Below are 72,089 nucleotides of genomic sequence, written 5' to 3'. Positions count from 1 at the left end.
GCAATACCTCTGTAGCAACCGAGCCCTCAGGGTGCTACATTTCCATTTATCTTCAGCCTAGGTGACGTATTGTGATACACGGCCGTGATTTTGGCTATAAAAGGGTCCCCTAGACCCCTACCCCAAGCTTTTTAAGAGAATCATATATGGCGTGCCAGGGTACTCTATGGAATGCTTTCTCAGCATCCAACGAGAGTATCTAATTACAAATTTTTAACTGCATCTAGCCCAGGAAATACTTTGTGCCTAGTAGCAGTGTCTGCTAGTCAGCGGATTATCCCGGCTGTTAAGCAAGCTACACCACCAGTAGTTTGGACACTTAATTTTTTCAAAGGAAATGCTTCGGGACCACGGGATACTCAGTGAAGAGCATCAGGAGTCACCCCAAGGCATAGGGGCTGGGACTGGCAGTAGGATGCCTTGCGGTGGACAGCCGAGCTAGATCCTTATAAAAGCTTTCTAACTGCAGCAGCTTTAGTGGACGCTACTGGAGCTGGAATTACGCGGCTGCTGGCATGAGACTTGCCCTCCAATAGATCCTTGTAAATGGATTTAAAGTGTATTCATTCAAATTAGAGAGACAATTTAAATTAAAAAGCTTAGAGCTGCCTCCACCACAGGGGGGCTCGCTCGACCCACCAGCGGACAGGCACCAGTATTGGGAGAGGGGGCTGGCCGTCAGGGTTCACCGCGGCTCTGGCACAAACCCGGCGACACGGAGGTGGCACGGGCAGGAGCGGACTGAACGTGTCGGCTTCTCACTTTTTGGATTTTAGAAGGGCATGGCATGCCTATATCTGTGTCTCCCCCTCCTTTTACTCCTCCACCTTTTTTCTTTTTGCATGACTATATGTACTTGTCACTTTTCCATGTGTTAGTTGTGTCTTCTGAGCAGTTTGTCAGCTTTTGGACACCTTTGAAGGTGTTTTCTATGTGTTTCTATGTGTTTTTTGTTTGCCTGCCATTGGTTTTAACGGTGTTCGAAGGTGTTCGACGAACAGTTCGACGAACAGTTCGGCGAACACACGGGTGTTCGACGAACCGAACCGAACTCGAACACTACGGGGGTGGCTCAACACTATTAACAAGATGGTTTTAATGCCCCGTGGAAAAGTGGTGAAGGTCGCAGTAGCTTAACAAGATGGTTTTAATGCCCCTTACAAGAGCCATACAGTGCAGCATCTTAAAAATATTATACCCATTATTGGGGAGTGGGTCTCCCACAGTCTTTGCTTATGAACATAAAACAGCCGAAATGAGGAAGCGTATACCCGTGTGTGGGTTTGAAGCGGTGCATGGGAATACACCTTCCGAAAAAACACAGTGGATTTGATTTTATGTTACTCTATTGTCATTTGGTGGTGATGAGAAGTATGGCCCAATCCAGCCTTTATGCCTTCCAAGCAAAAGCTGCCAAAAATTAGGAGGAAATGCAATGCCCGTTCGAAGAGTCGTGGAGGTTAGAGTTAATTAAAAACAACATTTCAATGCCCTTTGGAAGAGCTGTGGAGATCAGAGTGGTTTAACAAGACGCTTTTAATTCCCCTCGGAAGAGACGTGGCGGTCCCAGTAGCTTAACAAGCTGGTTTTAATGCACCTTGGAAAAGTAGTGGAGGTCGCAGTAGCTTAACAAGACGGTTTTAATGCCCCTTGGAATAGGGGTGGAGGTCACAGTAGCTTAACAAGACGGTATTAATGTCCCTCGGAAGAGACGTGGAGGTCCCAGTAGCTGAACAAGACGGTTTTAATGCCCATTGGAAAAGTGGTGGCGGTCACAGTAGCTTAACAAGATGGTTTTAATGCCCCTCGGAAGAGACGTGGAGGTCCCAGTAGCTTAACAAGACGGTTTTAATGCCCCTTGGAAAAGTGGAGGAGGTCACAGTAGCTTAACAAGACGGTTTTAATGCCCCTTGGAAGAGTCGTGGAGGTCCCAGTAGCTTAACAAGATGGTTTTAATGCCCCTTGGAAAAGTGGTGTAGGTCACAGTAGCTTAACAAGACGGCTTTAATGCCCCTTGGAAAAGTGGTGGAGGTCACAGTAGCTTATCAAGATGGTTTTAATGCCCCTCGGAAGAGACGTGGAGGTCCCAGAAGCTTAACAAGACGGTTTTAATGCCCCTCGGAAGAGAAGTGGAGGTCCCAGTAGCTTAACAAGACAGTTTTAATGCCCCTTGGAAAAGTGGAGGATGTCACAGTAGCTTAACAAGATGATTTTAATGCCCCTCGGAAGAGACGTGGAGGTCACAGTAGCTTAACAAGACGGTTTTAATGCCCCTCAGAAGAGAAGTGGAGGTCCCAGTAGCTTAACAAGACGGTTTTAATGCCCCTTGGAAAAGTGGAGGAGGTCACAGAAGCTTAGCAAGACTTTTTTAATGCCCCTCGGAAGAGATGTGAAGGTCACACTAGCTTAACAAGACGGTTTTAGTGCCCCTCGGAAGAGACGTGGAGGTCCCAGTAGCTTAACAAGACGGTTTTAATGCCCCTTGGAAAAGTGGTGGAGGTCACAGTAGCTTAACAAGACGGTTTTAATGCCCCTCGGAAGAGACGTGGAGGTCCCAGTAGCTTAACAGACGTTTTTAATGCCCCTTGGAAAAGAGGTGGAGGTCACAGTAGCTTAACAAGATGGTTTTAATGCCCCTCGGAAGAGACGTGGAGGTCCCAGTAGGTTAACAAGATGGTTTTAATGCCCCGTGGAAAAGTGGTGAAGGTCGTAGTAGCTTAACAAGATGGTTTTAATGCCCCTTACAAGAGCCAAACAGTACAGCATCTTAAAGATATTATACCCATTATTGGGGAGTGGGTCTCCCACAGTCTTTGCTTATGCCTTCATAGCAAAAGTTGACAAAAATAAGGACGGAGGAACTTTCAATAATGGCAACACGGACCACGGTCACCCTGGTGGTAGAGTGGTGGTGGAGGCTGAGGATAAGGAGAAGAACATAAAACAGTCGAAATGAGGAAGCATATACCCATGTGTGGGTGTGAAGCAGTGCATGGGAATACACCTCCCGAAATAACACAGTGGATTTGACTTTATGTTACTCTGTTGTCATTTGGTGGTGATGAGAAGTCTGGCCCAATCCAGCCCTTATGCCTTCCAAGCAAAAGCTGCCAAAAATTAGGAGGAAATGCAATGCCCGTTTGAAGAGACGTGGATGTTAGAGTTAATTAAATACAACATTTCAATGCCCTTTGGAAGAGCTGTGGAGCTCAGAGTCGTTTAACAAGATGCTTTTAATGCCCCTTGGAAGAGACGTGGAGGTCCCAGCAGCTTAACAAGACGGTTTTAATGCCGCTTGGAAAAGTGGTGGAGGTCGCAGTAGCTTAACAAGATGGTTTTAATGCCACTTGGAAAAGTGGTGGAGGTCACGGTAGCTTAACAAAACGGTCTTAATGCCCCTTGGAAAAGTGGTGGAGGTCACAGTAGCTTAACAAGACGGTTTTAATGCCCCTCGGAAGAGACATGGAGGTCCCAGTAGCTTAACAAGACGGTTTTAATGCCCCTTGGAAAAGTGGTAGAGGTCACAGTAGCTTAACAAGATGGCTTTAATGCCCCTCGGAAGAGACGTGGAGGTCCCAGTAGCTTAACAAGACGGTTTTAATACCCCTTGGAAAAGTGGTGGAGGTCGCAGTAGCTTAACAAGACAGTTTTAATGCCCCTTTCAAGAGCCATACAGTACAGCATCTTAAAAATATTATTCCCATTATTGGGGAGTGGGTCTCCCACAGTCTTTCCTTATGCCTTCCAAGCAAAAGCTGACAAAAATAAGGACAAAGGAACTTTCATTAATGGCAACAAGGACCACTGTCACCCTGGTGGTATAGTGGTGATGAAGGCTGAGGATAAGGAGAAGAACATAAAACAGCCGAAATGAGGAAGCGTATACCCGTGTGTGGGTTTGAAGCGGTGCATGGGAATACACCTTCCGAAAAAACACAGTGGATTTGACTTTATGTTACTCTGTTGTCATTTGGTGGTGATGAGAAGTCTGGCCCAATCCAGCATTTATGCCTTCCAAGCAAAAGCTGCTAAAAATTAGGAGGAAATGCAATGCCCGTTCGAAGAGTCGTGGAGGTTAGAGTTAATTAAAAACAACATTTCAATGCCCTTTGGAAGAGCTGTGGAGATCAGAGTGGTTTAACAAGACTCTTTTAATTCCCCTCGGAAGAGACGTGGAGGTCTCAGTAGCTTAACAAGATGGTTTTAATGCACCTTGGAAGAGTGGTGGAGGTCGCAGTAGCTTAACAAGACAGTTTTAATGCCCCTTGGAAAAGTGGTGGAGGTCACTGTAGCTTAACAAGACGGTTTTAATGCCCCTTGGAATAGCGGTGGAGGTCACAGTAGCTTAACAAGACGGTTTTAATGTCCCTCGGAAGAGACGAGGAGGTCCCAGTAGCTTAACAAGACGGTTTTAATGCCCAATGGAAAAGTGGTGGCGGTCACAGTAGCTTAACAAGATGCCTTTAATGCCCCTCGGAAGAGACGTGGATGTCACAGTAGCTTAACAAGACGGTTTTAATGCCCCTCGGAAGAGAAGTGGAGGTCCCAGTAGCTTAACAAGACAGTTTTAATGCCCCTTGGAAAAGTGGAGGATGTCACAGTAGCTTAACAAGATGATTTTAATGCCCCTCGGAAGAGACGTGGAGGTCACAGTAGCTTAACAAGACCGTTTTAATGCCCCTCGGAAGAGAAGTGGACGTCCCAGTAGCTTAACAAGACGGTTTTAATGCCCCTTGGAAAAGTGGAGGAGGTCACAGAAGCTTAGCAAGACTTTTTTAATGCCCCTCGGAAGAGATGTGAAGGTCACACTAGCTTAACAAGACGGTTTTAGTGCCCCTCGGAAGAGACGTGGAGGTCCCAGTAGCTTAACAAGACGGTTTTAATGCCCCTTGGAAAAGTGGTGGAGGTCACAGTAGCTTAACAAGACGGTTTTAATGCCCCTCGGAAGAGACGTGGAGGTTCCAGTAGCTTAACAGACGTTTTTAATGCCCCTTGGAAAAGAGGTGGAGGTCACAGTAGCTTAACAAGATGGTTTTAATGCCCCTCGGAAGAGACGTGGAGGTCCCAGTAGGTTAACAAGATGGTTTTAATGCCCCGTGGAAAAGTGGTGAAGGTCGCAGTAGCTTAACAAGATGGTTTTAATGCCCCTTACAAGAGCCAAACAGTACAGCATATTAAAGATATTATACCCATTATTGGGGAGTGGGTCTCCCACAGTCTTTGCTTATGCCTTCATAGCAAAAGCTGACAAAAATAAGGACGGAGGAACTTTCAATAATGGCAACACGGACCACGGTCACCCTGGTGGTAGAGTGGTGGTGGAGGCTGAGGATAAGGAGAAGAACATAAAACAGTCGAAATGAGGAAGCATATACCCATGTGTGGGTGTGAAGCAGTGCATGGGAATACACCTCCCGAAATAACACAGTGGATTTGACTTTATGTTACTCTGTTGTCATTTGGTGGTGATGAGAAGTCTGGCCCAATCCAGCCCTTATGCCTTCCAAGCAAAAGCTGCCAAAAATTAGGAGGAAATGCAATGCCCGTTTGAAGAGACGTGGATGTTAGAGTTAATTAAATACAACATTTCAATGCCCTTTGGAAGAGCTGTGGAGCTCAGAGTCGTTTAACAAGATGCTTTTAATGCCCCTTGGAAGAGACGTGGAGGTCCCAGCAGCTTAACAAGACGGTTTTAATGCCGCTTGGAAAAGTGGTGGAGGTCGCAGTAGCTTAACAAGATGGTTTTAATGCCACTTGGAAAAGTGGAGGAGGTCACGGTAGCTTAAAAAAACGGTCTTAATGCCCCTTGGAAAAGTGGTGGAGGTCACAGTAGCTTAACAAGACGGTTTTAATGCCCCTCGGAAGAGACATGGAGGTCCCAGTAGCTTAACAAGATGGTTTTAATGCCACTTGGAAAAGTGGTAGAGGTCACAGTAGCTTAACAAGATGGCTTTAATGCCCCTCGGAAGAGACGTGGAGGTCCCAGTAGCTTAACAAGACGGTTTTAATACCCCTTGGAAAAGTGGTGGAGGTCGCAGTAGCTTAACAAGACAGTTTTAATGCCCCTTTCAAGAGCCATACAGTACAGCATCTTAAAAATATTATTCCCATTATTGGGGAGTGGGTCTCCCACAGTCTTTCCTTATGCCTTCCAAGCAAAAGCTGACAAAAATAAGGACAAAGGAACTTTCATTAATGGCAACAAGGACCACTGTCACCCTGGTGGTATAGTGGTGGTGAAGGCTGAGGATAAGGAGAAGAACATAAAACAGCCGAAATGAGGAAGCGTATACCCGTGTGTGGGTTTGAAGCGGTGCATGGGAATACACCTTCCGAAAAAACACAGTGGATTTGACTTTATGTTACTCTGTTGTCATTTGGTGGTGATGAGAAGTCTGGACAAATCCAGCCTTTATGCCTTCCAAGCAAAAGCTGCCAAAAATTAGGAGGAAATGCAATGCCCGTTCGAAGAGTCGTGGAGGTTAGAGTTAATTAAAAACAACATTTCAATGCCCTTTGGAAGAGCTGTGGAGATCAGAGTGGTTTAACAAGACGCTTTTAATTCCCCTCGGAAGAGACGTGGCGGTCCCAGTAGCTTAACAAGTTGGTTTTAATGCACCTTGGAAAAGTGGTGGAGGTCGCAGTAGCTTAACAAGACGGTTTTAATGCCCCTTGGAAAAGTGGTGGAGGTCACAGTAGCTTAACAAGACGGTTTTAATGCCCCTTGGAATAGGGGTGGAGGTCACAGTAGCTTAACAAGACGGTTTTAATGTCCCTCGGAAGAGACGTGGAGGTCCCAGTAGCTTAACAAGACGGTTTTAATGCCCATTGGAAAAGTGGTGGGGGTCACAGTAGCTTAACAAGATGGTTTTAATGCCCCTCGGAAGAGTCATGGAAGTCCCAGTTGCTTAACAAGATGGTTTTAATGCCCCTTGGAAAAGTGGTGGAGGTCACAGTAGCTTAACAAGACGGCTTTAATGCCCCTTGGAAAAGTGGTGGAGGTCACAGTAGCTTATCAAGATGGTTTTAATGCCCCTCGGAAAAGACGTGGAGGTCACAGTAGCTTAACAAGACGGTTTTAATGCCCCTCGGAAGAGACGTGGAGGTCCCAGTAGCTTAACAAGACGGTTTTAATGCCCCTTGGAAAAGTGGTGGAGGTTGCAGTAGCTTAACAAGACGGTTTTAATGCCCCTTACAAGAGCCATACAGTACAGCATCTTAAAAATGCTATTCAACTTATTGGGGATTGGGCCTCCCATAGTCTTTGCTTATGCCTTCCAAGCAAAAGCTGACAAAAATAAGGACAAAGGAACTTTCAATAATGGCAACACGGACCACGGTCACCCTGGTGGTAGAGTGGTGGTGGAGGCTGAGGATAAGGAGAAGAACATAAAACAGTCGAAATGAGGAAGCATATACCCATGTGTGGGTGTGAAGCGGTGCATGGGAATACACCTCCCGAAATAACACAGTGGATTTGACTTTATGTTACTCTGTTGTCATTTGGTGGTGATGAGAAGTCTTGCCCAATCCAGCCCTTATGCCTTCCAAGCAAAAGCTGCCAAAAATTAGGAGGAAATGCAATACCCGTTCGAAGAGACGTGGATGTTAGAGTTAATTAAATACAACATTTCAATCCCCTTTGGAAGAGCTGTGGAGCTCAGAGTGGTTTAACAAGATGCTTTTAATGCCCCTCGGAAGAGACGTGGAGGTCCCAGCAGCTTAACAAGACGGTTTTAATGCCCCTTGGAAAAGTGGTGGAGGTCACAGTAGCTTAACAAGATGGTCTTAATGCCCCTTGGAAAAGTGGTGGAGGTCACAGTAGCTTAACAAGACGGTTTTAATGCCCCTCGGAAGAGACATGGAGGTCCCAGTAGCTTAACAAGACGGTTTTAATGCCCCTTGGAAAAGTGGTGGAGGTCACAGTAGCTTAACAAGATGGTTTTAATGCCCCTCGGAAGAGACGTGGAGGTCCCAGTAGCTTAACAAGACGGTTTTAATTCCCCTTGGAAAAGTGGTGGAGGTCGCAGTAGCTTAACAAGACAGTTTTAATGCCCCTTACAAGAGCCATACAGTACAGCATCTTAAAAATATTATTCCCATTATTGGGGAGTGGGTCTCCCACAGTCTTTGCTTATGCCTTCCAAGCAAAAGCTGACAAAAATAAGGACAAAGGAACTTTCAATAATGGCAACAAGGACCACGGTCACCCTGGTGGTATAGTGGTGGTGGAGGCTCAGGATAAGGAGAAGAACATAAAACAGCCGAAATGAGCAAGCGTATACCCGTGTGTGGGTTTGAAGCGGTGCATGGGAATACACCTTCCGAAAAAACACAGTGAATTTGACTTTATGTTACTCTGTTGTCATTTGGTGGTGATGAGAATTCTGGCCCAATTCAGCCTTTATGCCTTCCAAGCAAAAGCTGCTAAAAATTAGGAGGAAATGCAATGCCCATTCGAAGAGTCGTGGAGGTTAGAGTTAATTAAAAACAACATTTCAATGCCCTTTGGAAGAGCTGTGGAGATCAGAGTGGTTTAACAAGACGCTTTTAATTCCCCTCGGAAGAGACGTGGAGGTCCCAGTAGCTTAACAAGATGGTTTTAATGCACCTTGGAAAAGTGGTGGAGGTCGCAGTAGCTTAACAAGACGGTTTTAATGCCCCTTGGAAAAGTGGTGGAGGTCACAGTATCTTAACAAGAAGGTTTTAATGCCCCTTGGAATAGGGGTGGAGGTCACAGTAGCTTAACAAGACGGTCTTAATGTCCCTCGGAAGAGACGAGGAGGTCCCAGTAGCTTAACAAGACATTTTTAATGCCCAATGGAAAAGTGGTGGCGGTCACAGTAGCTTAACAAGATGGCTTTAATGCCCCTCGGAAGTAACGTGGAGGTCCCAGTAGCTTAACAAGACGGTTTAAATGCCCCTTGGAAAAGAGGAGGAGGTCACAGTAGCTTAACAAGACGGTTTTAGTGCCCCTCGGAAGAGACGTGGAGGTCCCAGTAGATTAACAAGACGGTTTTAATGCCCCGTGAAAAAGTAATGGAGGTCACAGTAGATTAACAAGATGGTTTTAATGCCCCTCGGAAAAGACGTGGAGGTCACAGTAGCTTAAGAAGACGGTTTTAATGCCCCTCGGAAGAGAAGTGGAGGTCCCAGTAGCTTAACAAGACAGTTTTAATGCCCCTTGGAAAAGTGGAGGAGGTCACAGAAGCTTAGCAAGACTTTTTTAATGCCCCTCGGAAGAGATGTGGAGGTCACACTAGCTTAACAAGACGGTTTTAGTGCCCCTCGGAAGAGACATGGAGGTCCCAGTAGCTTAACAAGACGGTTTTAATGCCCCTTGGGAAAGTGGTGGAGGTCACATTAGCTTAACAAGACGGTTTTAATGCCTCTCGGAAGAGACGTGGAGGTCACAGTAGCTTAACAAGACGATCTTAATGCCCCTCGGAAGAGACGTGGAGGTCCCAGTAGCTTAACAGACGTTTTTAATGCCCCTTGGAAAAGAGGTGGAGGTCACAGTAGCTTAAGAAGATGGTTTTAATGCCCCTCGGAAGAGACGTGGAGGTCCCAGTAGGTTAACAAGATGGTTTTAATGACCCGTGGAAAAGTGGTGAAGGTCGCAGTAGCTTAACAAGATGGTTTTAATGCCCCTCGGAAGAGACGTGGAGGTCCCAGCAGCTTAACAAGACGGTTTTAATGCCCCTTGGAAAAGTGGTGGAGGTCGCAGTAGCTTAACAAGATGGTTTTAATGCCCCTTGGAAAAGTAGTGGAGGTCACAGTAGCTTAACAAGACGGTCTTAATACCCCTTGGAAAAGTGGAGGAGGTCACAGTAGCTTAACAAGACGTTTTAATGCCCCTCGGAAGAGACATGGAGGTCCCAGTAGCTTAACAAGATGGTTTTAATGCCCCTTGGAAAAGTGGTGGAGGTCACAGTAGCTTAACAAGATGGTTTTAATGCCCCTCGGAAGAGACGTGGAGGTCCCAGTAACTTAACAAGACGGTTTTAATACCCCTTGGAAAAGTGCTGGAGGTCGCAGTAGCTTAACAAGACAGTTTTAATGCCCCTTTCAAGAGCCATACAGTACAGCATCTTAAAAATATTATTCCCATTATTGGGGAGTGGGTCTCCCACAGTCTTTGCTTATGCCTTCCAAGCAAAAGCTGACAAAAATAAGGACAAAGGAACTTTCAATAATGGCAACAAGGACCACGGTCACCCTGGTGGTATAGTGGTGGTGGAGGCTCAGGATAAGGAGAAGAACATAAAACAGCCGAAATGAGCAAGCGTATACCCGTGTGTGGGTTTGAAGCGGTGCATGGGAATACACCTTCCGAAAAAACACAGTGAATTTGACTTTATGTTACTCTGTTGTCATTTGGTGGTGATGAGAATTCTGGCCCAATTCAGCCTTTATGCCTTCCAAGCAAAAGCTGCTAAAAATTAGGAGGAAATGCAATGCCCATTCGAAGAGTCGTGGAGGTTAGAGTTAATTAAAAACAACATTTCAATGCCCTTTGGAAGAGCTGTGGAGATCAGAGTGGTTTAACAAGACGCTTTTAATTCCCCTCGGAAGAGACGTGGAGGTCCCAGTAGCTTAACAAGATGGTTTTAATGCACCTTGGAAAAGTGGTGGAGGTCGCAGTAGCTTAACAAGACGGTTTTAATGCCCCTTGGAAAAGTGGTGGAGGTCACAGTATCTTAACAAGAAGGTGTTAATGCCCCTTGGAATAGGGGTGGAGGTCACAGTAGCTTAACAAGACGGTCTTAATGTCCCTCGGAAGAGACGAGGAGGTCCCAGTAGCTTAACAAGACATTTTTAATGCCCAATGGAAAAGTGGTGGCGGTCACAGTAGCTTAACAAGATGGCTTTAATGCCCCTCGGAAGTAACGTGGAGGTCCCAGTAGCTTAACAAGACGGTTTAAATGCCCCTTGGAAAAGAGGAGGAGGTCACAGTAGCTTAACAAGACGGTTTTAGTGCCCCTCGGAAGAGACGTGGAGGTCCCAGTAGATTAACAAGACGGTTTTAATGCCCCGTGAAAAAGTAATGGAGGTCACAGTAGATTAACAAGATGGTTTTAATGCCCCTCGGAAAAGACGTGGAGGTCACAGTATCTTAAGAAGACGGTTTTAATGCCCCTCGGAAGAGAAGTGGAGGTCCCAGTAGCTTAACAAGACAGTTTTAATGCCCCTTGGAAAAGTGGAGGAGGTCACAGAAGCTTAGCAAGACTTTTTTAATGCCCCTCGGAAGAGATGTGGAGGTCACACTAGCTTAACAAGACGGTTTTAGTGCCCCTCGGAAGAGACATGGAGGTCCCAGTAGCTTAACAAGACGGTTTTAATGCCCCTTGGAAAAGTGGTGGAGGTCACATTAGCTTAACAAGACGGTTTTAATGCCTCTCGGAAGAGACGTGGAGGTCACAGTAGCTTAACAAGACGATCTTAATGCCCCTCGGAAGAGACGTGGAGGTCCCAGTAGCTTAACAGACGTTTTTAATGCCCCTTGGAAAAGAGGTGGAGGTCACAGTAGCTTAAGAAGATGGTTTTAATGCCCCTCGGAAGAGACGTGGAGGTCCCAGTAGGTTAACAAGATGGTTTTAATGACCCGTGGAAAAGTGGTGAAGGTCGCAGTAGCTTAACAAGATGGTTTTAATGCCCCTCGGAAGAGACGTGGAGGTCCCAGCAGCTTAACAAGACGGTTTTAATGCCAATTGGAAAAGTGGTGGAGGTCGCAGTAGCTTAACAAGATGGTTTTAATGCCCCTTGGAAAAGTAGTGGAGGTCACAGTAGCTTAACAAGACGGTCTTAATACCCCTTGGAAAAGTGGAGGAGGTCACAGTAGCTTAACAAGACGTTTTAATGCCCCTCGGAAGAGACATGGAGGTCCCAGTAGCTTAACAAGATGGTTTTAATGCCCCTTGGAAAAGTGGTGGAGGTCACAGTAGCTTAACAAGATGGTTTTAATGCCCCTCGGAAGAGACGTGGAGGTCCCAGTAACTTTGCAAGACGGTTTTAATACCCCTTGGAAAAGTGCTGGAGGTCGCAGTAGCTTAACAAGACAGTTTTAATGCCCCTTTCAAGAGCCATACAGTACAGCATCTTAAAAATATTATTCCCATTATTGGGGAGTGGGTCTCCCACAGTCTTTGCTTATGCCTTCCAAGCAAAAGCTGACAAAAATAAGGACAAAGGAACTTTCAATAATGGCAACAAGGACCACGGTCACCCTGGTGGTATAGTGGTGGTGGAGGCTGAGGATAAGGAGAAGAACATAAAACAGCCGAAATGAGGAAGCGTATACCCGTGTGTGGGTTTGAAGCGATGCATGGGAATACAGCTTCCGAAAAAACACAGTGGATTTGACTTTATGTTACTCTGTTGTCATTTGGTGGTGATGAGAAGTTTGGCCCAATCCAGCCTTTATGCCTTCCAAGCAAAAGCTGCCAAAAATTAGGAGGAAATGCAATGCCCGTTCGAAGAGTCGTGGAGGTTAGAGTTAATTAAAAACAACATTTGAATGCCCTTTGGAAGAGCTGTGGAGATCAGAGTGGTTTAACAAGACGCTTTTAATTCCCCCCGGAAGAGACGTGGCGGTCCCAGTAGCTTAACAAGTTGGTTTTAATGCACCTTGGAAAAGTGGTGGAGGTCGCAGTAGCTTAACAAGACGGTTTTAATGCCCCTTGGAAAAGTGGTGGAGGTCACAGTAGCTTAACAAGACGGTTTAATGCCCCTTGGAATAGGGGTGGAGGTCACAGTAGCTTAACAAGACGGTTTTAATGTCCCTCGGAAGAGACGTGGAGGTCCCAGTAGCTTAACAAGACGGTTTTAATGCCCATTGGAAAAGTGGTGGGGGTCACCGTAGCTTAACAAGATGGTTTTAATGCCCCTCGGAAGAGACGTGGAGGTCCCAGTAGCTTAACAAGACGGTTTTAATGCCCCTTGGAAAAGTGGAGGAGGTCACAGTAGCTTAACAAGACGGTTTTAATGCCCCTCGGAAGAGTCATGGAAGTACCAGTTGCGTAACAAGATGGTTTTAATGCCCCTTGGAAAAGTGGTGGAGGTCACAGTAGCTTAACAAGACGGCTTTAATGCCCCTTGGAAAAGTGGTGGAGGTCACAGTAGCATATCAAGATGGTTTTAATGCCCCTCGGAAAAGACGTGGAGGTCACAGTAGCTTAACAAGACGGTTTAAATGCCCCTCGCAAGAGACGTGGAGGTCCCAGTAGCTTAACAAGACGGTTTTAATGCCCCTTGGAAAAGTGGTGGAGGTTGCAGTAGCTTAACAAGACGGTTTTAATGCCCCTTACAAGAGCCATACAGTTCAGCATCTTAAAAATGTTATTCAAGTTATTGGGGATTGGGCCTCCCAAAGTCTATGCTTATGCCTTCCAAGCAAAAGCTGACAAAAATAAGGACAAAGGAACTTTCAATAATGGCAACACGGACCACGGTCACCCTGATAGTAGAGTGGTGGTAGAGGCTGAGGATAAGGAGAAGAACATAAAACAGTCGAAATGAGGAAGCATATACCGATGTGTGGGTGTGAAGCGGTGCATGGGAATACACCTCCCGAAATAACACAGTGGATTTGACTTTATGTTACTCTGTTGTAATTTGGTGGTGATGAGAAGTCTGGCCCAATCCAGCCCTTATGCCTTCCAAGCAAAAGCTGCCAAAAATTAGGAGGAAATGCAATGACCGTACGAAGAGACGTGGATGTTAGAGTTAATTAAATACAACATTTCAATGCCCTTTGGAAGAGCTGTGGAGCTCAGAGTGGTTTAACAAGATGCTATTAATGCCCCTCGGAAGAGACGTGGAGGTCCCAGCAGCTTAACAAGACGGTTTTAATGCCCCTTGGAAAAGTGGTGGAGGTCGCAGTAGCTTAGCAAATGGTTTTAATGCCCCTTGGAAAAGTGGTGGAGGTCACAGTAGCTTAACAAGACGGTCTTAATGCCCCTTGGAAAAGTGGTGGAGGTCCCAGTAGCTTAACATGACGGTTTTAATGCCCCTCGGAAGAGACATGGAGGTCCCAGTAGCTTAACAAGACGGTTTTAATGCCCCTTGGAAAAGTGGTGGAGGTCACAGTAGCTTAACAAGATGGTTTTAATGCCCCTCGGAAGAGACGTGGAGGTCCCAGTAGCTTAACAAGACGGTTTTAATACCCCTTGGAAAAGTGGTGGAGGTCGCAGTAGCTTAACAAGACAGTTTTAATGCCCCTTACAAGAGCCATACAGTACAGCATCTTAAAAATATTATTCCCATTATTGGGGAGTGGGTCTCCCACAGTCTTTGCTTATGCCTTCCAAGCAAAAGCTGACAAAAATAAGGACAAAGGAACTTTCAATAATGGCAACAGGGACCACGGTCACCCTGGTGGTATAGTGGTGGTGGAGGCTGAGGATAAGGAGAAGAACATAAAACAGCCGAAATGAGGAAGCGTATACACGTGTGTGGGTTTGAAGCGGTGCATGGGAATACACCTTCCGAAAAAACACCGTGGATTTGAATTTATGTTACTCTGTTGTCATTTGGTGGTGATGAGAAGTCTGGCCCAATCCAGCCTTTATGCCTTCCAAGCAAAAGCTGCTAAAAATTAGGAGGAAATGCAATGCCCGTTCGAAGAGTCGTGTAGGTTAGAGTTAATTAAAAACAACATTTCAATGCCCTTTGGAAGAGCTGTGGAGCTCAGAGTGGTTTAACAAGATGCTTTTAATGCCCCTGGGAAGAGACGTGGAGGTCCCAACAGCTTAACAAGACGGTTTTAATGCCCCTTGGAAAAGTGGTGGAGGTCGCAGTAGCTTAACAAGATGGTTTTAATGCCCCTTGGAAAAGTGGTGCGGTCACAGTAGCTTAACAAGACGGTCTTAATGCCCCTTGGAAAAGTAGAGGAGGTCACAGTAGCTTAACAAGACGGTTTTAATGCCCCTCGGAAGAGACATGGAGGTCCCAGTAGATTAACAAGACGGTTTTAATGCCCCTTGGAAAAGTGGTGGAGGTCACAGTAGCTTAACAAGATGGTTTTAATGCCCCTCGGAAGAGACGTGGAGGTCCCAGTAGCTTAACAAGATGGTTTTAATACCCCTTGGAAAAGTGGTGGAGGTCGCAGTAGCTTAACAAGACAGTTTTAATGCCCCTTTCAAGAGCCATACAGTACAGCATCTTAAAAATATTATTCCCATTATTGGGGAGTGGGTCTCCCACAGTCTTTGCTTATGCCTTCCAAGCAAAAGCTGACAAAAATAAGGACAAAGGAACTTTCAATAATGGCAACAAGGACCACGGTCACCCTGGTGGTATAGTGGTGGTGGAGGCTGAGGATAAGGAGAAGAACATAAAACAGCAGAAATGAGGAAGCGTATACCCGTGTGTGGGTTTGAAGCGGTGCATGGGAATACACCTTCCGAAAAAACACAGTGGATTTGACTTTATGTTACTCTGTTGTCATTTGGTGGTGATGAGAAGTCTGGCCCAATCCAGCCTTTATGCCTTCCAAGCAAATGCTGCCAAAAATTAGGAGGAAATGCAATGCCCGTTCGAAGAGTCGTGGAGGTTAGAGTTAATTAAAAACAACATTTCAATGCCCTTTGGAAGAGCTGTGGAGATCAGAGTGGTTTATCAAGACGCTTTTAATTCCCCTTGGAAGAGACGTGGCGGTCCCCGTAGCTTAACAAGATGGTTTTAATGCACCTTGAAAAAGTGGTGGAGGTCGCAGTAGCTTAACAAGACGGTTTTAATGCCCCTTGGAAAAGTGGTGGAGGTCACAGTAGCTTAACAAGACGGTTTTAATGTCCCTTGGAAGAGACGAGGAGGTCCCAGTAGCTTAACAAGACGGTTTTAATGCCCAATGGAAAAGTGGTGGCGGTCACAGTAGCTTAACAAGATGGCTTTAATGCCCCTCGGAAGAGACGTGGAGGTCCCAGTAGCTTAACAAGACGGTTTTAATGCCCCTTGGAAAAGAGGAGGAGGTCACAGTAGCTTAACAAGACGGTTTTAATGCCCCTCGGAAGAGTGGTGGAGGTCAAAGTAGCTTAACAAGACGGTTTTAGTGCCCCTCGGAAGAGACGTGGAGGTCCCAGTAGATTAACAAGACGGTTTTAATGCCCCTTGGAAAAGTAATGGATGTCACAATACCTTAACAAGATGGTTTTAATGTCCCTCGGAAGAGACGTGGAGGTCACAGTAGCTTAACAAGACGGTTTTAATGCCCCTCGGAAGAGAAGTGGAGGTCCCAGTAGCTTAACAAGATGGTTTTAATGCCCCTTGGAAAAGTGGAGGAGGTCACAGAAGCTTAACAAGACTTTTTTAGTGCCACTCGGAAGAGATGTGGAGGTCCCAGTAGCTTAACAAGACGGTTTTAGTGCCCCTCGGAAGAGACGTGGAGGTCCCAGTAGCTTAACAAGACGGTTTTAATGCCCCTTGGAAAAGTGGTGGAGGTCACAGTAGCTTAACAAGACAGTTTTAATGCCCCTCGGAAGAGACTTGGAGGTCACAGTAGCTTAACAAGACGGTTTTAATGCCCCTCGGAAGATAAGTGGAGGTCCCAGTAGCTTAACAGACGTTTTTAATGCCCCTTGGAAAAGAGGTGGAGGTCACAGTAGCTTAACAAGATGGTTTTAATGCCCCTCGGAAGAGACGTGGAGGTCCCAGTAGGTTAACAAGATGGTTTTAATGCCCCGTGGAAAAGTGGTGAAGGTCGCAGTAGCTTAACAAGATGGTTTTAATGCCCCTTACAAGAGCCAAACAGTACAGCATCTTAAAAATATTATACCCATTATTGGGGAGTGGGTCTCCCACAGTCTTTGCTTATGCCTTCATAGCAAAAGCTGACAAAAATAAGGACGGAGGAACTTTCAATAATGGCAACACGGACCACGGTCACCCTGGTGGTAGAGTGGTGGTGGAGGCTGAGGATAAGGAGAAGAACATAAAAAAGTCGAAATGAGGAAGCATATACCCATGTGTCGGTGTGAAGCAGTGCATGGGAATACACCTCCCGAAATAACACAGTGGATTTGACTTTATGTTACTCTGTTGTCATTTGGTGGTGATGAGAAGTCTGGCCCAATCCAGCCCTTATGCTTTCCAAGCAAAAGCTGCCAAAAATTAGAAGGAAATGCAATACCCGTTCGAAGAGACGTGGATGTTAGAGTTAATTAAATACAACATTTCAATGCCCTTTGGAAGAGCTGTGGAGCTCAGAGTGGTTTAAAAAGATGCTTTTAATGCCCCTCGGAAGAGACGTGGAGGTCCCAGCAGCTTAACAAGACGGTTTTAATGCCCCTTGGAAAAGTGGTGGAGGTCGCAGTAGCTTAACAAGATGGTTTTAATGCCCCTTGGAAAAGTGGTGGAGGTCACAGTAGCTTAACAAGACGGTATTAATGCCCCTTGGAAAAGTGGTGGAGGTCACAGTAGCTTAACAAGACGGTTTTAATGCCCCTCGGAAGAGACATGGAGGTCCCAGTAGCTTAACAAGACGGTTTTAATGCCCCTTGGAAAAGTGGTGGAGGTCACAGTAGCTTAACAAGATGGTTTTAATGCCCCTCGGAAGAGACGTGGAGGTCCCAGTAGCTTAACAAGACGGTTTTAATAACCCTTGGAAAAGTGGTGGAGGTCGCAGTAGCTTAACAAGACAGTTTTAATGCCCCTTACAAGAGCCATACAGTACAGCATCTTAAAAATATTATTCCCATTATTGGGGAGTGGGTCTCCCACAGTCTTTGCTTATGCCTTCCAAGCAAAAGCTGACAAAAATAAGGACAAAGGAACTTTCAATAATGGCAACAAGGACCACGGTCACCCTGGTGGTATAGTGGTGGTGGAGGCTGAGGATAAGGAGAAGAACATAAAACAGCCGAAATGAGGAAGCGTATACCCGTGTGTGGGTTTGAAGCGATGCATGGGAATACAGCTTCCGAAAAAACACAGTGGATTTGACTTTATGTTACTCTGTTGTCATTTGGTGGTGATGAGAAGTCTGGCCCAATCCAGCCTTTATGCCTTCCAAGCAAAAGCTGCCAAAAATTAGGAGGAAATGCAATGCCCGTTCGAAGAGTCGTGGAGGTTAGAGTTAATTAAAAACAACATTTGAATGCCCTTTGGAAGAGCTGTGGAGATCAGAGTGGTTTAACAAGACGCTTTTAATTCCCCCCGGATGAGACGTGGCGGTCCCAGTAGCTTAACAAGTTGGTTTTAATGCACCTTGGAAAAGTGGTGGAGGTCGCAGTAGCTTAACAAGACGGTTTTAATGCCCCTTGGAAAAGTGGTGGAGGTCACAGTAGCTTAACAAGACGGTTTAATGCCCCTTGGAATAGGGGTGGAGGTCACAGTAGCTTAACAAAACGGTTTTAATGTCCCTCGGAAGAGACGTGGAGGTCCCAGTAGCTTAACAAGACGGTTTTAATGCCCATTGGAAAAGTGGTGGGGGTCACAGTAGCTTAACAAGATGGTTTTAATGCCCCTCGGAAGAGACGTGGAGGTCCCAGTAGCTTAACAAGACGGTTTTAATGCCCCTTGGAAAAGTGGAGGAGGTCACAGTAGCTTAACAAGACGGTTTTAATGCCCCTCGGAAGAGTCATGGAAGTACCAGTTGCGTAACAAGATGGTTTTAATGCCCCTTGGAAAAGTGGTGGAGGTCACAGTAGCTTAACAAGACGGCTTTAATGCCCCTTGGAAAAGTGGTGGAGGTCACAGTAGCATATCAAGATGGTATAATGCCCCTCGGAAAAGACGTGGAGGTCACAGTAGCTTAACAAGACGGTTTTAATGCCCCTCGCAAGAGACGTGGAGGTCCCAGTAGCTTAACAAGACGGTTTTAATGCCCCTTGGAAAAGTGGTGGAGGTTGCAGTAGCTTAACAAGACGGTTTTAATGCCCCTTACAAGAGCCATACAGTTCAGCATCTTAAAAATGTTATTCAAGTTATTGGGGATTGGGCCTCCCAGAGTCTATGCTTATGCCTTCCAAGCAAAAGCTGACAAAAATAAGGACAAAGGAACTTTCAATAATGGCAACACGGACCACGGTCACCCTGATAGTAGAGTGGTGGTAGAGGCTGAGGATAAGGAGAAGAACATAAAACAGTCGAAATGAGGAAGCATATACCGATGTGTGGGTGTGAAGCGGTGCATGGGAATACACCTCCCAAAATAACACAGTGGATTTGACTTTATGTTACTCTGTTGTAATTTGGTGGTGATGAGAAGTCTGGCCCAATCCAGCCCTTATGCCTTCCAAGCAAAAGCTGCCAAAAATTAGGAGGAAATGCAATGACCGTACGAAGAGACGTGTATGTTAGAGTTAATTAAATACAACATTTCAATGCCCTTTGGAAGAGCTGTGGAGCTCAGAGTGGTTTAACAAGATGCTATTAATGCCCCTCGGAAGAGACGTGGAGGTCCCAGCAGCTTAACAAGACGGTTTTAATGCCCCTTGGAAAAGTGGTGGAGGTCGCAGTAGATTAGCAAATGGTTTTAATGCCCCTTGGAAAAGTGGTGGAGGTCACAGTAGCTTAACAAGACGGTCTTAATGCCCCTTGGAAAAGTGGTGGAGGTCCCAGTAGCTTAACATGACGGTTTTAATGCCCCTCGGAAGAGACATGGAGGTCCCAGTAGCTTAACAAGACGGTTTTAATGCCCCTTGGAAAAGTGGTGGAGGTCACAGTAGCTTAACAAGATGGTTTTAATGCCCCTCGGAAGAGACGTGGAGGTCCCAGTAGCTTAACAAGACGGTTTTAATACCCCTTGGAAAAGTAGTGGAGGTCGCAGTAGCTTAACAAGACAGTTTTAATGCCCCTTACAAGAGCCATACAGTACAGCATCTTAAAAATATTATTCCCATTATTGGGGAGTGGGTCTCCCACAGTCTTTGATAATGCCTTCCAAGCAAAAGCTGACAAAAATAAGGACAAAGGAACTTTCAATAATGGCAACAGGGACCACGGTCACCCTGGTGGTATAGTGGTGGTGGAGGCTGAGGATAAGGAGAAGAACATAAAACAGCCGAAATGAGGAAGCGTATACACGTGTGTGGGTTTGAAGCGGTGCATGGGAATACACCTTCCGAAAAAACACCGTGGATTTGAATTTATGTTACTCTGTTGTCATTTGGTGGTGATGAGAAGTCTGGCCCAATCCAGCCTTTATGCCTTCCAAGCAAAAGCTGCTAAAAATTAGGAGGAAATGCAATGCCCGTTCGAAGAGTCGTGGAGGTTAGAGTTAATTAAAAACAACATTTCAATGCCCTTTGGAAGAGCTGTGGAGCTCAGAGTGGTTTAACAAGATGCTTTTAATGCCCCTCGGAAGAGACGTGGAGGTCCCAACAGCTTAACAAGACGGTTTTAATGCCCCTTGGAAAAGTGGTGGAGGTCGCAGTAGCTTAACAAGATGGTTTTAATGCCCCTTGGAAAAGTGGTGCGGTCACAGTAGCTTAACAAGACGGTCTTAATGCCCCTTGGAAAAGTGGAGGAGGTCACAGTAGCTTAACAAGACGGTTTTAATGCCCCTCGGAAGAGACATGGAGGTCCCAGTAGCTTAACAAGACGGTTTTAATGCCCCTTGGAAAAGTGGTGGAGGTCACAGTAGCTTAACAAGATGGTTTTAATGCCCCTCGGAAGAGACGTGGAGGTCCCAGTAGCTTAACAAGACGGTTTTAATACCCCTTGGAAAAGTGGTGGAGGTCGCAGTAGCTTAACAAGACAGTTTTAATGCCCCTTTCAAGAGCCATACAGTACAGCATCTTAAAAATATTATTCCCATTATTGGGGAGTGGGTCTCCCACAGTCTTTGCTTATGCCTTCCAAGCAAAAGCTGACAAAAATAAGGACAAAGGAACTTTCAATTATGGCAACAAGGACCACGGTCACCCTGGTGGTATAGTGGTGGTGGAGGCTGAGGATAAGGAGAAGAACATAAAACAGCAGAAATGAGGAAGCGTATACCCGTGTGTGGGTTTGAAGCGGTGCATGGGAATACACCTTCCGAAAAAACACAGTGGATTTGACTTTATGTTACTCTGTTGTCATTTGGTGGTGATGAGAAGTCTGGCCCAATCCAGCCTTTATGCCTTCCAAGCAAATGCTGCCAAAAATTAGGAGGAAATGCAATGCCCGTTCGAAGAGTCGTGGAGGTTAGAGTTAATTAAAAACAACATTTCAATGCCCTTTGGAAGAGCTGTGGAGATCAGAGTGGTTTATCAAGACGCTTTTAATTCCCCTTGGAAGAGACGTGGCGGTCCCCGTAGCTTAACAAGATGGTTTTAATGCACCTTGAAAAAGTGGTGGAGGTCGCAGTAGCTTAACAAGACGGTTTTAATGCCCCTTGGAAAAGTGGTGGAGGTCACAGTAGCTTAACAAGACGGTTTTAATGTCCCTTGGAAGAGACGAGGAGGTCCCAGTAGCTTAACAAGACGGTTTTAATGCCCAATTGAAAAGTGGTGGCGGTCACAGTAGCTTAACAAGATGGCTTTAATGCCCCTCGGAAGAGACGTGGAGGTCCCAGTAGCTTAACAAGACGGTTTTAATGCCCCTTGGAAAAGAGGAGGAGGTCACAGTAGCTTAACAAGACGGTTTTAATGCCCCTCGGAAGAGTGGTGGAGGTCAAAGTAGCTTAACAAGACGGTTTTAGTGCCCCTCGGAAGAGACGTGGAGGTCCCAGTAGATTAACAAGACGGTTTTAATGCCCCTTGGAAAAGTAATGGATGTCACAATACCTTAACAAGATGGTTTTAATGTCCCTCGGAAGAGACGTGGAGGTCACAGTAGCTTAACAAGACGGTTTTAATGCCCCTCGGAAGAGAAGTGGAGGTCCCAGTAGCTTAACAAGATGGTTTTAATGCCCCTTGGAAAAGTGGAGGAGGTCACAGAAGCTTAACAAGACTTTTTTAGTGCCACTCGGAAGAGATGTGGAGGTCCCAGTAGCTTAACAAGACGGTTTTAGTGCCCCTCGGAAGAGACGTGGAGGTCCCAGTAGCTTAACAAGACGGTTTTAATGCCCCTTGGAAAAGTGGTGGAGGTCACAGTAGCTTAACAAGACAGTTTTAATGCCCCTCGGAAGAGACTTGGAGGTCACAGTAGCTTAACAAGACGGTTTTAATGCCCCTCGGAAGATAAGTGGAGGTCCCAGTAGCTTAACAGACGTTTTTAATGCCCCTTGGAAAAGAGGTGGAGGTCACAGTAGCTTAACAAGATGGTTTTAATGCCCCTCGGAAGAGACGTGGAGGTCCCAGTAGGTTAACAAGATGGTTTTAATGCCCCGTGGAAAAGTGGTGAAGGTCCCAGTAGCTTAACAAGACGGTTTTAATACCCCTTGGAAAAGTAGTGGAGGTCGCAGTAGCTTAACAAGACAGTTTTAATGCCCCTTACAAGAGCCATACAGTACAGCATCTTAAAAATATTATTCCCATTATTGGGGAGTGGGTCTCCCACAGTCTTTGCTTATGCCTTCCAAGCAAAAGCTGACAAAAATAAGGACAAAGGAACTTTCAATAATGGCAACAGGGACCACGGTCACCCTGGTGGTATAGTGGTGGTGGAGGCTGAGGATAAGGAGAAGAACATAAAACAGCCGAAATGAGGAAGCGTATACACGTGTGTGGGTTTGAAGCGGTGCATGGGAATACACCTTCCGAAAAAACACCGTGGATTTGAATTTATGTTACTCTGTTGTCATTTGGTGGTGATGAGAAGTCTGGCCCAATCCAGCCTTTATGCCTTCCAAGCAAAAGCTGCTAAAAATTAGGAGGAAATGCAATGCCCGTTCGAAGAGTCGTGGAGGTTAGAGTTAATTAAAAACAACATTTCAATGCCCTTTGGAAGAGCTGTGGAGCTCAGAGTGGTTTAACAAGATGCTTTTAATGCCCCTCGGAAGAGACGTGGAGGTCCCAACAGCTTAACAAGACGGTTTTAATGCCCCTTGGAAAAGTGGTGGAGGTCGCAGTAGCTTAACAAGATGGTTTTAATGCCCCTTGGAAAAGTGGTGCGGTCACAGTAGCTTAACAAGACGGTCTTAATGCCCCTTGGAAAAGTGGAGGAGGTCACAGTAGCTTAACAAGACGGTTTTAATGCCCCTCGGAAGAGACATGGAGGTCCCAGTAGCTTAACAAGACGGTTTTAATGCCCCTTGGAAAAGTGGTGGAGGTCACAGTAGCTTAACAAGATGGTTTTAATGCCCCTCGGAAGAGACGTGGAGGTCCCAGTAGCTTAACAAGACGGTTTTAATACCCCTTGGAAAAGTGGTGGAGGTCGCAGTAGCTTAACAAGACAGTTTTAATGCCCCTTTCAAGAGCCATACAGTACAGCATCTTAAAAATATTATTCCCATTATTGGGGAGTGGGTCTCCCACAGTCTTTGCTTATGCCTTCCAAGCAAAAGCTGACAAAAATAAGGACAAAGGAACTTTCAATAATGGCAACAAGGACCACGGTCACCCTGGTGGTATAGTGGTGGTGGAGGCTGAGGATAAGGAGAAGAACATAAAACAGCAGAAATGAGGAAGCGTATACCCGTGTGTGGGTTTGAAGCGGTGCATGGGAATACACCTTCCGAAAAAACACAGTGGATTTGACTTTATGTTACTCTGTTGTCATTTGGTGGTGATGAGAAGTCTGGCCCAATCCAGCCTTTATGCCTTCCAAGCAAATGCTGCCAAAAATTAGGAGGAAATGCAATGCCCGTTCGAAGAGTCGTGGAGGTTAGAGTTAATTAAAAACAACATTTCAATGCCCTTTGGAAGAGCTGTGGAGATCAGAGTGGTTTATCAAGACGCTTTTAATTCCCCTTGGAAGAGACGTGGCGGTCCCCGTAGCTTAACAAGATGGTTTTAATGCACCTTGAAAAAGTGGTGGAGGTCGCAGTAGCTTAACAAGACGGTTTTAATGCCCCTTGGAAAAGTGGTGGAGGTCACAGTAGCTTAACAAGACGGTTTTAATGTCCCTTGGAAGAGACGAGGAGGTCCCAGTAGCTTAACAAGACGGTTTTAATGCCCAATTGAAAAGTGGTGGCGGTCACAGTAGCTTAACAAGATGGCTTTAATGCCCCTCGGAAGAGACGTGGAGGTCCCAGTAGCTTAACAAGACGGTTTTAATGCCCCTTGGAAAAGAGGAGGAGGTCACAGTAGCTTAACAAGACGGTTTTAATGCCCCTCGGAAGAGTGGTGGAGGTCAAAGTAGCTTAACAAGACGGTTTTAGTGCCCCTCGGAAGAGACGTGGAGGTCCCAGTAGATTAACAAGACGGTTTTAATGCCCCTTGGAAAAGTAATGGATGTCACAATACCTTAACAAGATGGTTTTAATGTCCCTCGGAAGAGACGTGGAGGTCACAGTAGCTTAACAAGACGGTTTTAATGCCCCTCGGAAGAGAAGTGGAGGTCCCAGTAGCTTAACAAGATGGTTTTAATGCCCCTTGGAAAAGTGGAGGAGGTCACAGAAGCTTAACAAGACTTTTTTAGTGCCACTCGGAAGAGATGTGGAGGTCCCAGTAGCTTAACAAGACGGTTTTAGTGCCCCTCGGAAGAGACGTGGAGGTCCCAGTAGCTTAACAAGACGGTTTTAATGCCCCTTGGAAAAGTGGTGGAGGTCACAGTAGCTTAACAAGACAGTTTTAATGCCCCTCGGAAGAGACTTGGAGGTCACAGTAGCTTAACAAGACGGTTTTAATGCCCCTCGGAAGATAAGTGGAGGTCCCAGTAGCTTAACAGACGTTTTTAATGCCCCTTGGAAAAGAGGTGGAGGTCACAGTAGCTTAACAAGATGGTTTTAATGCCCCTCGGAAGAGACGTGGAGGTCCCAGTAGGTTAACAAGATGGTTTTAATGCCCCGTGGAAAAGTGGTGAAGGTCGCAGTAGCTTAACAAGATGGTTTTAATGCCCCTTACAAGAGCCAAACAGTACAGCATCTTAAAAATATTATACCCATTATTGGGGAGTGGGTCTCCCACAGTCTTTGCTTATGCCTTCATAGCAAAAGCTGACAAAAATAAGGACGGAGGAACTTTCAATAATGGCAACACGGACCACGGTCACCCTGGTGGTAGAGTGGTGGTGGAGGCTAAGGATAAGGAGAAGAACATAAAAAAGTCGAAATGAGGAAGCATATACCCATGTGTCGGTGTGAAGCAGTGCATGGGAATACACCTCCCGAAATAACACAGTGGATTTGACTTTATGTTACTCTGTTGTCATTTGGTGGTGATGAGAAGTCTGGCCCAATCCAGCCCTTATGCTTTCCAAGCAAAAGCTGCCAAAAATTAGAAGGAAATGCAATACCCGTTCGAAGAGACGTGGATGTTAGAGTTAATTAAATACAACATTTCAATGCCCTTTGGAAGAGCTGTGGAGCTCAGAGTGGTTTAAAAAGATGCTTTTAATGCCCCTCGGAAGAGACGTGGAGGTCCCAGCAGCTTAACAAGATGGTTTTAATGCCCCTTGGAAAAGTGGTGGAGGTCGCAGTAGCTTAACAAGATGGTTTTAATGCCCCTTGGAAAAGTGGTGGAGGTCACAGTAGCTTAACAAGACGGTATTAATGCCCCTCGGAAAAGTGGTGGAGGTCACAGTAGCTTAACAAGACGGTTTTAATGCCCCTCGGAAGAGACATGGAGGTCCCAGTAGCTTAACAAGACGGTTTTAATGCCCCTTGGAAAAGTGGTGGAGGTCACAGTAGCTTAACAAGATGGTTTTAATGCCCCTCGGAAGAGACGTGGAGGTCCCAGTAGCTTAACAAGACGGTTTTAATAACCCTTGGAAAAGTGGTGGAGGTCGCAGTAGCTTAACAAGACAGTTTTAATGCCCCTTACAAGAGCCATACAGTACAGCATCTTAAAAATATTATTCCCATTATTGGGGAGTGGGTCTCCCACAGTCTTTGCTTATGCCTTCCAAGCAAAAGCTGACAAAAATAAGGACAAAGGAACTTTCAATAATGGCAACAAGGACCACGGTCACCCTGGTGGTATAGTGGTGGTGGAGGCTGAGGATAAGGAGAAGAACATAAAACAGCCGAAATGAGGAAGCGTATACCCGTGTGTGGGTTTGAAGCGGTGCATGGGAATACACCTTCCAAAAAAACACAGTGGATTTGACTTTATGTTACTCTGTTGTCATTTGGTGGTGATGAGAAGTCTGGCCCAATCCAGCCTTTATGCCTTCCAAGCAAAAGCTGCTAAAAATTAGGAGGAAATGCAATGCCCGTTCGAAGAGTCATGGAGGTTAAAGTTAATTAAAAACAACATTTCAATGCCCTTTGGAAGAGCTGTGGAGATCAGAGTGGTTTAAAAAGACGCTTTTAATTCCCCTCGGAAGAGACGTGGAGGTCCCAGTAGCTTAAAAAGATGGTTTTAATGCACCTTGGAAAAGTGTTGGAGGTCGCAGCAGCTTAACAAGACGGTTTTAATGCCCCTTGGAAAAGTGGTGGAGGTCACAGTAGCTTAACAAGACGGTTTTAATGCCCCTTTGAATAGGGGTGGAGGTCACAGTAGCTTAACAAGACGGTTTTCATGTCCCTCGGAAGAGACGAGGAGGTCCCAGTAGCTTAACAAGACGGTTTTAGTGCCCAATGGAAAAGTGGTGGCGGTCACAGTAGCTTAACAAGATGGCTTTAATGTCCCTCGGAAAAGTGGAGGAGGTCACAGTTGCTTAACAAGACGGTTTTAATGCCCCTCGGAAGAGTCGTGGAGGTCACAGTAGCTTAACAAGACGGTTTTAGTGCCCCTCGGAAGAGACGTGGAGGTCCCAGTAGATTAACAAGACGGTTTTAATGCCCCTTGGAAAAGTAATGGAGGTCACAGTAGCTTAACAAGATGGTTTTAATGCCACTCGGAAGAGACGTGGAGGTCACAGTAGCTTAACAAGACGGTTTTAATGCCCCTCGGAAGAGAAGTGGAGGTCCCAGTAGCTTAACAAGATGGTTTTAATGCCCCTTGGAAAAGTGGATTAGGTCACAGAAGCTTAGCAAGACTTTTTTCATGCCCCTCGGAAGAGATGTGGAGGTCACACTAGCATAACAAGACACTTTTAATTCCCCTCGGAAGAGACGTGGAGGTCCCAGTAGCTTAACAAGATGGTTTTAATGCACCTTGGAAAAGTGGTGGAGGTCGCAGTAGCTTAACAAGACGGTTTTAATGCCCCTTGGAAAAGTGGTGGAGGTCACAGTAGCTTAATAAGACGGTTTTAATGCCCCTTGGAATAGGGGTGGAGGTCATAGTAGCTTAACAAGACGGTTTTAATGCCCCTCGGAAGAGACGAGGAGGTCCCAGTAGCTTAACAAGACGGTTTTAATGCCCAATGGAAAAGTGGTGGCGGTCACAGTACCTTAACAAGATGGCTTTAATACCCCTCGGAAGAGACGTGGAGGTCCCAGTAGCTTAACAAGACAGTTTTAATGCCCCTTGGAAAAGTAATAGAGGTCACAGTAGCTTAACAAGATTGTTTTAGTGACCCTCGGAAGAGATGTGGAGGTCACACTAGCTTAACAAGACGGTTTTAGTGCCCCTCGGAAGAGACGTGGAGGTCACAGTAGCTTAACAAGACGGTTTTAATGCCCCTTGGAAAAGAGGTGGAGGTCACAGTAGCTTAACAAGACGGTTTTAATGCCCCTCGGAAGAGACGTGGAGGTCACAGTAGCTTAACAAGACGGCTTTAATGCCCCTCGGAAGAGACGTGGAGGTCCCAGTAGCTTAACAGATGTTTTTAATGCCCCTTGGAAAAGAGGTGGAGGTCACAGTAGCTTAACAAGATGGTTTTAATGCCCCTCGGAAGAGACGTGGAGGTCCCAGTAGGTTAACAAGATGGTTTTAATGCCCCGTGGAAAAGTGGTGAAGGTCGCAGTAGCTTAACAAGATGGTTTTAATGCTCCTTACAAGAGCCAAACAGTACAGCATCTTAAAAATATTATACCCATTATTGGAGAGTGGGTCTCCCACAGTCTTTGCTTATGCCTTCATAGCAAAAGCTGACAAAAATAAGGACGGAGGAACTTTCAATAATGGCAACACGGACCACGGTCACCCTGGTGGTATAATGGTGGTGGAGGCTGAGGATAAAGAGATGAACATAAAACATCCGAAATGAGGAAGCGTATACCCATGTGTGGGTGTGAAGCAGTGCATGGGAATACACCTCCCGAAAAAACACAGTGGATTTGACTTTATGTTACTCTGCTGTCATTTGGTGGTGATGAGAAGTCTGGCCCAATCCAACCCTTGTTCATTTTGATAAGAGTCAGCTTGTCAGCATTGTCAGTTGACAGGCGAGTGCGCTTATCAGTTATAACTCCCCCAGCGGCACTAAAAACACACTCCGATAACATGCTAGCGGCAGGGCAGGCGAGGACCTCCAAGGCATACAGAGCGAGTTCATTCCAAGTGTCCAGCTTGGATACCCAATAATTAAATGGCACAGAGGAATCACGGAGTACACTGGTACGGTCGGCAAGGCACTCCCTCACCATCTTTTGAAACTTTCTACTCCTTGTGAGAGTACACCTCGCCTCAGTGTCTGTCCGAAGGGAGGGTCTGAGAAAACTGTACAAGAACGTTGACAGTGTTCCCCTGCCTCTGCTGGATTGGAGTTGAGTCTCTCTCGCATGTACGCCTTGGTTGGGCAACGAACTGTGACCTCTGCCGCTAGCGTGTTCAGATGGGAATTTTTTTAACAGTTCTGCAGCAAGGGCCTTCTGGTACTGCCCCATTTTTGCAGACCTCTCCATCTCAGGAATAAGAGAGTGAAAGTTTTCCTTGTAGCGGGGGTCTAAAAGTGTTACCAACCAGTAATTACTGTCACCCAACATTTTGACAACGCGAGGGTCACGGTTAAGGCAGCGCAACATAAAGTCAGCCATGCGTGCCAGACTGGTAATTGGCAAAACTTCCATGTCCTCACCAAGATGACGACTGACCATGCTCTCCTCCTCCTCCTCCTCCCTTTCCTCAGGCCACCCACGCTGAACCGACGCTATGACAGTTGAACTGGTACTACCGTCTACAGCGCATGATACAAGCTCCTGTTCTTCCTCCTCCTCCTCCTCTCCCTCATTGTCCCCCAATGCACGTTGGGATGAGATGAGGCTGTGCTGTGTGTAATAGACCGCTATGGCTTCTTGACCCATCTCATCATACTCTGGCTGCAATGCCTCCTCTTTAATTCTCTGCAGAGAGCGTTGCAAAAGACAGACAAGTTGAATGCTGGCACTAATGATGGCGTCATCGCCACCCACCATCTTGGTGGACTCCTCAAAGTTTGTCAAGATGGTACATATGTCAGACATCCAGGTCCACTCCTGAGGTCTTATGCGTGGAGTCTGACCTGAATATCGACGGCCTTGTTGCAGCTGGTACTCCACAACTGCTCTCTTCTGTTCACAAATCCTTTGCAGCATGTGGAGGGTAGAGTTCCAACGTGTGGGGACATCACACACCAGTCAGTGTGACGGAAGCTGCAAACGCTGCTGCAACACAGCAATGGCGTCGGAAGCTGTAGCCAACTTGAGAAAATGAGCTGACAGGTGGCGTACTTTGAAGAGCAGATCTGGCAACTCGGGGTACGATTTAAGAAACCGCTGAACCACGAGGTTAAGCACATGAGCCAGGCATGGTACGTGTGTGATCTCGCGGTCTCAGCCACAGATCTGCTTGCTCTTTCACAGCTGTCCACAACTCACAAGCAGTGTGAGGTTTCTCACCTAAGCTTATGAGTTTCAGCACAGCCTGTTGCCGCTTGGCGGAGGCAGTACTGAAGTCCTTCCAGCTTGTAAATGATGTGGTGATATCTGAGATGGAGGCTGAACATGAGGAGAAGGAGGATGATGCGCAGGAGCTGTACACTGTGGGGGCAACTCTGACTGACATAGGGCCCGCAATCCTCGGTGTGGGGAGGATGTGTTCAATCCCAAGGTCTGACTGGATCCTGGCTTCCACTATATTTACCCAGTGTGCCCTCAGGGAGATGTACCGTCCCTGGCCACAAGCACTTGTCCATGTGTCCGTTGTCAGGTGGACTCTCCCAGTAACTGCGTTGTTGAGGGCACGGCAGATGTTTTGGGACACGTGCTTGTGTATTGCGGGGTTGGCACACTGGGCAAAATAGTGTCGGCTGGGGACCGAGTACCGAGAGACGGCCACCGCCATAAGGTTGCAGAAGGATTCCATCTCCACCAGCCTAAAAGGCAGCATTTCCAGCGCAAGCAGTCGTGAAATGTGCGTATTTAGGACTGCAGCCTGTGGAGCGTTGGCTGCAAATTTCCGCTTTCATTCAAAGGTCAGGGATATGGACAATTGAATGCTGCGGTGGGACGTGGACGTGGACGTTGATGCTGTTTCTTGAGAAACTGCCATAACGAGTGAAGACTGAGAGGAGGGGGCATCTTTGCATGCAGTATGGACAGGGGATTGCCTTGCACACACAACAGGGGGTTTTATTGCACGCACAACAGTGGAAGAAGCAGTGGTGACACCCGCTGACACTGGTCGTGGACCCTGGGGTTCGCCCCACAAAGTCGGGTGCTTTGCTGACATGTGCCTGATCATGCTTTTGGTGGTCAGGCTGGTAGTTTTGTTACCCATGCTGGTGCTGGCATGGCAGGTGGTACAAATGGCCTTTTTGGGGTTATCAGCAGAGTCTTTAAAAAATTCCAGACTCTGGAAGACCTACAGGTTGTACTGGCAACGTCCCTCATGTTGGTGTTACGGGGAACTGTTGCCTGCCTTCTGTGTGCAGCCACCACACTGCTTCTTCCTGCCTGTTGGGGTACTCGGCCTCCCTCCCCTGTGTGCTGCTGGCCTCGCTCTGCATGTCCTCCTGCCACATTGGGTCAGTTACTAGATCATCCACCACCTCCTCCTCTTCCACTTGCACACCACGATCCTCCTCCTCACTTCCTGGCAATTGTGTCTCGTCATCGTCCACCTCTTGTGAAAAATTGCCAGCGTCGACTTCCTGTGGCCGTGGCTGTTCAAATATTTGGGCATCGCTACATGGGATCTCCTCTTCCACCACTTCAAGCGGAGAAGGCGAGGGGCACAAATCTGGAAATGGACCAGTGAACACCTCTTCAGAGTGTCCAAGTGTGGGATCAGTTGCTGTCTGACGACACTCGGCATGATGGGAGGAAGGAGCATCAGGGTGAGGAGGAGTATGCGGTCGAGACTCACGGCTACTAAGATTTGACCGTGTGGAAGACAGACCGGAGGTGGTGATGCCCAGGTAACTGGAAGCATTATCTGCTATCCAATTAATAACCTGTTCACACTGATCAGTTCACAATACTGGTGTTGTAGTGTGCTTCCCTAGTAATTCCGTCAAGAAGTGGGAGCGAGAAGATGTAGCTGTTGGTTGTGGCACATTTTCACCTTGGTCACGGCCCCGTCCTCTGCACGCACCATCACCTGAACGTCCAGTTACACGTCCCTTGCCACGCGCCTTGCCCATTGTAAAGGAAGTAAAATAGCTTACACTCGCACTATCAATGGAAAAAGGGTAATAAAAAGTAGATTAGAACCGTGGAAGAGGAAAACCACTCTTCTATTTCTCTGACCTACACACAACTCTTTTAAACAATCTGAACAATCAGGGAGAAATATTACTGTTTTTCTTTACTGAAAAAATAACAAAAGCAGGATAATAGAGATTTTTTACCGTGAAACGGCAAAACCACAGTTGTAATTTACTGGTGTATAACAGACTTATTTAAATATATATATATATGCGGCTAAACAGTGAGCGACATACTCTAACTGTTTTTTTTTACATACAAATGGCCCAAAATGGATAATACAGAGGTTTGAACCATGGAACTGCAAAAGCAAACTTCTGTTTCTCTGGCCTACACCAGACTATTTTCAACAGATATATTTGTGTCTGAAAAATCAGGAAGACACTATTAGTTTTTTTTTACGGCAAAAAATGCCAAAAGCAGGATAATAGAGATTTTTTACTGTGGAACAGCAAAACCACAGTTAGAATTTACTGGTGTATACCAGACTATTTTAAATATATATATTTGCGGCTGAACAGTGAGCGACACACTCAAACTGTTTTTTTTTACATACAAATGGCCCAAAAGTGGATAATACAGAGGTTTGAACCACGGAACTGCAAAAGCACACTTCTGTTTCTCTGGCCTACACCAGACTATTTTCAACAGATATATTTGTGTCTGAAATATCAGGGAGACACTATTAGTTTTTTTTTTACAGCAAAAAATGCCAAAAGCAGGATAATAGAGATTTTTACCATGGAACAGCAAAACCACAGTTATAATTTACTGGTGCATACCAGAATTTTTTAAATATATATATTTGCGGCTGAACAGTGAGTGACACACTCAAACTGTTTTTTTTTACATACAAATGGCCCAAAAGTGGATAATACAGAGGTTTGAACTGTGGAACTGCAAAACCACACTTCTGTTTCTCTGGCCTACACCAGACTATTTTCAACAGATATATTTGTGTCTGAAAAATCAGGGAGACACTATTAGTTTTTTTTTTACGGCAAAAAATGCCAAAAGCAGGATAATAGAGATTTTTTTACTGTGGAACAGCAAAACCATAGTTATAATTTACTGGTGTATACTAGAGATGAGTGGTGTTTGACTCGAACTGTTCGCCAATCTCAAATTCGAGCTGTTTTGGGCGGTGTTCAAGCCGTTCGACAAACCCGAACGATTTGCAAAAAATCCGGCTGTTCGAGGTTATGTTCGATAACTGTGCGTGCACCAAAACCGTAACTGGATTTTTTCACAGTAATACTGTTAATCAATGTTAATAGATAGTTTCAGTGTAGAGTGGGCGGGGGGAGGGGCAGGGGATGGATCTCTGCAGAAATAATGACGATCTCCATTTTTTTTTCTTTCCCGCATTTACAGTGGGGAGGTGCAGTCTGTCAGCCTATCAGCAGCGCACACGCAGCGAAGTGCTTTTTTTCACACAAGCAAGGGCTTGTGTCATTGGCTGTGTATGTCACTTGTCCTTGCTCTATAAGACCCAACCATTTTCCCCGTCACCACCATTTTCTCACTGCTGCCGCTGAGTGTTAGACGGCATCGCTGCTGCTGTGGGCGCTATACTTTGTAACTGTGTGAACTGCAAGCGAATTTGCTCTTAAATGGATAGGTTTAGGGAGTAGGGACTAGTTGTAATTGCAGCCCTTTTGAGGGCTAGGTTACAGCAGTTACTAGCACTTTTTGCCAGGCAGGTCTCTGCCAGTGCTGTGCAATTGATTTTCACAGCATTTGGCTAAATCTAGCTAAGCCAATTCTTTTGGGCCTCTAGCAGTGTGTGTTAGTCAGTGGTGTAGCCTATCTGTGTTGCAAGCAACACCACCTGTGTATCTAATAACAATTTTTTACTGCACCTAGTCAAGTAAAAGCTTTTGGGCATAGTAGCAGTGTCTGTTGCTCATTGGATTAGCCCATCTGTACCAAGCTAAACCACCTTTGTATTTAATAGCAATTTTTTAACTGCATCTAGCCCAGTAAATACTTTTGGGCATAGTAGCATTGTCTGTTACTCATTGTAGAAGCCCATCTGTACCAAGCTACACCACCTTTATATTTAATAACAATTTTTTACTGCATCTAGCCCAGTAAATACTTTTGGGCCTGTAGCAGTGTCTGTTACTCATTGTAGTAGCCCATCTGTACCAAGCTACACCACCTTTGTATTTAATAACAATTTGTTACTGCATCTAGCCCAGTAAATACTTTTGGGCTGTAGCAGTGTCTGTTACTCATTGTAGTAGCCCATCTGCACCAAGCTACACCACCTTTGTATTTAATAACATTTTTTTACTGCATTCAGCCAAGTAAAACCTTTTGGGCATAGTAGCAGTGTCTGTTACTCATTGTAGTAGCCCATCTGTACCAAGCTACACCACCTTTGTATTTAATAATATTTTTTTACTGCATCTAGCCCAGTAAATACTTTTGGGCCTGTAGCAGTGTCTGTTACTCATTGGAGTAGCCCATCTGTATCAAGCTACACCATCTTTGTATTTAATAACAATTTTTTACTGCATCTAGCCAAGTAAAACCTTTTGGGCCTGTAGCAGTGTCTGTTACTCATTGTAGTAGCCCATCTGCACCAAGCTACACCACCTTTGTATTTAATAACATTTTTTTACTGCATTCAGCCAAGTAAAACCTTTTGGGCATAGTAGCAGTGTCTGTTACTCATTGTAGTAGCCCATCTGTACCAAGCTACACCACCTTTGTATTTAATAATATTTTTTTACTGCATCTAGCCCAGTAAATACTTTTGGGCCTGTAGCAGTGTCTGTTACTCATTGGAGTAGCCCATCTGTACGGATATGCAGCGATACTAAATAACCAATGGTGCACAAGCTTATGGCCTCCGTATTGGGCAGAACAAGTGCTGACAAAAAAACAGACACTCCTGGAACTCTTCCCAATAGTGGTAGCAATAGAAATATGGGGCGCACGCCTGGCTAACAAAAATATACGCTTCATAACAAAAAACACCTGCCTAGCGCACTGCATTAATAAGATGGCATCATCGTCTCTCCCAGTGCTAGGCCTACTACTCTGTCTAGCATTCCTGTGCCTAAAGCACAATGTATGGGTCCACGCTAGCCACGATGCTGAGGGGTCTAAAGCTGCTGCTAACGCTTTATCACAATTCAATTTGCAGATTTACACAGAGCTCCTCTCCAATGCCCACCCATCGGGCAACAGTTGCCCACCCTCCCTATGGGATCTAGTGGCGAATAGTTTATGCCATTAATCAGAGCGTCAGTTGCCCCGTCGACGTGGCAAGCATACGGTGAGGCATGGGAAGAGTGGACACGACTAGCAGCAGGCAGACGGTATGACCAATGTGAACAAGCCAGATTACAAGTCACCATAGAATTTCTCCACCAGCTAATGATGAGGGGCATATCAGGGGCATCAGCGCAGCGGTGTCTGACCGGAGTAGCATTTCACTTCCAACTACTGAATTGGTGAGATGTGACAAAGAGATTCATCATCAGACAATCCATTAAAGGGTGGAAAAGGGGTCATCCAAGTCAGGAGTGTAGACGTCCTGTCCCGTGTCACTAAAACTGATTTCTCACATCATATCCCTAACACCATTAACATGACACTCACAATTTGAAGCAACACTACTGTCTACTGAATTTGCGATCGCCTTCTTCGGGGCGCTGTGCATAAGCAAATTAGTCCCTCAATCCAAAATTACCACCAGTGGAGGCTTATTACACCAGGACGTAGTCATAGCCAATAATGCAATACGTCTACGCATACGCAAATCGAAAACAGTTCCAGCGGGCAGGGGCAGTTGGGTACTTCTACAACCCACAAACGGTACACTGAGACGGGTAACAATAGTAAAAACATATATAACCATCAGATCACAAAGTAATTTCTTCCTATCACACATTGATGGAACGCCATTATCAAGATACCAATTCCAAGCTATATTTAATAAATGCCTAACATCGGCAGGGAACCACACCAAAGATTACGGGACACACTCATTCCGCGGCCACGGAAGCAGCAAGAGCAGGATTGTCAGAAACTGAAGTTCAGAGGATAGGGAGATGGCGATCCACGTGTTAGGCGAGATACATAAGACCGGACTTGTTATCCTAACGTGGTTTGTTTCTTTTAACTATAGTATGGTCAGAGAATGTGCCGATAGCGGTATGGCAAGGTGCGCGAGACATCACGGCCATCGAACGGACAAGGCGGGTAATAAATATTCGGATGGCAAAATTTAGAAGAGACAGAGGAGGTATAGTGATACGACACCGACAACTGGAAGGAGATAAAGCAGGCCTCATACAGCCCGACGGTGTTCACTTAATGGATATTGGACTGGACATATTCCTGTCAGGACTCCAGGACGGAGTGGAACAAGCGTTAAGAGTGATGGATGGTCAGAGTCCTGCATACGAGTACGCAGGATCCTCCGTGGCCTGGAAATAGAAAGGACATGTTGGAGAGTTACACTTGTTGGCCAACTTGCCAGTGTGGAGACACAGGGCATGCTGCAACAAGATGAATTATTTTACAAATAAAATGCCTTTCTAATGGAATGAGTATAAAGAGTTAATAAAGCTGTGACCGACCCTCACCCATCCAGAGTTACATTATTGTATTGTCAAGGAAAGTGGGGCGATAGCGGGGCTGAGCGTCTGGGTTTGGTTTGGGGTCTCCACTGTCTGCGCAGGCTAGATGCAGTTTAAAATTCCTATTAGATACACAGGCGGTGCAGCTTGCTTCGCAGCTGGGCTACTACGCCCAAAGTGTTGCCTGGGCTAAATGCAGTCCAAAATTCTTATTAGATACACAGGCGGTGCAATCTGCTTCACAGCTGGGCTACTACGCCCAAAGTATTGCCTAGGCTAGATGCAGTTAAAAATTATTATTAGATACACAGGCGGTGTAGCTTGCTTCAGAGCAGGGCTACTACGCTGACTAGCAGACACTGAAGCTTTGGAGCAGACCTCTGAGTAAACAGCTCTTCAGACTCAACCATCTGTGTTACCCAAATCCATAGTGTATGAAGTTTCTTATGGTTAAAAGGGGGGGGGGGGAGTGACCCAACCCACCTGGAATTGATGATGCCAATGTCACATAAAACGCAGCAAGGGGACTCCAAAAAAAGTCTCGATTTTTTCCAAAAATTGTGGCACAGACACCACTTAAGCGGCATCAATTGCCCCAGAGTTGCTTAAAATGGTTGGTGAGGTGATTTTACCAAACCCTCAAGCTTTTAGTCTCCCCAGGATGACACAGGGGTAGAAAAGTCCTTGCGGATCCATGATTTGTTCATCTTTATGAACGTGAGTCTGTCTCCATTCTCAGTGGACAGCTGCGTGCGCTTATCTGTAAGCACACTACCAGCAGCGCTGAACACACGTTCAGAGAGAACGCTGGCTGCAGGGCATGACAAGATCTACAAGGCGTGAGTGGCGAGCTCAGGCCATTTTTCCAGATTGGAAGTCCAAAATAAGCAAGGGTCCAGTGACACAGTCATAGCTTCGATGTTCACTTGGAGATACTCCTGTACCATCCTCTCTAGGCGTTGACTATGTGTCAGACTTCTTGTCTCCTGTGGCCTTGCAAAGCATGGTCAAAAAAAGTGGTGAAAGGATTCCACAAAATTGCTGTTACCAGCAGATACTGTGTTACTGTTACGGTTTGAGTGATGAAGACTCGACAGTCCCACGGTTGGCAAGTTAGAACTGTGAGATTCACTACGTGCACCACTGGTGTTTTGTGGAAAAGCAAATGTAAGATTCGGCAACAGCCTCTGCTGATACTCCTGCATGCGTGAATCCCTTTCTATGGCAGGAATTATTTCGGCAAATTTACTTTTGTACCAGGGATCTAAGAGTGTGGCAACCCAGTAGTCGGGATTACTTCGAATTCTGACAATCCGAGGGTCATGTTGCAGGTAGTGCAGCAAGAAGACACCCATGTGTCTTGCGCATCCAGGAGGACCAAGTCCTTGTTGTGTTGGTAGCGAGGTAAGAATCATGCTACCTTCTTCTGCCCTCTCCCGCTAACATCGCATAACAGAAATAAGATCAAGGTCTCCCTTATCTGATGAGTCTTCCATGCCCATCGCCAGTTCATCCTTCACTTCTTCCTTGGCTCCTCCACCTTCCTCAACAGTTTGGCTCCTACCATGCGCCCTGGTTAATCCCTCTCACCCACCCTCCCCTGCCTGCCGCCTTGGTGCTGCCGACCGTCTGGACCTTGAAGATGTTATCCCTTCCGCATACGACTCCTCCTCTACTTCCTCCACCTCCTCTTGTGCCACCACCTGACTCCGAATTCTGTTTAACGTGTGCTCCAGCATGTAAATCACCGGAATAGACATGCTGATAATGGCATCGTCAGCACTAAACATCTTTGTCGCCATTTCAAAACTGTGCAGAAGGGTGCATAGGTCCCTGATCTGAGACCAATCCTGAAGCAAGATTTGCCCCACCTCTGGATCTCATTGGCCCAGGTTATACGTCAGAACTTATTGCACCAGGGCTTGTCGGTGCTGCCACAGTCGCTGCAACATGTGCAGAGTTGAATTCCACCGTGTCGGCACATCGCATTTCAGCCGGTGAACTGGCAGGCCCAATGGCTTCTGTAGAGATGTAAGTCATTGAGCAGCGGGATGCGAATGGTGGAAGTGAGCACACAGCGACTGTGCACTCTGCAGAAGGCCATCTAGTCCGGGATAGTGGGCTAAAAATTGCTGGACAACCAGGTTCAACACGTGAGCCATACATGGCACGTGTGTCACATTGCCCCGGTGAAGGGCCGCACCCAGGTTTGCAGCATTGTCGCACACGGCCTTCCCTGATTGCAAGTCCAGTGGAGACAACCATTCATGAAACTGGTTCTCCAGAGCTGACCACAACTCCTCAGCTGTGTGACTCACATTTCCCAGATATTTCAAAGTAAACACGGCCTGATGCCATTGAGCCCTGCTGCCAGCATAGAAAGGAGGTGTGCAGGATTCCTTCTGCGCAGTTAGATGGCGGGTGGCATTACCAGACAGGCTTTGGGTGCAGGTGGAGGACCGAGAGGAGGTTGAGGAGGCAAAAGCAGTGGAGGAACTTCGAGATAAAGAGGATTGACGCACAACTCGTTGGGACGGCAAGACTTGGACAGCAGCCCCTTGTCCTGCTGTCACCATAGTTACCTAGTGCCCAGTCAGCGACATGTAATGCCCCTGTCCATGCCTACTCGTCCAAGTGTCTGTAGTGAAATGCACCCTGTCACACACAGAGTTTCTCAAAGGAGCGGTGATGTTGTGTGCGACATGCTGGTGTAGAGCAGGCACACCTTTCTTTGAGAAGTAGTGCCGACTGGGCATCTGGTACTGGGGCACTGCGACGGACATAAGGTTTCGAAAATTCTATGTGTCTACCAGGCGGAAAGGCAGCATTTCTGTAGTCAACAGCTTGCAGATGGTGAAATTCAACCTCTTAGCTTTGTCATGGCTAGGAGGAAATGGTCTTTTACTTGTCCAAATCTGAGGGACCGAGGGCTGGCTGTTGTGCTTAGACGGGGTTGAGTAGGGTGTCCCCGGCAAACTGCTGGTCTGTGAGGAAGATGCAGGTGGAAAAGTAAGGTTGCCTTGATCCAAAGGTGGTGCTCTCGATGTCGGAGAGCACTCAACACCAGCTGGTGTTTCCACTTCCAAATGAAATGATGACCTGCCAATCACACTGCCTGTTGCGGGTAAAGAGGTGGCAGGTCTGCGTCCAAAAACATGTGTGACTGCTGTCCCCCTAGTCACAGAGGATGAAGAGGCCGCGGATGCACAAGATGGGGCAGACGGTGGTTGGCCCAGCCCGCTAGGCCGCATTGTAGCACAGTGAGCTTCCCACTGCCACTTATGCTTCATATCCATGTGACAGCTCATGCATGAAGTACTCAAACTATGGGTTTTTTGGCCTCTACTTAGCTTTTGGTGACAAATATTACAGATAACATGAGTTGGGTCATCCTTATCGATCTGAAAAAATGCCCAGGCTATGCAAGGCTTAGAGCCCATGCGACCTGAAGAGCCACCACGACTTGTGGTCAGAGGCAGAGTTGTGGTTGAGGATGCAATTGCTGACGTGCCTCCAGTACTCCGTCTCTGTCCAGGAAGGCGCAACCTAACCTCGTCGTCAATAGCATCCTCCTCCACCTCCTCTGCTGACCTCATCGACTGGCTGACTGTGGGTTGACAGTAAGTGGGATGTCCAAACTCGTCATCATCACCCTGTGCGTTCTCACACCCATCGTCCTCAGAGCAAACCTCTTCCTGCCCTGACCGAAAAGTCAAGTTGTCGCTCCAATCAGGAATTTGAGTCTCATCATCGTCTTCATCATTGTCTCCACCAACAGGAGTTACAGTTTGGGAACGAGGGTCTACATTATGCTCAGAACATTCTTCATCTGGTCCTGGATCCGACTCATAAAGATTCTGGGCATCAGGGCAGATCATTTCCTCTTCTGGATTAACAGAAGCTCTGGAGTAGACCTCCGTTTCCCAGGCTATAGTATGAGTAAACAGCTGTGCAGACTCCACAATCTGTGTTACCCCATACTCAGACGGGCAGCTGGAGACTTGGGAGCTGTGAGGAAGCAAGTGCGATTGCGGTGACACCTCTGAGTACTGGAGTATTTGTGATGTTGAAGTTGAGGTGGAGGAGAGCCTACTTAAAGGAGCACTTGATATCGATTGAAGCACCTGCTGTTTTTGTGCCTCATCTGGAATTTGTAGCGATGGGCGTGTCCGTAAGAAAGGGATCGTATCACATTGTCCACTAAAAAAAGAAGTAGACATCTTAGTTTGGCTGGAAGATGGTCTTTCTTCTGCAGAACTTACCCCCCCCACCGCGGGGGGGCTCGACCCACCAGCGGACAGGCACCAGTATTGGGAGAGCGGGGCTGGCCATCAAGATCCACCGCGACTCTGGCACAAACCCGGCGACACGGAGGTCGCACGGGCAGGAACGGACTGGCCGTGTCGGCTTCGCACTCCCGCGTAGTCCCTCTGCCCGCTCGCGCCTGTAACCTCAAAGGGATGCGCAAGCGGCTTTTCTCCTCAGGGCTGTTCCCCGCCCAGCAGGAACGTAGGGGAGCTCAGGTCGGCCATCCACTGTACTCCCTTACCTCCCTCGCCCTCTTTCCTTCTTCCATTCTCCATCTAACCCCTCGGCTCTGTGATGTCCGCTCTCCCTCCAGCTCTCTCCTTCTCACAGGTGGACTACCGCATGTATTCACACTGTGGCGAATCTTTTGGGCCCAGGCATAAGAAGTTGTCGAGGTAATGGATAACATGGCCCCCTTAGAAACGTCCATTACAACCCATTCGAGGAAGTAATCAAACGCCTCAAATAGTGAGAAGGATCTGGACCACCCCATGGGCAAACAGCGATCTATATAGTATGTTCCTTCCCAGAAGCAGCCCAATAGGTGGACACTATTCGGAGACACAGGTAATAAGTAACCGGAACGCCGCATCAATGTTTGTTTTGGCCATTAGTGTGACCCTTCCCAACTTTTTGATCCGCCTGATTGCCTTGTCAAAGGATGTACAGTATATACTGCTGTACTTGGTTCCGCGTCGATGTTGTTGTTTACTGACTTGCCCCTTGGATATGACAAATGGTGGATTAGTCCAAATGTATTGGGTTCCGTTTTTGGCACAACTCACAACGGGGATACCACTACGTCTTGTAAGTTAAGTGTTCTGAATGGAACTGCCATTCTACCTAAAGATATTTCTTTTTTTAATTTTCTTGTCACGACGTCTCGGTGTTGGTAGGCTGATTTTAGATTTTTACTTCATTCTTTCTTGATTTTAGAAGGGCATGACATGCCTGTGTCTACCCCTCCTTTTACTCCTTCACCTCTTTTCTTTTCGCATGACTATATATACTTGTCACTTTTCCATGTGTTAGTTGTGTCTTCTGAGCAGTTTGTCAGCTTTTGGACACCTTTGAAGGTGTTTTCTATGTGTTCCTATGTGTTTTTGTTTGCCTGCCATTGGTTTTATCGGTGTTCGACGAACAGTTCGATGAACAGTTCGGTGAACACATCAGTGTTCGACGAACCAAACCTAACCCGAACACTACGGGGGTGGCTCAACTCTAGTGTATACCAGACTTTTTTAAATATATATATTTGCTGATGAACAGTGAGCGACACACTCAAACTGTTTTTTTTTAGATACAAATGGCCCAAAAGTGGATAATACAGAGGTTTGAACCGTGGAACTGCAAAACCACACTTCTGTTTCTCTGGCCTACACCAGACTATTTTCAACAGATATATTTGTGTCTGAAAAATCAGGGAGACACTATTAGATTTTTTTTCATGGCAAAAAATGCCAAAAGCAGGATAATAGACATTTTTTACCGTGGACCAGCAAAACCACAGTTATAATTTACTGGAGTATACCAGACTTTTTTAAATATATATATTTGCAGCTGAACAGTGAGCGACACACTCAAACTGTTTTTTTGTACATACAAATGGCCCAAAAGTGGATAATACAGAGGTTTGAACCGTGGAACTGCAAAACCACACTTCTGTTTCTCTGGCCTACACCAGACTATTTTCAACAGATATATTTGTGTCTGAAAAATCTGGGAGACACTATTAGTTTTATTTTTGCGGCAAAAAATGCCAAAAGCAGGATAATAGAGATTTTTTTACCGTGGAACAGCAAAACCACTGTTATAATTTACTGGTGTATACCAGACTTTTTTAAATATATACAGTACAGACCAAAAGTTTGGACACACCTTCTCATTTAAAGATTTTCTGTATTTTCATGACTATGAAAAGTGTACATTCACACTGAAGGCATCAAAACTATGAATTAACACATGTGGAATTATATACTTAACAAAAAAGTGTGAAACAACTGAAAATATGTCTTATATTCTAGGTTCTTCAAAGTAGCCATCTTTTGCTTTGATGACTGCTTTTCACACTCTTGGCAGTCTCTTGATGAGCTTCAAGAGGTAGTCACAGGAAATGGTCTTCCAACAATCTTGAAGGAGTTCCCAGACATGCTTAGCACTTGTTGGCCCTTTTGCCTTCACTCTGCGGTCCAGCTCACCCCAAACCATCTCGATTGGGTTCAGGTCTGGTGACTGTGGAGGCCAGGTCATCTGTCGTAGCACCCCATCACTCTCCCTCTTGGTCAAATAGCCCTTACACAGTCTGGAGGTGTGTTTGGGGTCATTTTCCTGTTGAAAAATATATGATGGTCCAACTAAACGCAAACCGGATGGAATAGCATGCAGCTGCAAGATGATGTGTAGCCATGCTGGTTCAGTATGCCTTCAATTTTGAATAAATCCCCAACAGTGTCACCAGCAAAGCACCCCCACACCATCACACCTCCTCCTCCATGCTTCACGGTGGGAACCAGGCATGTAGAGTCCATCCGTTCACCTTTTCTGCGTCGCACAAAGACACGGTGGTTGGAATCAAAGATCTCAAATTTGGACTCATCAGACCAAAGCACAGATTTCCACTGGTCTAATGTCCATTCCTTGTGTTCTTTAACCCAAACAAGTCTCTTCTGCTTGTTGCCTGTCCTTAGCAGTGGTTTCCTAGCAGCTATTTTACCATGAAGGCCTGCTGCACAAAGTCTCCTCTTAGCAGTTGTTGTAGAGATGTGTCTGCTGCTAGAACTTAGTGTGGCATTGACCTGGTCTCTAATCTGAGCTGCAGTTAACCTGCAATTTCTGAGGCTGGTGACTTGGATAAACTTATCCTCAGAAGCAGAGGTGACTCTTGGTCTTCCTTTCCTGGGGCGGTCCTCATGTGAGCCAGTTTCTTTGTAGCGCTTGATGGTTTTTGCAACTGCACTTGGGGACACTTTCAAAATTTGCCCATTTTTTCGGACTGACTGACCTTCATTTCTTAAAGTAATGATGGCCACTCATTTTTCTTTACTTAGCTGCTTTTTTCTTGACGTAATACAAATTCTAATAGTCTATTCAGTAGGACTATCAGCTGTGTATCCATCTGACTTCTGCACAACACAGCTGATGGTCGCAAAACCATTTATAAGGCAAGAAATCCCACTTATTAAACCTGACAGGGCACACCTGTGAAGTGAAAACCATTTCCGGTGACTACCTCTTGAAGCTCATCAATAGAATGCCAAGAGTGTGCAAAGCAGTCATCAAAGCAAAAGGTGGCTACTTTGAAGAACCTAGAATATAAGACATATTTTCAGTTGTTTCACACTTTTTTTTAAGTATATAATTCCACATGTGTTAATTCATAGTTTTGATGCCTTCAGTGTGAATGTACAATTTTCATAGTCATGAAAATACAGAAAAATCTTTAAATGAGAAGGTGTGTCCAAACTTTTGGTCTGTACTGTATATTTGCGGCTGAACAGTGAGCAACACACTCAAACTGTTTTTTTTAGATACTAATGGCCCAAAAGTGGATAATACAGAGGTTTGAACCATGGAACTGCAAAACCACACTTCTGTTTCTCTGGCCTACACCAGAAAATTTTCAACAGATATATTTGTGTCTGAAAAATCAGGGAGACACTATGGCAAAAGCAGGATAATAGAGATTTTTTACTGTGGAACAGCAAACCCACAGTTATAATTTACTGGTGTATACCAGACTTTTTAAATATATATATTTGCGGCTGAACAGTGAGCGCCACACTCAAACTGTTTTTTTTTAGATACAAATGGCCCAAAAGTGGATAATACAGAGGTTTGAACCGTGGAACTGCAAAACCACACTTCTGTTTCTCTGGTCTATACCAGACTATTTTCAACAGATATATTTGTGTCTGAACTGTCACAGACACACTTTTTTTTTTTTCGGGGGGGGGACACAAAAAGGTTAATAAGACGGGTACTTGTACAGTGTGAAGGTGGAAAGAAAAAAGAGGATTTAGATTTAGATGAAAAAAAAAGGATTTTTCCTGGCCCCCGAGACCTGGAACTAAGTCCAGCAATTTCAGCAACAGGAGCACACAGGACTGTAATGCAGCATTTGCTGGTATAACCACTGCATCTCCTATACAGTCTGCCTGCCTGCCTGATATCTGGGATGGCTATTAGTCCTGAGAAGGATTGTTTGTTTGATCTGGCAGCCTTTACAGACCCTACACTAACTATTTCGCAGTATATATCTCTCCCTAAATCAGCAGCGCTTTCCCTAACTCTCTGATCCCAGCCGTCTGTGTCCAAGATGGCGGTGCCCGGTTTTAAATGCTCGAGGTGACGCTGTGCAGCCAGCCAATCAATGTAATGCCCACAACCAACATGGCTGCGGCATTACAGTGACTGGCTGGCAATCCCTGCATGTTCATTGGCTCTGTAAAGAGCGCCAAACATGCAGAGCGGAGACCCGAGCTCCCGCCCGAGTAACCCGAAATGCTCGGTACTCGCCGAACACCCCGAGTAGTGTGATGCTCGGGCGAGTGCCGAGCAGTGTGGAGCATGTTCGCTCAACACTATTAACGACATCTTCCGTGACCTCTTATATTCTTGCGTGGTGGTGTACCTGGATGACATCTTGGTCTTCTCTCTGGATCTTCCCACACACCGGAGGGATGTTCATCAGGTCCTACTTAGGCTCAGGCAGAATCACCTATATGCAAAATTTGAGAAATGCCTCTTCGAGCAGACCTCTCTTCCATTCTTGGGCTGCATTATCTCTAAGAAAGGCCTACAGATCGACCCCGAGAAGGTCTCTGCCATCTTAAAGTGGCCCCTTCCGGAGGGGTTGAAGGCGATTCAGCGATTCCTGGGTTTCGCCAACTATTACCGTCTCTTCATCCCACATTTTTCTTCCCAGACTGCTCACATCTCTGTGCTCACCCAAAAGGGAGCAAATCTTAAGGAATGGCCGTCCGAAGCGGAGGAGGCCTTCCTCTCCTTAAAACAAGCATTCTCTTCTGCCCCAGTCTTGCATCGTCCGGATAGCAACAAAAAGTTCTTTCTGAAGGTTAATGCTTCCTCTTCCGGAGCCGTAGTGGTACTCACCCAGAAATCTCTGTCCGGGAGAATGGTAACCTGCGGCTTCTTCTCCAAGCTCTTCTCCTCGTCTGAACGCAAGTACTCCATAGGAGACCAAAAACTGCTAGCCATCAAATTGGCGCTGGAGGAGTGGCATTACCCGCTAGAGGGGACTCTGCACCCGGTGGTCATCTATACTGACCACAAAAACCTGGCATATCTACAGAATGCCCAAAGACTCAATCCGCATCAGGCCCGGTGGTCATTGTTCTTCTGCCCCGTGGCAACACATTGCCATGGACGTTATTACTGATCTCCCTGTTTCTGCCGGTTGTACGGTCATTTGGGTGGTCGCTGACAGCTTTTCTAAAATGGCCCACTTCATCCCTCTGCCTGGTCTCCCATCTGCATCTGTGCTGGCTAAGGACTTCATCCATCACATCTTTGATCTCCACGGCCTTCCCCTCCACATTGTGTCTGATCGGGGGGTCCAGTTCACTTTGCGCTTCTGGAGAGCTACGTGTAAGCTGTTTGATGTCACCCTGGATTTCTCCTCTGCTTACCATCCGCAGTCCAATGGCCAAGTGGAACGTATCAACCAGATCCTTACCAGCTTCATCTGGCACTTCGTCAACGCTCACCATAACGATTGGGTAGAGCTCCTACCATGGGCTGAGTTCTCTTATAACAACCATGAGAGCGAATCTTCTTCCAAGTCCCCGTTCTTTGTGGTCTACGGTCAACATCCCCGGATTCCGTTTCCCGTTTCCGCTTCAGTGGACAATCCTGCCACGGAGTCTCTGGTCAGCGAATTTTCCACTATTTGGGAGGACACTAGATCCGCACTTCTTCAATCCTCCAAGCGGATGAAGAGACATGGTGATAAGAGACGTCTGGATCTGCCTCAATTCTGCCGGGAGACAAGGTTTGGCTCTCCTCCAAACATGTTCTTCTCAAAATACCCTCCTATAAGTTGGGTCCACGGTTCATCGGTCCATTTGAAGTTCTCAAGCAAATCAACCCAGTAACCTACAAGTTAAAACTCCCGGCCACCTTACGGATTCCCAACTCCTTCCACGTATCTCTCCTCAAACCAGTTGTACTTAATTCTATTTCCGACAATCCAGGTACCTCCCCGGCTCCGGTCTCCGCTGAGGACATCTATGAGGTAGAGAACATTTTGGCCACCAAAAGGGTAAGAGGAAAAACCTTTTTTCTGGTGGATTGGAAGGGGTTTGGCTCAGGGGAGAGAACTTGGGAACCCAGGGAGAACATCCACGCCCATCTTCTCCTTAAAATATTTCTTTCAGGCCTAAAAAAGAGGGGGCATAAAGGGGGGGTTCTGTATTATTGGCGTCTCTGCCCCCTGACAGGTAGAGACGCCGTCCCGCTTACCGCCACGCTCCCCGTCCTGCGTCCTCCGGCGCTAATGCCTCTGCTGCCGGTGCACGCAGCTTCCCGGGCACTGTGCTTAGGGCGCGCGCGCGCTCCCTCTCTCTTAAAGTGGCCGCGCGCCGTCCTAAGGAGTCCCCGGCCAATGGCCGGAGGACCTCTCATATAAAAGGCACCTCCTCCAAAATGGAGGTGCCCGTGCAAGGTTGTAGCTTTGTGTGTTAAACTCTGCTTCAGCCCTCAGGTCCCACTGCTAGCCTGACTACAAGTTCAGCCCGCCAGCCTGACTTCAAGTCCAGTCCGCCAGCCTGATTTCAAGTCCAGTCCACCAGCCTGACTACAAGTCTAGTCCACCAGCCTGACTACCAGTCCTGTCTGCCAGCCTGACTACCAGTCCACCAGCCTGACTACCAGTCCAGTCTGCCAGCCTGACTACCTGTCCAGTCCGCCAGCCTGACTACAAGCCCAGTCCGCAAACTTGTCTACTCTCCAGCCCGACAGTCTGTCTACAGTCCAGTCTGCCAGTCTGTCTATGGGCCCTGCCCGCCTGCTTACCTGGAAGCACCTGCCTGTTACCTACCGTGCCTGCCTGCCCGCTTAACTGGAAGCACCTGCCTGTTACCTGCCGTGCCTACCAGCCAGACTACCTGGAGGCTCCTGCTTGTTGCCTGCCGTGTCTGCCAGTCCGCCTACCCGGATCACCCGTCAGCCTGCCTGCCGTGCTCATCTGCTGTACCGGTCAGTTCCTGCCTTCTGACCCATGGGAGTCACCTGTTCTCATACAAGGTCTGGCCCAGAGTAGCACCTGGTCCCTTTGCTCGGTCCTTCCCTGGTCACGGAGTCGATTGAGCCGCCGTACGACCTTGGTCAGTCCGAGTTGATACCTAGTTACGCCCCTCTGGTCCCTCATTGCTCCGCAGCACAGAGGTTCCACCACCCGGATCCGTAACACTAAGACACTGAAAGAAATTTTTAATGGAGGCCAGAAATGGCAGTATTTTCTGACAACGTATATGTGATCCATGAGATGGAGAAAACACAGTTTTAAATAGCTGGATTTCTAGCACTGTAATATGGAAAGGACCTGGCTGTATTCTGCAGTGCCAGCAAACAAATGGGGCAGAAAAATGGTGTTCTCTGGATAGCTTTTTAAGAAAATAATGAGGATTAAGATCCAAAAAAAAGTATTCCAGGCCCCTGAGACCTGCGCCTTTGTCTAGAAATATGGAACAGCAGCAGAAGGCAGAATTGGAAAGGAGCCTCTTGTGCTATATACACTGCAGTCTGCTATATACACTGCCTGCCTATATACCCTGACTGCCTGATATCTCTGCAGATGGATTAGTCCTCAGAAGGACTGTTTGTTAAGATGGATATGTGTAATGTACGTTTTTTTCTCCCTACACTACCTAATACACAAGCAAATCTCTCCCTGATGAAGCAGCACCTCTCCCTACTCTGTCTGATTCCGGAGTGACTGTGACGAGCACAGCGGCGCCAGGTCTGATATAGACCTGATGACGCTGTGCAGCCAGCCAATCACTGTAATGCCACACCCACCATGGCTGCGGCATTACAATGAGTGGCAGGCAATCCCTGCATTTTGATTGGTGCTCTAAAGAGCACCAAACATGCAGGGAGGGGACACGAGCATCCGCCTGAGCTTCTTGCAAGTACTTGGCGAGCTCCGAGCATCTCGAGTACTGAGATGCTCAGGCGAGTATCGAGTACTTGCGAGTATGCTCGCTCATTACTAGTGAGTAGTGTCTATTGCATTACTTTTGTGTCCTATTGTGTATAAATATGTGACTCTTCAGATTTTGCGTTATACTTGCCTGATGAAGAGACCTGAGTAGTATCGAAAGCTTGCAACTTGTTATCATCTTTTCAGTTAACCATTAAAAGGTATCAACCACTGAGGACTCTCAAATCTAAAAAAGTTTTTTTTGCACAAAAATGTTGCATACACTCTAGAGGTATGCGCCCATTAGTGTGCACTGTCAAGATGGATCCCGAAGCATCCATCCACTATGGGGACCCACTATAGAAAGATATATATCTCATGGTATACATATTTTTCACTGTCCCTCATATAGAAAAGTGCAATCTATTGCGTTTTCTTACACACATACAGTACATAAGTGCATGCATGCCGGCCAAATGGAGGCTGAAAGATCACACTTTTAGTGTGCATCTGGAGAAGAGTCGGCCATAGGTGACGTTACAATATATGTTTGGAAAAGTTACCAGATGTATACTGTGGGCTAGTTGCACTGACATTACTGCTGGAGGTGCCCCAGGATGGGGGGCATTATAACAGAAAGAGGCCAGGATATGGACATTATAGCCAGAAGGAGGGTAGGATGGAGACATTGTATCAGGAAGGCATCCAGAATGTTGGACATTAATAGTGGAAGGGGCCCAGGACCAGGAACATTCTTACTGAAAGGGGCACAGAACGTCGGACATTATTACTGCAAGGTGCCCAGGATGAGGGACATTATTAGTGGAAGGGGCACAAAATGGGGGACATTATGATTGAAAGGGCCCAGGATGGAGGGCATTATACCAGGAAGGGATCAAGGATGAGTGACATTGGTACAGGATAGGGGACATTATAACTTTATGATGGGTGTGGGGAATTATGTCTTCATAGGATATACTATTGTATAAGAGACCATACATCTGGCCAACATGCAGGTCCAAATTTTACTTTGGGGCCCATCGGAATCTAGTTACGCCACTGGATGTAGGAGTTATATAGAAATAAAACAAGACCACTAATTATATAGTAAAATAAGCTGATATCATTATCTGATATAAAACATGATAAATAACTTATCTTACTGAAAAATGGTAAGGCCAGAAGTTGCATTTGAAAAAGTTAGCAGTCATCTGCAGCCATTAGTGATGAGCGAACGTGCTCGGTTGAGGGGTTAGCAAAGCACGCTCCATTGCTTACCGAGTAGCTTCGGCATGCTGGAATACTATGTTCGATCCACCGCGGCTACACATCTCCTGGCTGTTAGACAGCCGAGAAACATGCAGGGATTGGCTATTTGTTAGGCATTCCCTGCATGTGTTGTGTTTGTCAAACAGCTGCAAGACATGCAGCCATGGCAACTTGAACATAGTATTGGAGCACGCTGAAGCTACTCAGTAAGCACCGGAGCGTCGTCGGTTAACCCTTTTAACCGAGCACGATTGCTCATCACAAGCAGCCACACATTTTCGAATGCAGGCCATTTTGCAGATGAAACTTTTTAATGGAGAGATTCAAAATGTGACAGGACAGAACAAGTATGCCATCTGTGTCGCATCCATGTGTAGTATGTTTATAGCATGGATTTGTTAAATCGACCTGTGACCCCCTTCACTAGTGATGAGCGAGCATTAAAATGCTCGGGTACTCGTTGCTCGGTCCAAGTAATGAACCCAATGTAAGTCTATGGGAAACTCAAACATTTTTCTGGTGGCCCCCCCCGGCGGTCGGCAGAGGGCCTAAAAGTTGCCCAAATCGATGGGAACAGTGCTCAAATGACATGGGAACAGCATGGGGAAGACCCCTGGAAGCATGTCTGACTTCCAAGTCACTGCTGTCAACAATGTTGTCAGAGGTATTACTCAACTTTCATGGACTAACAATAAAACAAACAAAAACGAAACCAAAATGGATTTTCCTGGGAAATATGTTAAGAAACATCATTTCAAGGGTAATGATTAGTATATAAGGCAAATAAATAACCAAAAACAAAAATGCTCCTCCACACCTTGGACTATGTTCACACGTAGCGTTTTTGATGCGTTTTTGCACTTTTGCATTGCATTGCTTTCAACCAAGACAAATGCATTCACCGGGAAATGTCATTTTAACATTTTACAACCTTATCTGGCCATGTGGTGTGTGAAACATCATCAGACACATCCTGTTTCATTTATGAAGAGATTGTGAAAGTCACAAACACTAATTTTACAGCTTTACTATTCTTAAAGGGCCATCAGTCAGCTATGCTTTGCTGTTCCCATTATTAAAGAGTGGGTCTCCTATACTGTTATTGCGTATGCAGTGACTGCAAGGGCTACCAAAAATTTGGACGCAAAACAATACCCCTTTGAAGAGATATAGAGGAGGGTCTCAGTAAAAAAATGTTCCAATTATAAAGGAGTGGCTCTCCCATAGAGGTAATGCCTATGCTGTGACTGCAAGGGCTGCCAAAATTTGGGAAAAACCGCACTAACAATTTAAACAGACATTGAGCTGGGCCACAGTAATGACATGTTCCCATTAGAAAGGAGAGGGTCTGCTATGCAGTTATAGGGTTTGCAGTGAGTCCAACGGCTGCCAAAATTTAGGAAAAACCCCACTAACAATTTAAACAGACATAAAGCTGGGCCACAGTAATGACATGTTCCTATAAGAAAGAAGAGGGTCTGCTATCCAGTTATAGGGTAGTTAGTAGTGTTCGAGTTCGGTTCGGTTCATCGAACACCTGTATGTTCGTCGAACTGTTCGTCGAACACCGTCGAACACCGTTAAAACCAATGGCAGGCAAACAAAAACACATAGAAACACATAGAAAACACCTTCAAAGGTGTCCAAAAGCTGACAAACTGCTCAGAAGACACAACTAACACATGGAAAAGTGACAAGTATCTATTGAAGGGCAAGTCTCATGTCAGCAGCTGCAGTAATTCCAGCTCCAGTAGCGTCCACTAAAGCTGTTGCAGTTAAAAAGCTTTTATAAGGATCGAGCTTGGCGGTCTACTGCAAGGCGTCCTACTGCCAGTCCCAGCCCCTGTGCCTTGGGGTGCCTCCCCGATGCTCTTCACTGAGTGTCCCGGGGGCCCAAACCATTTCCTTTGAAAAAATTAAGTCTCCAAACTGCAGGTGGTGTAGCTTGCTTAACAGCTGGGATAATCCGCTGACTAGCAGACACTGCTACTAGGCACAAAGTATTTCCTGGGCTAGATGCAGTTAAAAATTTGTAATTAGATACTCTCGTTGGATGCTGAGAAAGCATACATTAGAGTCTCCTGGCACGTCATATATTATTCTCTTAAAAAGCTTGGGGTAGGGGTCTAGGGGACCCTTTTATAGCCAAAATCACGGCCCTGTATCACACTACATCACCTAGGCTGAAGATAAATGGAACATTTTCATCACCTTTCATAATCACCAATGGGACAAGGCAGGGATGTCCTCTGTCCCCTCTCTTATACATCCTAGTGACGGAGCACCTGCTCTCATCAATTCGTCATAACCCCAATATTGGGTGGATTGAGGTGGGAGGCACCGGATACAAGTGCTCTGCATTTGCTTATGATGTCCTAGTATATATCACTAGATCACATATATCCATCCCTGCTGTTATGGCTGAAATAGATCACTTTGTTACATGGTCAAATTTTAAAATCAATGCTGCGAAGTCTGAGGCCCTCAATGTCTCCCTCCCCAAATCCATACAGGATTCCATCAAGTCCAACTTTCCCTTTGCCTGGCCCTCACAGGGTATCAAATATTTAGGAATTCGTATTCATAGAGACCTCTCCCGTCTATGTTATCTTAATTTTGGGCCCTTTATTGAACAACTCCATACAGACCACGGTTGGCAAGTTAGAACTGTAAGATTCACTACGTGAAGCACTGGTGTTTTGTGAAAAAGCACATGTACACTGTGTTCCAAATTATTATGCAAAAAGTGTTTAGGAGTGATAAGGGAAGAATTTGTTTGTTTGTCAGTTAAACTCATTGATGGTGATGTGTGTCAGGGCTCTTTTTATCACTGTAAGCAATTGCAGACACCTGTGCTAATTAGTTTGGCAGGTGTGTCCAATGAAAGGCAAGACTACTTAAGAAGGCTGTCCCACATTATTAAGCAGCCTACATTTTCTGCCAAAATGGGAAAGAAAAAGGATGTGTCGGCTGCTGAGAAGCAACAAATTGTGGAGTGTTTAGGTCAAGGCATGACTGCAATCAACATTGCCAAGACACTTCATCCTGATCATCGCACAATCAAGAAGTATGTAGCTGATTCACAGTACACACGTGTGCATGCTGATGAGGGAAAATTGAGGAATCTTTCCTACAGGCAATTACATCAGGTTAAAAGAGCAGCGGCAAAACAGCCTTGTCATAGCAGCAGACAAGTTTTTGAAGCTGCTGGTGCCTCCAGCGTCCCCCGAACAACAAGATGCAGGGTCCTTCAGAGGTTTGCAGCTGTGCGTAAGCCATCCTGTCGACCTCCTCTATCCACTGTACACAAGCAGAAACGGCTCCAGTGGGCCAAACAATACATGAAGACTGGCTTCAAAACTGTTTTATTCACCGATGAGTGCCGTGCAACGCTCGATGGTCCAGATGGATGGAGTGGAGGATGGCTGGTTGATGGACACCCCATGCAAACACGGCTACGGCGCCAACAAGGAGGAGGTGGAGTAATGTTTTGGGCTGGAATCATGGGGAGAGAGATTGTCGGCCCCTTTAGGATCCCTGAAGGGGTAAAGATAAACTCCATAATGTATGTTGAGTTTCTCAAACAGCACTTCCTGCCATGGTTCAAGAAGAAGAACTGTGTATTCCGCAGCAAGATCATTTTCATGCATGATAATGCACAGTCTCATGCTGCACATAACACATCTGCATCTCTGGCTGATATGGGCATAAAAGAGGACAAACTTAAGGTGTGACCCCCATGCTCCCCTGACCTCAACCCCATTGAGTACCTCTGGAGCATCAGCAAAAGGAGTGTCTATGATGGCAGGAGGCAGTTCAAATCTAAGCAGCTCTGGGAGGGTATTCTGTCCTCATGGAAAACAATTGAAGCAGAAACCATCCAAAACCTGACAAACTCAATGGACGAGAGAGTTCAGAAGCTCCTTTCGAACAAGGGGTCCTATGTGCAAATGTAACATCACCTAGAATAAAGTTTTGCGTTGAAAACTGTTTGATTTCAGCTTCTAATAACCTGCTAATGCTTATAATTTCAAAAATGACCATTTTTTTGTTCTTTATTAAAATGAAAAGGTTGATCGAAGAGTGTGGGGGATCTAAGAGTGTGGCAACCCAGTAGTCAGGATTATTTTGAATTCTGACAATCTGAGGGTCATGTTGCAGGTAGTGCAGCAAGAAGGCACTCATGTGTTTTGCGCATCTAGGAGCCCCAAAATTATTTTCCGGGCTAGATGCAGCTAAAAATTATTATTAATTTTAAAGCTGGTGGAGCTTAGTATAGGTGGACTAATAGAATCAGTACTGCAAACTGCTACAAGGCCCAAATTATTTTCCAGCCAAGATACAGATAAACATGATTAGTAATTTGAAAGCTTAAAACGGTTGGTGAGGTGATTTTAACAAATCATCAAGCTTTTACTCTCCCCAGGATGACACAGGGGTAGAAAAGTTGTTTCGAATCCACGATTTGTTCATCTTCATGAACGTGAGTCTGTCTACATTATCAGTGGAGAGCCGCGTGCGCTTATCTGTCACCACACCACCAGCAGCGCTGAACACACGTTCAGACAGAACGCTGGCTGCGGGGCATGACAAGATCTCCAAGGCTTAAGTGGTGAGCTCCGGCCATTTATCCAGATTGGAAGCCCAAAAAGAGCAAGGGTCCAGTGACACAGTCATGGCTTCAATGTTTACTTGGAGATACTCCTGTACCATCGTCTCTAGGCGTTGACTATGTGTCAGACTTCTTGTCTCCTGTGGCATTGCAAAGGATGGGCTAAAAAAGTGGTGAAATTATTCCGCAAAATTTATGTTACCAGCAGATACTGTTTTTCTGTTACGTTTTGAGTGCTGAACACTTGACGGTCCCACGGTTGGCAAGTTGGAACTGTGAGATTCACTACGTGCACCACTAATGTTTTGTGGAAAAGCACATGTAAGATTCTGCACCAGTCTCTGCTGATACTCCTGCATGCGTGAATCTCTTTCTATGGCAGGAATAATTTCTGCAAATTTACTTTTGTACCGGGGATCTAACAGTGTGGCAACCCAGTAGTCAGGATTATTTCTAATTCTCACAATTCGAGGGTCATGTTGCAGGTAGTGCAGCAAGAAGGCACTCATGTGTGTTGCGCATCCAGGAGCACCAAGTCCCTGTTGTGTTGGTGGTGAGGTAACAATCATGCTTCCTTCCTCTGCCCTCTCCCCCCAACCTCGCACAACAGAAATGTGATCAAGGTCTCCCTCATCTAATGAGTCTTCCATCAGTTCGTCCTCCACTTCTTCCTGGGCTCCTGCACCTTCCTCACTAGTTTGGCTGCTACCATGCGCCCTCGTAAAACCATCTCCCCCACCCTCACATGCCTGCCGCCTTGATACTGCCGACAGTCTGGAACTTGCAGATGTTAGCCCTTCCTTATACAACTCCTCCTCCTCTACTTCCTCCACCTCCTCTTGTGCCACCGCCTGACTCCGAATTCTGTTTAACATGTGCTACAGCATGTAATTCCCCAGAAAAGTCATGCTGATAATGACATCGTCAGCACTAAACATCTTTGTCGCCATTTTAACACTGTGCAGAAGGGTGCAGAAGGGTGCATAGGTCCCTGATCTGAGACCACTCCTCCAGAGGATGAAGAGGCTGCGGATGCACAAGATGTGGCTAATGGTGGCCGGCCCAGCCGGCTAGGCCGCATTGTAGCACAGTGAGCTTCCCACTGCAACTTCTGCTTCATATCCATGTGCCGGTTCATGCATGAAGTACTCAAACTATGTATTTTGTGGCCTCTACTTAGCTTTTGCTGACAAATGCTACAGATAACACGAGTTGGGTCATCTTTATCGGTCTGAAAAAATGCCCAGGCTGTGCAAGGCTTAGCACCCATGCGACCTGAAGAGCCACCATGACTTATGGTCAGAGGCAGAGTTGTGTTTGAGGATGCAGTTGTTGACGTGCTTCCAGTACTACGTCTCTGTCCAGGAAGGCGCAACCTGACCTCGTCGTCACTAGCATCCTCCTCCAACTCCTCTGCTGACCTCATCGACTGGCTGACTGTGGGTTGACAGTAAGTGGGATCTCCAACCTCGTCATCATCACCCTGTGTGTTATCACACCCGTCGTCCTCAGAGCCAACCTCTTCCTGCCCTGACAAAAAACTAAAGTTGTCACTCTAATCAGGTATTTGAGTCTCATCATCGTCTTCCTCATTGTCTCCACCAACAGGAGTTACAGTTTGGGAATGAGGGTCGACATTATGGTCAGAACCTTCTGCGTCTGGTCCTGGATCCGACTCATAAAGATTCTGGGCATCAGTGCAGATCATTTCCTCGTCTGGATTCACAGAAGCTCTGGAGTCGACCTCTGATTCCCAGGCTATAGTATGAGTAAACAGCTCTGCAGACTCAACCATCTGTTCTACCCCATAATCAGATGGGCAGCTGGAGACTTGGGAGCTGTGAGGAAGCAAGTGCGATTGGGGTGACACCTCTGAGGACTGGAGTATTTGTGATGTTGAAGTTGAGGTGGAGGAGAGTCCACTTAAAGGAGCACTTCATATCCGTTGAAGCACCTGCTGTTTTTGTGCCTCATCTGGAATTTGTAGCGATTGGCGTGGCCGTAAGAAAGGGATCTTATCACATTGTCCGCTAAAAGAAGTAGACATCTTAGTTTGGCTGGAAGATGGTCTTTCTTCTGCGGATGTTACTGTTGCTTTAACACCTACCCTATGGCCACAACCTTTTTTTCCCTTCCCAACACGCCTATTCTCCTTTCCACCAGCAGCAGGCCTTTTTCCACTCATTTTGGTGGTTAACTAATTCACAACTCTGGAGTTGTTTGCACAAAAAACAATGGATGGGAACCCAGCAGAGCTGAGTGGCCAAACTGAGGAATTAGCCCAAAAGTATTGGCTGGGTTAGATGCAGATAAAAATTATTTTGAATTTGCAACCTGGTGGAGGTTAGTATAGATGGACTAATAGAACAAGTCCCACACACTGCTACAAGCCCAAATATTTTTTCAGAGCTAGATGCAGAAAAAAATTATATTGAATTTGCAACCTGGTGGAGGTTAGTATAGATGGACTAATAGAACAAGTCCCACACACTGCTACAAGCCGAAATATTTTTTCAAAGCTAGATGCAGAAAAAAATTATATTGAATTTGCAACCTGGTGGAGGTTAGTATAGATGGACAAATAGAACAAGTCCCACACACTGCTGCAAGCGAAATATTTTTTCAGAGCTAGATGCAGAAAAAAATTATATTGAATTTGCAACCTGGTGGAGGTTAGTATAGATGGACTAATAGAACAAGTCCCACACAATGCTACAAGCCGAAGCCCAAATATTTTTTCAGAGCTAGATGCAGATAAAAATTATATTCAATATGCAACCTGGTGGAGGTAAGTATAGATGGACTAATAGAACAAGTCCCACACACTGCTACAAACCGAAGTATTTTTTCAGAGCTAGATGCAGAAAAAAATTATATTGAATTTGCAACCTGGTGGAGGTTAGTATAGATGGACTATTAGAACTAGTCCCACACACTGCTACATGCCGAAATATTTTTTCAGAGCTATATGCAGAAAAAAATTATATTGAATTTGCAACCTGGTGGAGGTTAGTATAGATGGACTAATAGAACAAGTCCCACACACTGCTACAAGCCAAAATATTTTTTCAGAGCTAGATGCAGATAAAAATTATTTTGAATTTGCAACCTGGTGGAGGTTAGCATAGATGGACTAATAGAGCAAGTCCCACACACTGCTACAAGCCGAAGCCCAAATATTTTTTTAGAGCTAGATGCCGATAAAAATTGTATTGAATTTGCAACCTGGTTGAGGTTAGTATAGATGGACTAATAGAACAAGTCCCACACTCTTCTTCAAGTCGAAATATTTTTTCAGAGCTAGATGCAGAAAAAAATGATATTGAATTTGCAACCTGGTGGAGGTTAGTATAGATGGACTAATAGAACAAGTCCCACACACTGCTACAAGCCGAAATATTTTTTCAGAGCTAGATGCAGAAAAAAATGATATTGAATTTGCAACCTGGTGGAGGTTAGTATAGATGGACTAATAGAACATTGTCCCACACACTGCTACAAGCCGAAATATTTTTTCAGAGCTAGATGCAGAAAAAAATTATATTGAACTTGCAACCTGGTGGAGGTTAGTATAGATGGACTAATAGAACAAGTCCCACACACTGCTACAAGCCAAAATATTTTTTCAGAGCTAGATGCAGAAAAAAATTATATTGAATTTGCAACCTGGTGGAGGTTAGCATAGATGGACTAGTAGAACAAGTCCCACACACTGCTAAAAGCCAAAATATTTTTTCAGAGCTAGATGCAGATAAAAATTATTTTGAATTTGCAACCTGGTGGAGGTTAGTATAGTTGGACTAATAGAATGATGCTATGCCCAAAAGGTTTTACTTCACTAGGTGCAGTAAAAAAATTGGTATACTATACACAGGTGGTGTAGCTTGCAACACAAATACTCTACTCCACTGACTAACACACACTGCAAGAGGCCAAAAAGGATTTGCTTTGTTAGATTTTGCCAAATGCTGTGAAAAAAACTTGTACAGCACTAAAACAGACCTGTCTGGCTAAAAGTGATAGGAACTGATGTAACCTATCCCTCAAGAGGACTGAAATTACAATTAGTCTTTACTCCCTTCCTATCTATTTAAGAGCACAGACCTGCCTGATAAAAGTGATAGGAACTGATGTAACCTAGCCCTGAAAAGGACTGCAATTACAATTAGTCTTTACTCCCATCCTATCTATTTAAGAGCACAGACCTGCCTGACAAAAGTCGTAGGAAATGATGTAACCTAGTCCTTAAAAGGACTGCAATCACAACTATTCCCTACTCCCAAGCTATTTGTAGATTTGTGCGAAAATTGGCTTGAAATTAACAAAGTATAGCACACACAGCAACAGCGGTGCCGTCTAACACTCAGCTGCAGCAGTGAGAAAATGGTGGCGATGGGGAAAATGACTGGGTATTATAGGGCAAGGACATGTGACATACACTGCCAATGACACATGGCCTTGCTTGTGTGAAAAAAAGCAGTTCGCTCCGTGAGTGCGCTGCTGATAGGCTGACAGATTGCATCTACCCACTGTAAATGCGGAAAGAGAAAAAAAAATGGAGATCTTCATTATTTCTGCAGAGATCCATCCGCTGCCCCTCCCCCCTCCCCGCTGTACACTCAAACTGCGTATTAACATTAATTTTCAGCATTACTGAGAAAAAATCCAGTTATGATTTTGGTGCACGAACAGTTATCGAACATAACCTCGAACAGCCGAATTTTTTTCAAATTGTTCGTGTTCGCCGATCGGCTCGAACACCGCCCAAAACAAATCGAATTTGAGATTGGCGAACAGTTCGAGTTGAACACCGCTCATCTCTAGTATTTAGTGAGTCCAACGGCTGACAAAATTTAGGAAAAAACACCAGTAACAATTTAAACACACCTGGAGCTGGGCCAGAGTAACAACATGTTCCTATTAGAAAGGAGAGGATCTGCTATCCAGTTATAGGGTATGCAGTGAGTCAAACGGCTCCCAAAATTTAGGAAAAACCCCACTAGCAATTTAAAAACGCATAGAGCTGGGACACAATAACGACATGTTCTTAATAGAAAGGAGAAGGTCTGTTATCCAGTTATAGGGTACGTAGTGAGTCCAACAGCTGCCAAAATTTAGGAAAAACCCCACTAACAATTTAAAGACACATGGAGCTGGGCCACAGTAACAATATGCTCCCTTTAGAAATGAGATTGTCTACTAATCAGTCTTAGGGTATTTAGGGAGTCCAACTGTGGCGCCCCTGAGGGTTAAGTCATCACAGAGGTACTGCACCTCACCCAGAGGTGTGGTGTCTCCTTCTCTCAGGTGAGGAGGGAGTGCTGCCCGGAACCCCAACACCTGCATCCAACACTACACTGCTCCAGACTAGCTGGAGGGGCAACATGCATGTGCGCAGCTGCTGAGCCCTGACCGTGGCTGGAGTGGGGGGAACCCAAAGGTAGGGGGAACCAGTAGTGGGAGGGGGTGGAGGAAGCAGTTTAGTGGAGCACCATGGTAGGAGATATATAATGGGAAGCCATCTTAGGGTGGCAGGTTAGTCAGTGATGAAGAGAGTGAGAACAGTTGGGGAGCAGAGTCGCTTTACGAGCTCTGCTCCACAAGCAGGGCCCAGTCCTAGAGGCCCCGGAGGGGAGCAGAGGAGTAGGCTCCGATCTACAGAAGGGATCCCAGGGGGTACGGCGAGAGCGAGACGGCACCCGTACGCCCCGAATCTGTCAGAAGACAGAGGGATCGTAGGCTGCAAGAAGGGGACCGGCCTCTGGACCAGCCGTGTTACTCCAAGTCTCGGCTGGGAAAACCGGAGGCTTCTGGCTTCTATAGTCAGTTGCCGAAGCCTTTTTCTAATCTCCGTGATGGTCAAACAGGTCTGGTAACTCCAGCCAGAAAGTAGGGACCTCAGAGCACCCGAGTGGGATTGAGAGTGGGGAAGAGCAGGGCAGGAGGGAGAAAGACCCAGCGTGAAGATGGTCTAGCTAGGAAAACAAGAAAGTGGGGTTCTGTCAAGTACTCCTAATCAGCCGGAGGAAGTGCTGAATAGTGTTGAGCCACCCCCGTAGCGTTCGAGTTCTGTTCGGTTCGTCGAACACCCGTATGTTTGCCGAACTGTTTGTCGAAAACCGTCGAACACCGTTAAAACCAATGGCAGGCAAACAAAAACACATAGAAACACATAGAAAACACCAGGTGTCCAAAAGCTGACAAACTGCTCAGAAGACACAACTAACACATGGAAAAGTGACAATTACATATAGTCATGAGAAAAGAAAAGAGGTGGAGGAGTAAAAGGAGGGGGAGACACAGATATAGGCATGTCATGCCCTTCTAAAACCAAAAAAGTGCGAAGCCGACACGGCCAGTCCGTTCCTGCCCTTGCGACCTCCGTGTCGCCGGGATTGTGCCTGAGCCGCGGTGGACCCTGACGGCCAGCACCCCTCTCCCGATACTGGTGCCTGTCCGCTCGTGGGTCGAGCGAGCCCCCCTGCGGTGGAGGCAGGTGTAATCTTTTTAATTTAAATTGTCTCTCTAATTTGAATGAGTACACTTTAAATCCTTTTACAAGGATCTATTGAAGGGCAAGTCTCATGCCAGCAGCCGCGGTAATTCCAGCTCCAGTAGCGTCCACTAAAGCTGCTGCAGTTAAAAGCTTTTATAAGGATCGAGCTTGGTGGTCCACCGCAAGGCGTCCTACCGCCAGTCCCAGCCCCTGTGCCTTGGGGTGCCTCCCCGATGCTCTTCACTAAGTGTCCCGGGGGCCCGAACCATTTCCTTTGAAAAAATTAAGTGTCCAAACTGCAGGTGGTGTAGCTTGCTTAACAGCTGGGATAATCCGCTGACTAGCAGACACTGCTACTAGGCACAAAGTATTTCCTGGGCTAGATGCAGTTAAAAATTTGTAATTATATACTCTAGTTGGATGCTGAGAAAGCATTCATTAGAGTCTCTTGGCACGCCATATATTATTCTCTTAAAAGCTTGGGGTAGGGGTCTAGGGGACCCTTTTATAGCCAAAATCACGGCCCTGTATCGCAATACATCACCTAGGCTGAAGATAAATGGAACATTTTCATCACCTTTCATAATCACCAATGGGACAAGGCAGGGATGTCCTCTGTCCCCTCTCCTATACATCCTAGTGACGGAGAACCTGCTCTCATCAATTCGCCATAACCCCAATATTAGGTGGATTGAGGTGGGAGGCACCGAGTACAAGTGCTCTGCATTTGCTGATGATGTCCTAGTATATATCACTAGATCACATATATCCATCCCTGCTGTTATGGCTGAAATAGATCACTTTGTTACATGATCAAATTTTATAATCAATGCATCGAAGTCTGAGGCCCTCGATGTCTCCCTCCCCAAATCCATACAGGATTCCATCCAGTCCAAGTTTCCCTTTGCCTGGCCCTCACAGGGTATCAAATACTTAGGAATTCGTATTCATAGAGACCTCTCCCATCTATGTTATCTTTATTTTGGGCCCTTTATTGAACAACTCCATACAGACCACGGTTGGCAAGATAGAACTGTAAGATTCACTACGTGAACCACTGGTGTTTTGTGAAAAAGCACATGTACACTGTGTTCCAAATTATTATGCAAAAAGTGTTTAGGAGTGATAAGGGAAGAATTTTTTTGTTTGTCAGTTAAACTCATTGATGGTGATGTGTGCCAGGGCTCTTTATATCACTGTAAGCAATTGCAGACACATGTGCTAATTAGTTTGGCAGGTGTGTCCAATGAAAGGCAAGACTACTTAAGAAGGCTGTCCCACATTATTAAGCAGCCTACATTTTCTGCCAAAATGGGAAAGAAAAAAGATGTGTCGGCTGCTGAGAAGCAACAAATTGTGGCGTGTTTAGGTCAAGGTATGACTGCAATCAACATTGCCAAGACACTTCATCCTGATCATCGCACAATCAAGAAGTATGTAGCTGATTCACAGTACACACGTGTGCGTGCTGATAAGGGAAAATTGAGGAATCTTTCATACAGGCAATTATGTCAGGTTAAAAGAGCAGCGGCAAAAAAGCCTTGTCATAGCACCAGACAAGTTTTTGAAGCTGCTGGTGGCTCCAACGTCCCCCGAACAACGAGATGCAGGGTCCTTCAGAGGTTTGCAGCTGTGCGTAAGCCATCCTGTCGACCTCCTCTATCCACTGTACACAAGCATAAACGGCTCCAGTGGGCCAAACAATACATGAAGACTGACTTCAAAACTGTTTTGTTCACCGATGAGTGCCGTGCAACGCTCGATGGTCCAGATGGATGGAGTGGAGTATGGCTGGTTGTTGGACACCCCATGCAAACACGGCTACGGCGCCAACAAGGAGGAGGTGGAGTAATGTTTTGGGCTGGAATCATGGGGAGAGAGATTGTCGGCCCCTTTAGGATCCCTGAAGGGGTAAAGATGAACTCCATAATGTATGTGGAGTTTCTCAACCAGCACTTCCTGCCATGGTTCAAGAAGAAGAACCGTGTATTCCGCAGCAAGATCATTTTCATGCATGATAATGCACCGTCTCATGCTACACATAACACATCTGCATCTCTGGCTGATATGGGCATAAAAGGGGACAAAGTTATGGTGTGACCCCCATGCTCCCCTGACCTCAACCTCATTTAGAACCTCTGGAGCATCATCAAAAGGAGTGTCTATGATGGCAGGAGGCAGTTCACATCTAAGCAACAGCTCTGGGAGGGTATTCTGTCCTCATTCAAAATAATTGAAGCAGAAACCATCCAAAACCTGACAAATTCAATGGACGAGAGAGTTCAGAAGCTCCTTTCGAACAAGGGGTCCTATGTGCAAATGTAACATCACCTAGAATAAAGTTTTGAGTTGAAAACTGTTTGATTTCAGTTTCTAGTAACCTGTTAATGCTTATAATTTCAAAAATGACCATTTTTTTGTTCTTTATTAAAATGAAAAGGTTGTTTGAAGAGTGTGGGGGATCTAAGAGTGTGGCAACCCAGTAGTCAGGATTATTTCGAATTCTGACAATCTGAGGGTCATGTTGCAAGTCATGCAGCAAGAAGGCACTCATGTGTCTTGCACATCTAGGTGCCCCAAAATTATTTTCCGGGCTAGATGCAGCTAAAAATTATTAATTTGAAAGCTGGTGGAGCTTAGTATTGATGGCCTAATAGAATCAGTACTGCAAACTGCTACAAGGCCCAAATAATTTTCCAGCCAAGATACAGATAAACATGATTAGTAATTTTAAATCTGGTGGAGTTTAGTATAGATGGCCTAATAGAATCAATACTGCACACTGCTGCAAGGCCCAAATTATTTTCCAGCCAAAATACAGATAAACATGATTAGTAATTTTAAATCTGGTGGAGTTTAGTATAGATGGCCTAATAGAATCAGTACTGCACACTGCTACAAGTCCCAAATTATTTTCCAGCCAAGATACAGATAAACATGATTAGTAATTTTAAATCTGGTGGAGTTTAGTATAGATGGCCTAATAGAATCAGTACTGCACACTGCTACAAGGCTCAAATTATTTTCCAGCCAAGATACAGATAAACATGATTAGTAATTTTAAATGAGGTGGAGTTTAGTATAGATGGCCTAATAGAATCAGTACTGCACACTGCTACAAGTCCCAAATTATTTTCCAGTCAAGATACAGATAAACATGATTAGTAATTTGAAAGCTTAAAACAGTTGGTGAGGTGATTTTAAAAAATCATCAAGCTTTTACTCTCCCCAGGATGACACAGGGGTAGAAAAATCGTTTCGGATCCATGATTTGTTCATCTTTATGAACGTGAGTCTGTCTACATTATCAGTGGAGAGCCGCGTGCGCTTATCTGTCACCACACCACCAGCAGCGCTGAACACACGTTCAGACAGAACGCTGGATGTGGGGCATGACAAGATCTCCAAGGCGTAAGTGGTGAGCTCTGGCCATTTATCCAGATTGGAAGCCCAAAAAGAGCAAGGGTCCAGTGACACAGTCATGGCTTCAATGTTTACTTGGAGATACTCCTGTACCATCGTCTCTAGGCGTTGACTATTTGTCAGACTTCTTGTCTCCTGTGGCCTTGCAAAGGATGGGCTAAAAAAGTGGTGAAATGATTCCGCAAAATTGATGTTACCAGCAGATTAGAGATGAGCGTTGTTCTACTCGAACTGTTCGCCAATCTCAAATTCGAGCTGTTTTGGGCGGTGTTCGAGCCGGTCGGCGAACACGAACAATTTGAGAAAAATTCGGCTGTTCGAGGTTATGTTCGATAACTGTTCGTGCACCAAAATCATAACTGGATTTTTTCTCAGTAATGATGAAAATTAATGTTAATACGCAGTTTGAGTGTACAGCGGGTCGGGGGGAGGGGCAGGGGATGGATCTCTGCAGGAACAATGAAGATCTCCATTTTTTTTTCTCTTTCCCGCATTTGCAGTGGGGAGGTGCAATCTGTCAGCCTATCAGCAGCGCACACACGGAGCGAAGTGCTTTTTTTCACACAAGCAAGGGCATGTGTGATTGGCAGTGTATGTCACATGTCCTTGCCCTATAAGACCAAGCCATTTTCCCCGTCGCCACCATTTTCTCACTGCTGCAGCTGCGTGTTAGAGGGCACCGCTGTTGCTGTGTGCGCTATACCTTGTTAATTTCAAGCCAATTTTCGCACAAATATACAGATAGCTTGGGAGTAGGGAATAGTTGTGATTGCAGTCCTTTTAAGGACTAGGTTACAGCATTTCCTACGACTTTTATCAGGCAGGTCTGTGCTCTTAAATAGATAGATTGTGGGAGTAAAGACTAATTGTAATTGGAGTCCTTTTCAGGACTAGGTTACATCAGTTCCTATCAGTTTTTGCCAGGCAGGTCTGTGCCAGTGCTGTGCAAGTTTTTTTCACAGCATTTGGCTGAATCTAGCAAAGCTAATCCTTTTTGGCCTATTGCAGAGTGTGTTAGTCAGTGGAGTAGCCTATCTGTGTTGCAAGATATACCACCTGTGTATAGAATACCAATTTTTTTACTGCACCTAGTGAAGTAAAATCTTTTGGGCATAGCATCATTCTATTAGTCCATCTATACTGACCTCCATCAGGTTGCAAACTGAATATAATTTTTTTCTGCATCTAGCTCTGAAAAAATATTTGGGCTTCTAGCAGTGTGTGGGACTTGGTCTATTAGTCTATCTATACTGACCTCCATCAGGTTGCAAATTAAAAATAATTTTTTTCTTCATTTAGCTCTGAAAAAATATTTGGGCTTCTAGCAGTGTGTGGGACTTGTTCTATTAGTCCTTCTATACTGACCTCCAGCAGGTTGCAAATTGAATATAATTTTTTTCTGCATCTAGCTCTGAAAAAATATTTGGGCTTCTAGCGGTGTGTGGGACTTGGTCTATTAGTCCATCTATACTGACCTCCATCAGGTTGCAAATTAAAAATAATTTTTTTCTGCATCTAGCTCTGAAAAAATATTTGGGCTTCTAGCAGTGTGTGGGACTTGGTCTATTAGTCCATCTATACTGACCTCCATCAGGTTGCAAATTAAAAATAATTTTTTTCTTCATTTATCTCTGAAAAAATATTTGGGCTTCTAGCAGCGTGTGGGACTTGTTCTATTAGTCCATCTATACTGACCTTCATCAGGTTGCAAATTAAAAATAATTTTTTTCTGCATCTAGCTCTGAAAAAATATTTGGGCTTCTAGCAGTGTGTGGGACTTGGTCTATTAGTCCATCTATACTGACCTCCATCAGGTTGCAAATTAAAAATAATTTTTTTCTGCATCTAGCTCTGAAAAAATATTTGGGCTTCTAGCAGTGTGTGGGACTTGGTCTATTAGTCCATCTATACTGACCTCCATCAGGTTGCAAATTGAATAAAAAAAATTTCTGCATCTAGCTCTGAAAAAATATTTGGGCTTCTAGCGGTGTGTGGGACTTGGTCTATTAGTCCATCTATACTGACCTCCATCAGGTTGCAAATTAAAAATAATTTTTTTCTGCATCTAGCTCTGAAAAAATATTTGGGCTTCTAGCAGTGTGTGGGACTTGGTCTATTAGTCCATCTATACTGACCTCCATCAGGTTGCAAATTAAAAATAATTTTTTTCTTCATTTAGCTCTGAAAAAATATTTGGGCTTCTAGCAATGTGTGGGACTTGTTCTATTAGTCCTTCTATACTGACGTCCAGCAGGTTGCAAATTGAATATAATTTTTTTCTGCATCTAGCTCTGAAAAAATATTTGGGCTTCTAGCGGTGTGTGGGACTTGGTCTATTAGTCCATCTATACTGACCTCCATCAGGTTGCAAATTAAAAATAATTTTTTTCTGCATCTAGCTCTGAAAAAATATTTGGGCTTCTAGCAGTGTGTGGGACTTGGTCTATTAGTCCATCTATACTGACCTCCATCAGGTTGCAAATTAAAAATAATTTTTTTCTTCATTTAGCTCTGAAAAAATATTTGGGCTTCTAGCAGTGTGTGGGACTTGTTCTATTAGTCCTTCTATACTGACCTCCAGCAGGTTGCAAATTGAATATAATTTTTTTCTGCATCTAGCTCTGAAAAAATATTTGGGCTTCTAGCGGTGTGTGGGACTTGGTCTATTAGTCCATCTATACTGACCTCCATCAGGTTGCAAATTAAAAATAATTTTTTTCTGCATCTAGCTCTGAAAAAATATTTGGGCTTCTAGCGGTGTGTGGGACTTGGTCTATTAGTCCATCTATACTGACCTCCATCAGGTTGCAAATTAAAAATAATTTTTTACTGCATCTAGCTCTGAAAAAATATTTGGGCTTCTAGCAGTGTGTGGGACTTGGTCTATTAGTCCATCTATACTGACCTCCATCAGGTTGCAAATTAAAAATAATTTTTTTCTGCATCTAACCCAGCCAATAGTTTTGGCCTAATACCACAGTTTGGCCACTCAGCTCTGCTCGGTTACCATCCATTGTTTTTTTGTGCAAACAACTCCAGAGTTGTGAATTAGTTAACCACCAAAATGAGTGGAAAAAGGCCTGCTGCTGGTGGAAAGGGGAATAGGCGTGTTGGGAAGGGGAAAAAAGGTTGTGTCCGTGGGGTAGGTGCAGAAGAAAGACCATCTTCCAGCCAAACTAAAATGTCTACTTCTTTTAGCGGACAATGTGATAAGATCCCTTTCTTACGGCCACGCCAATCGCTACAAATTCCAGATGAGGCACAAAAACAGCAGGTGCTTCAACGGATATCAAGTGCTCCTTTAAGTGGGCTCTCCTCCACATCAACTTCAACATCACAAATACTCCAGTCCTCAAAGGTGTCACCCAAATCGCACTTGCTTCCTCACAGCTCCCAAATCTCCAGCTGCCCGTCTGAGTATGAGGTAGAACAGATGGTTGAGTCTGCAGAGCTGTTTACTCATACTATAGCCTGGGAATCAGAGGTCGACTCCAGCGCTTCTGTGAATCCAGACGAGGAAATGATCTGCACTGATGCCCAGAATCTTTATGAGTCGGATCCAGGACCAGACGCAGAAGGTTCTGACCATAATGTAGACCCTCATTCCCAAACTGTAACTCCTGTTGGTGGAGACAATGAGGAAGACGATGATAAGACTCAAATACCTGATTGGAGCGACAACTTTAGTTTTTTGTCAGGGCAGGAACAGGTTGGCTCTGAGGACGACGGGTGTGATAACGCACAGGGTGATGATGATGAGGTCGGAGATCCCACTTACTGTCAACCCACAGTCAGCCAAGAGATGAGGTCAGCAGAGGAGGTGGAGGAAGATGCTAGTGACGACGAGGTCAGGTTGCGCCTTCCTGGACAGAGACGTAGTACTGGAAGCACGTCAACAACTGCATCCTCAAACACAACTCTGCCTCTCACCACAAGTCGTGGTGGCTCTTCAGGTCGCATGGGTGCTAAGCCTTGCATAGTCTGGGCATTTTTTCAGATCGATAAAGATGACCCAACTCGTGTTATCTGTAACATTTGTCAGCAAAAGCTAAGTAGAGGCCAAAAAATACATAGTTTGAGTACTTCATGCATGAACCGGCACATGGACATGAAGCATAAGTTGCAGTGGGAAGCTCAGTGTGCTACAATGCGGTCTAGCCGGCCGGGCCAACCACCGTCTGCCATATCTTGTGCATCCGCGGCCTCTTCATCCTCTGTGACTGGGGGGACAGCAGTCACACCTGTTTTGGGGCGCAGACCTGCCACCTCTTTACCCGCAACAGCCAGCGTGATTGGCAGGTCATCATTTTCTTTGGAGGTGGTAACACCAGCTGGTCTTGAGCGCTGTCCGACATCGATAGCACCACCTTTGGATCAAGGCAACCTAACATGTCCGCCTGCATCTTCCTCACAGTCCGGCAGTTTGCCGGAGACACCCTTATCAACCCAGTCTAAGCACAATAGCCAGCCCTCGGTCCCTCAGATGTGGACAAGTAAAAGACCATTTCCTCCTAGCCATGAGAAAGCTAAGAGGTTGAATTTCACCATCTGCAAGCTCTTGGCTACAGAAATGCTGCCTTTCCGCCTGGTGGACACAGAGGATTTTCGAGACCTTATGTCCGTCGCAGTGCCCCAGTACCAGATGCCCAGTCGGCACTACTTCTCAAAGAAAGGTGTGCCTGCGCTCCACCAGCATGTCGCACACAACATCACCGCTTCTTTGAGAAACTCTGTGTGTGACAGGGTGCATTTCACCACAGACACTTGGACGAGTAGGCATGGACAGGGGCGTTACATGTCACTGACTGGGCACTGGGTAACTATGGTGACAGCAGGACAAGGGGCTGCTGTCCAAGTCTTGCCGTCCCCACGAGTTGTGCGTCAATCCTCTTTATGTCATTTTTCCTCCACTGCTTCTGCCTCCTCAACCTCCTCTCGGTCTTCCACCTGCACCCAAAGCCTGTCTGGTCATGCCACAAGCTTTCTAACTGCGCAGAAGGGATCCTGCACACCTCCTTACTATGCTGGCAGTAGGGCTCAACGTCATCAGGCGGTTTTTACATTGAAATGTCTGGGAAATGTGAGTCACACAGCTGAGGAGTTGTGGTCAGCTCTGGAGAACCAATTTCATGAATGGTTGTCTCCACTGGACCTGAAACCAGGGAAGGCCGTGTGCGACAATGCTGCAAACCTGGGTGCGGCCCTTCGCCGGGGCAATGTCACACACGTGCCTTGTATGGCTCACGTGTTGAACCTGGTTGTCCAGCAATTTTTAGCCCACTATCCCAGACTAGATGGCCTTCTGCAGAGGGCACGGTCGCTGTGTGCTCACTTCCGCCGTTCGCATCCCGCAGCTCAGTGACTTACATCTCTACAGAAGTCGTTGGGCCTGCCACTTCACCGGCTAAAATGCGATGTGCCTACCCGGTGGAATTCAACTCTGCACATGTTGCAGCGACTGTGGCAGCACCGACAAGCCCTGGTGCAATACGTTCTGACGTATAGCCTGGGCCAACGAGATTCAGAGGTGGGGCAAATCACGCTGGAGGAGTGGTCTCAGATCAGGGACCTATGCACCCTTCTGCACAGTTTTGAAATGGCGACGAAGATGTTTAGTGCTGACAATGCCATTATCAGCATGACTATTCCGGTGATTTACATGCTGGAGCACATGTTAAACAGAATTCGGAGTCAGGTGGTGGCACAAGAGGAGGTGGAGGAAGTAGAGGAGGAGGAGTTGTATGCGGAAGGGCTAACATCTGCAAGGTCCAGACGGTCGGCAGCACCAGGGCGGCAGGCATGTGAGGGTGGGGGAGATGATTTTACCAGGGCGCATGGTAGCAGCCAAACTAGTGAGGAAGGTGCAGGAGCCCAGGAAGAAGTGGAGGACGAACTGATGGAAGACTCATCAGATGAGGGAGACCTTGATCACATTTCTGTTGTGCGAGGTTGGGGGGAGAGGACAGAGGAAGGAAGCATGATTGTTACCTCGCCACCAACACAACAGGGACTTGGTGCTCCTGGATGCGCAACACACATGAGTGCCTTCTTGCTGCACTACCTGCAACATGACCCTCGAATTGTGAGAATTAGAAATAATCCTGACTACTGGGTTGCCACATTGTTAGATCCCCGGTACAAAAGTAAATTTGCAGAAATTATTCCTGCCATAGAAAGGGATGCACGCATGCAGGAGTATCAGCAGAGACTGTTGCAGAATCTTACATGTGCTTTTCCACAAAATACCAGTGGTGCACGTAGTGAAACTCACAGTTCCAACTTGCCAACCGTGGTCTGTATGGAATTGTTCAATAAAGGGCCCAAAATTAAGATAACATAGATGGGAGAGGTCTCTATGAATAGGAATTCCTAAGTATTTGATACCCTGTGAGGGCCAGGCAAAGGGAAAGTTGGACTGGATGGAATCCTATATGGATTTAGGGAGGGAGACATCGAGGGCCTCAGACTTCGCTGCATTGATTTTAAAATTTTACCATGTAACAAAGTGATCTATTTCAGCCATAACAGCAGGGATGGATATATGTGATTGAGTGATATATACTAGGACATCATCAGCAAATAGAGAGCACTTGTACTCGGTGCCTCCCACCTCAATCCACCTAATATTGGGGTTATGGCGAATTGATGAGAGCAGGTGCTCCGTCACTAGGATGTATAAGAGAGGGGACAGAGGACATCCCTGCCTTGTCCCATTGGTGATTGTGAAAGGTGATGAAAATGTTCTGACGCACCCCCTGGGCCTTGGGACACCCGGAGCCGGACCCTTTTTGGTGGATGCTGGTGGTTGTAGTCTTCGTGGCGGCGATCCGATTCCGTGGCTCAGGGCGGTCAAACCAGTGGCGGAACTATTTATGTGGTTTTGATGTTTAAATGTCCGACTACGCCACCCGTGGATTGCGGTCAGAGTGAACCGCCGCTACAGGGCAGACCGCTAAGGCTGGTGTTGTGGGTGCAGCAGAGCGTAGCATAACTCCCCACGGGAGGAGTATAGCCTCAGGGCAGTGTATGCGGAGGATGGGGGTGATGGTGCAGGGCAGCAGCAGTAACGACACGGAGTCAGTGATGCAGTTCAGGGCCTTTACTCACAGTTCTTATTATCCAGACCACGTCTGCAGGTAACGGCTGCCCACGTCGTACTGTGCTCACCAGGTGAGGGGCTCAGACAACTCCCAGATAACTTTGGAGCGCTTCACAGGACCCCCTTTGTGTGTCCTTTGTCTGGCCTTTCTTACCAACACTTCTGTCCGGCTGCCTCGGGCCTCCTCTTGGTAAACTTGGCGCCAGTTTCCCTGACCCTATGTGGTGCCTTCCTAGCGGGTGGAGCAAGGGGCTGCGCCACATAAAATGTCAGAGCCTCCGGTTTCTAGCTGAGGGTCGTTTCCTGCCTCCACTAGTTCGGGGACCGGTCTCCCCCTTTGGCCTGACCCCTCCACGCAGGTGGATTCGGGCGTGCGGTGGCGACTCGCCCGTCCGCACCCCTGGGATCCCTTCATTCCTCGTTCCTGGAGCCTTCTCCGCTCCTCTTCCTTCCTTCTCCCTCTTGCAGGCCTGGGCCTCTGTTACTAGGCCCGCCTCCGGAGCAGAGCTCATGCAGAGCCCCTGCACCCTGCCACTTCTGCTCAGACTTCTCTGCACTGAACTAAGATGGTGCCCACCTTTTATACTCCCTTCTCAATGCACCCAGGAACTGCTTCCTCCCTGCTCCTGCACTGCAGGGTTCCCCT

The sequence above is a fragment of the Phyllobates terribilis genome, unplaced genomic scaffold (assembly GCF_046119375.1).
Source record: "Phyllobates terribilis strain yellow unplaced genomic scaffold, ASM4611937v1 Scaffold_2__4_contigs__length_985480577, whole genome shotgun sequence".
In the NCBI taxonomy this organism is placed as follows: domain Eukaryota; kingdom Metazoa; phylum Chordata; class Amphibia; order Anura; family Dendrobatidae; genus Phyllobates; species Phyllobates terribilis.
This window is presented reverse-complemented; position numbering follows the sequence as displayed.